At 29.8% G+C, this 56244-nt stretch overlaps 1 protein-coding gene across 2 annotated transcripts; it reads left to right on the top strand.

Moving 5' to 3' along the window:
- The first annotated feature begins 3196 nt into the window (after nucleotides 1-3196).
- LOC107452589 (putative cytochrome P450 49a1) lies at nucleotides 3197-33750 on the top strand. Of its 2 annotated transcripts, XM_071179767.2 has the most exons (13): nucleotides 3197-3333; nucleotides 6355-6523; nucleotides 9453-9498; nucleotides 11556-11793; nucleotides 14856-15002; nucleotides 15095-15185; nucleotides 16535-16725; nucleotides 17974-18184; nucleotides 23336-23495; nucleotides 23639-23805; nucleotides 26510-26588; nucleotides 30100-30309; nucleotides 33372-33750. In XM_071179767.2, the coding sequence occupies exons 4-13, from the start codon at nucleotides 11571-11573 to the stop codon at nucleotides 33480-33482; spliced, it is 1590 nt and encodes a 529-aa protein (XP_071035868.2). In that variant the 5' UTR covers nucleotides 3197-3333; nucleotides 6355-6523; nucleotides 9453-9498; nucleotides 11556-11570; the 3' UTR covers nucleotides 33483-33750. The 2 variants fall into 2 exon arrangements, with proteins under 2 accessions (XP_071035868.2, XP_042898868.2); XM_043042934.3 differs by lacking the exons at nucleotides 3197-3333; nucleotides 6355-6523 and having other exon boundaries at nucleotides 9181-9498.
- The last annotated feature ends 22494 nt before the right edge of the window (nucleotides 33751-56244 follow it).

Here is a 56244-nt window from a genome sequence, read left to right as displayed (position 1 = left end):
TGACATCATTGATAACAGTGAATTTTGATTTTAATATGAGGGTTACTCTGAAATTTTTTGAGATGCGCGCAGACGAGAATTTACAAAGTAAAAATAATGGTTTAATTTTAAAATACAAAGTATTATAGCACAGCAGACGATTTTTTACTGATTTACCTCAACTTGTAATTCAACTTCAATAAATTTTAAACAGAAGAGAAAATGGAGTTGACGCGTAAGCATTTTCGCGTTATGATTTTCTACGATTTTAAAGCAGGATTAAATCAAGAAGAATGCGTTCAACGGTTGCAATTAGCATGTGGTGATGAATCTCCGACTCGTGCTACTGTATTCAGATGGTTTAAAGAATTTAGCAGAGGTCGCAATTTTCTTCAGGATGGAGTACACACAGGAAGGCTTTTAATCTGTGGAAAATTCGTCTACAAAAGTGCATTGATGCTGGAGGAGAATACTTTTAACACATCTAAAATTTTGTAAGTGTAACTTTAGAAACCTAGTTGTATCTCAAAAATTTCAGAGTGACCCTCGTAGTAAGTTGTAGTTTAGGGAAGTAAAGGAGCATAATAGATATGTGATCAAGGAAAGGTGAATTTTTTCAAGTGAAGGACAGAAATTTTAAAAACAGCAACAGAATTTTCCTTTTGTTGGGAACAAGATTACAGCAACCGGTGGTCGCACTCGTATTGCTTTATTAATATAATGGGGTAAAATTTCAAGAAGGAAATGTTGCTCTTTTTTTGCTTTTCTCTATTGATACCAGAAATAGATAAAAATATCTTCCATTTAAGTCTTTTTCGTATAATATCGCAGTCTTTAACCGCAGAAAATGTATTTTTCTGATAACAACTCTGTCGTTATAGTGGCAGGCTAGTGATTTTTTAACTCGTTATAAATATATCGTTATAAATGTATCTTTATTGAGGGTGATAAGGAAATTTGACGTAATAGCGGATTTATCGTAATATGCTGTACTCGCTACATCGAGCTTTTCTGTATATTTCCATGTGATTTCACAATCTATCTATCAGCTGCAACGTTTAATTAAGCTAAATTTAAAGTTTGCCTATTCAATCATCGAGATAGCACCGTAGTGCATAAATATCCGTTCTTTAAATCAAATAGTATTTAGAATATTCTGTTTTTCATTTGTTTAAAAAAATTGTATTTTAAAGTTTTATACAAATCTTATATCCTAAAAACTCCCAATTTCCGTAATGAATCGCCCATCGTGTCTGTTACAAAAGTCTTCAATTTTCGTATGTAATAGCTAAATTCAGTAACTTTTATTTTGAATTTGAAAAATACCGCTGCAAAAATTGAAACTAAAAAAATTACAAAAAAATATGTATTAGCCGGGGTAGTCTAGCTGGTAGGGGTTTGGGAGCATGTTCGAGAGATCGTGGGTTCGAACCCCACCGGCTGAAGACCGTGTAAAAAATGGCGACTGTTGCACGCTAAATCTGTCGGGGTAACAAAGTCCTCCGCGTTCCCATAAAAAATCAATACCTCTGGGAATACTGGATCCGAGATTAATCGTATTCTGGTTCAGGTCAAAATTACGATCTGAGGATGGATGGATGGATGGATGGTGTGTGAATGTGTCCTCTCTGGGAAACGGAATGTGACGTATGTATGTTATCTCCGAATCCTCCTCTGGGATCTTTCCCTGACCGTTGCCATTAGCCCATTGTGCAGCTCTAGTGCGACGTAAATAAAATTACCGAAGTATGAATAAGTGAATTATTAAGCTTATTTGGAAAAATCTGGAATATTTTCAACAAAAAAGGTGATGGATAGTTTATTATATTTCTTGCGACAAATATGTTACGACTAATATAAAATTTTTCTTAGCCAGAAAAAAAGTGCTAATTAAAAATATTTTACAATCAATTTGTGTATCTTTTTCACGCAATTATTATGCTGGACCCTAAGAAATAGCCACAACAATAATTTTTAATTTAGTATCTTATGCAGGCATACACCTCTTCCTTATTGTAAATAACAATAAACAAATCGCAGAATCCTGTTTTCATAATTTTTGAACGACCAGAAACTATATATTTAGTTAGCTTTTGTAGAGAATGAAAAGTAGATTCAAACCATAAGATTTAGAGACAGAAAAAAAACCCCCATCCAAATGACTAAAATTATCGATAGGGGAAAAAGACAGTCTGATATCTTCTTACACATACTTCTACAAGAGAAAAAAGGATGAAAGTCGAGAGGGGAAAATTCAGAATATAATATAGATTTTAGCATCAAGCTTAGCAAGCTTTAGCATCCAATTTATTTTATGGAAAGGAGAATTTTTGGCAGTGTTTCCGTCCAAAAGGCGAAAAAAAAATACATATTTCTTTTTAACCTTTTGGGATTATGTACATAAACACCATTAGGAAAATTAAAAGGTCAAAGCTTTTTTTTTCATACAGCCGTAAGAGTGACTGCAAAAAATTATAATTTTTTGCGATATTTTTTTTTATATCGAAAAATCCGAAAAACTGTCAATATAAACAATTTAATTACTCCAAAACTAATTTGACATTTTAAAGTGAGACGCCTTGATCATTTTCAGACGTTAAGAGTACATAGATGAAAGAATTCCCCTACTTATAGTTTTTGCTAAACTGAATTACGAAGGGAAAAAAAAACTTCAACTTTGAGAAAAAATAACGCCCAAATATACAACTGTATCGACAACATTTTGTTATCAGACAGTTCTTCAGACATTTTTTTTAGAAACGTTCAGAATTTCATTAATAATTTTTGAGTTACGAAAGTTAGAAAAGAGTTGTGAGTAAATGTTTTGAAACAGCTGCGAGGTAATTTTTTTTTTAACACAGAGAGAAAAAAAATTAACATAAATTTTACCTGAATGCAAGAATTAAAAAAAAAAAAAAATTAGAAGAATTTTGACTTCTATAATATAAAATAATAATATTCAAATTATAATAAATGTCCATATTCTCAATAAGTAATGTCCTTAAGCACTGGAAAACTTTTACTATAATTCTAGTTACATTAACTAAGTATAACTATATTTCACTACCAGCTTACTATTTCCTCATTAAATGTAATTGTGAGAGGATATGCGCTCTTGTCTGTGCTAAATCTCAACAAATTGTTAGTGAATCTTATATCTGATCTGATCTGATCTTCACTTTTTGTGCTGCTTTCATTCTATAAACACATATCATTGATAATACGAAAATAAAAAGTTATTTTCTTGAAAAAAAAATCCCAATTTTACGTCAGTTAGATAGCGGTTTAAACACAAATAAAATCCAGACGTTTTTTTTCCCATTTCGCTGTAAATAATAAAAATAATAAAAAAAGGTAAGCGAAAATTTTAACCATTTTTCAATTCATTCTTGTGTAATAAAACTTTTACGAATGGTATTTTCGGATGATTCGATTTTAACGAGCTCCCTGATTTAACGAGCGAATTTTCTCCATTCTTATGATCTCGTTATAAACGAGTTCGACTGTATTTTTGTATTAGTTCCTAGCTTTAAATTTATAGATGCCTTGTCTAATGCTTAAGTCTAAAAGAGATTTTAGTAAAACAAATGTTCAGTTTTCTTACATTTAATTACGGAATATTTACAGCATTAAAATAATCTAAATCTTAGATATTACAATATTTCGTCATTCGTTTTCCTATCATGTTTTTACTATAAAAATAATATTTCACTCTCCAAAAAATAATAATAATGAATTCTTTTTTAAACATTAATTTTTAAATCAGTTTTCATCTTTTTTTAAAATTTTTTACTTCGGTAAAAAAAGCATGTTAAAATTAAATAGATTTATAACATAAAGCAAATGTTTAACTCTTAGACGAAATGTGATATCGGTGTCCCTTTTAATGCATTTTTTTTTCTGATGCTCTACTTGCAAGCAAAAATATATTTTGGTATTTTCTAATTATGAAAAAACAGCCTAATAGCTACTGAAAAAATCTGTTATATTATCAGAGTTATATTTGTACTAAAATATAAAATCTCGAAAAAGTAAGTTTTTTTTTCCACTCATATTCAGAAATTTATCAAGAATTGATTTTGTAATTTCTAAAAAATTCAAGGATGAATAACTGAATTACTGTTTCTCTTACATCTAAATAACTGTAACTAAGTGCAAAGTTGAAAAATTATTATTTGGAAGTGAATCGTGTTTGGAATATTTTACCTTTAATGCAGAACAAGGCACAGGTGTTTTATGCTGTATCTCTTAACCATAAATTAATAAAATGCTAAATATAACATTTTTCACTTATTTTGAGCTAAAGTAATACCGAATAACGAAAAAAATATGAAAAATGTGTTTAAAATAAAAATTCTGTGTGGAAGGGTTAAAGTATACTTAGAATGTAATTGTAGTTAAATTATTAAATAGATTATTTAGTTGACAGTATAAAAACTTTATTCAGTTATTACAGGAAAATTTTTTCAACAAGTCTAATTTGTGTCTAAAGTTTAGAAATACCGCATGTTTCATACTCATATTTGAATGAATAAAAATTCTGATTTCAATTAAAAAATATTTTTATATATTCTTTATTGCATAATATTTATATGCACATGTACTTCATATATTTTCTTTTTGTTTTACCATTTTCTATTCCTCATGTGCAAGTAATTCAAACACTGTTATAGGCAAATAGCGTTTTTTTTAAATAAAGATTTATTATTTTTCATTTTAATTAATTAATGATTGAAAGAAAATTTTGAATTTTGTTCGTAGTCTAAAACTGTGTAATTATAAATAAAAAATCTCGAAATTGGAATGAAATTGATTAAATAGTACTAGTAAACTCTAATAGTAATTTAACTCATTGAATTTAAATTCTATTGCTTCATTTTTTCAGGCTGCAGATCTGCCTCTCCCGCGTTGTACAGGGTTATTCATAATTCCCTCCGCCTGTAAACGCCATTTTTCTTTACTACAACTGACTGCAGTGGTACATGTTACTGCCATCTACCGGCAACTGATTAAATTAAAACTTGAATACTTTCGGAATAATTTCATATGTTCTTTTTTGCCATATTCGTCATCGTTTTTTTACTATAGCGCTTCGAAATCCCGGAGGGAATTATGAATAACCCTGTATATTGTTTACCAAAAACTTAAAATTACCGAACTAATTACCAATTGTTAAAGGTTTTTTTCTTCCTGTTAACCTAAATGTACGATTCATCATCCTGTGATTTATAGATGAATAACCTAAAGAGAATTAGTACAGTGTCTTCCTAGGGAAATTTGGTTAAAATTTCAGTTTTCTATCTCATTAAAAGTTTTAATTTGTCATTGTTTTTAAAAAGTACATTTCTTTCTTTCTGCTGATACGAAAAATGATAACATTTTATGTAAAAATTATTTTAAAACAAACAGGTGAAATATTTTGTAACACAAATTATACTTTTTCATGCTCAATTTGTTCATATTTATTCGATGCTGTAAGAAGCTAACAGCATACTTTGAAACTTAGGAAAGAATTTTGAAACAAATGAAAATCAAAAACTGAACTTAGTTTGTTGGAGTAACACATGTATCTCTTTATTTCCCATTTGCCCTTTTGGCAATTTGTTTATTTTGCTATGCAACAGAAACTTTCGTAATTTGTCCTTAATCAGTTGTAAGATAATATATAAAACTGATAAAAAATTTTTTTTCAAAATTGCAAATTCTCGTTGCTTGAAAAGCATTTTAGTTCAAGGTAATAGAGAAAGTTTTGATAGGAATTATCATGCAATCGGTTTTTAAGTTCAGTTGTTGTTGATTATCATTTCAGTTCGCATGCACTGATGAGTTTCCTACTTATTGTTTGACGTCTATAGTTTAAATTCCACGATCCAAATTGAAAGTGAAATAAATGCTTTTGTGAACATTTTGTAGAGTAAGAATTAAAGTTTGATAGAAAACTTTTGCATAGAAGAATTGTAATTATCATTGTTATTGTATCAAATGTTCCAAAAATGACCGACGATTTGAAAGAAAAATGAAAAGAGATAGAAATATATCATTGACTGCGTCCTGCTTAGAAAACTAGATAATTTATTCTCACAAAGTTTTAACGACCAACAGTTAAGACTGCTAATTTGAGGACAGAAAAACTATAAAATAATGCGTTCTATTTCATATCAGATTATCCAAGCCGAAATATCCCCGGCTTTGCCATATTGCCAACAAAAACTGACAGTTGTATTGAAAGCATAGTCTTATAATTTCTCTTAGTTATAAGTTGCTTATGTAGATAATCTTTGCAACTAATATTGCAAGTTGTAGTGTATAATTATTCCGTTTCCTACGCAGAACGCAGAAAATAAAGTATTTATATTTCTTCCGTTTTTTTATTAGATTTTCTTTAGAAATCGTTTTCAATTTCTGAAATATACATTTGAATGTTGGAATTCGAAAGTATTACTGCAGCGAAGTCGCTGTCACACAGCTGGTGGAGAGCTGGGTATCGTGAGTTCGATCTTTGGAGCCGACTAAACAACCAGTGTGTGTAGATGCGCACAGCCAGGTACACGTTATGATAATCTGGATTAAAAAATATTTTTGATTTCAAAACATTTGATATCATATTGTTCCTTTAGCATGCACAATGTATCGGTATTATTGTGACAGTTGAAGAAATAAAAGAATTTTTCAATTCAATTGTTAGAATTAAGAATTTTCCATTAACTGTAGTGTTTCGTTATTAAAAGTTGAGAAAAAGTTCGTTATAAGTTTCATTTAAAAGCATTATGAGTTACAAAAATCAGTTATGTTTTTTTTTTAAAATTCGATTTATTGTCACAATTTTTTTTCTATAACTTGATTAACTATTCGATATTTCCCTTAGAATATTGGTTATTTATTTGTATCTGACGTACTTATTGTTATATTGAGAAGTTGCTGGGGAAATTAATATGTTAGAAAGAATAAGTTTGTTACTTTTGGCATTATGACAAGAATGATAAAAGCCAATATTCTCTTAGCTTCGGACATTATATTTGTTTTTCCGCTGTTATTTGATTACTCATATGCTTTTATTTGACTGGAAATAATGGAGAAACTAAGCAGAAAATAACATAATATAGAGTAATAATACGAGATTATAACGGGTTTCAAAATAATTCCGATTCAATAATATAGGGAATCAATAAGGAAAATTGAAAGTAATGTCGATAAAGCCTGCGAAAATAATAAACGTCTAAGAAAGAATAACATTACTTATAATAGATTTATCATTTTCTATTGAAATTGACAATCATTAAAGTTTAGCAGTGTTGATGTGAATCGTTTTTTTTTACCAATTGTTTATTCGTTATTTATTTCTAAATATTTTTCTCATTAAGAAGTTATGTCATTGTAAAAATCGAGGATGATTTATTTTGTTTGTAATGCTTTAAGAAAATGAACTATAAGTGTGTAACATGTCAAAAGGGCTTATTTTTAAACATCTTACATTTATTTTCTTTTGAAACTAATGTCGTAGATTCGATATGGAGTTTAGCTCATAAATGTTATCCTAAAGCAACACGAAGTTAAACGTTCAACCAATTTTAAGCGTTCAACCATTTTTCTTGGATACTTCAACCAGGACAGGATAAACAACTTTTTTTTAACTGAAGAGTCTGAAATTTAATGAAGATATATTCTGAGAGCCAAGACTATTTTCTGTTTCTTATTTCAATTATTTTCTGAATATTTCACTGAGAATTACAGTATTTTTTATTACTAAAAAACTCCACCATCTGCTTGCTTCGCTTACTAACCTCCATGATTGCTTCTAACTTAATTCTGTTTTTTCATTCTTTTCTTCCTCGAAAAAAGTGGATATCTTCCATAAAAACAACTTTTTGTTAGTAAATGTGTAACTATTATAATTTTGTGTACGACCATTTTGTTAATGTGTATAAATCATTACAAAAATAATGACTTCCTGGTTTTGAAAAATATTTAAAGGTTCAAGAAAAAGAATTAGATTTAGGAATACAGATTGGTTGATTTATTGAGAAGGAGTCAAGGAGAAGTAATTTTACTTGTTTATGAGTTTTGTGTATTATTGTAATATATAATTGTGACATTTCAAATAGGAACTGGTTTTCTCTTTCCTGAACTAAAATTTTTATATATTTAAAAACTGTAATATAAATATTAAGATTTATTTCTGGCAGCTCCTGATCATTTTAACACTTTTTATTTTTTTGACTACTTTCGATATTAACTCAAGTGCGAGCTTATAAAATAAATATCTCGAGAGAGATAAATGCATTTTCCTACAACAATGGATTAATCGTCATGATTTAGAGAAAAGATTTGAGAAAGACACTTAAAACTTTAATGGCAATAACTTTTGAAAAAATTGCAATAAATTTTATAGCAATAACTTTGGAAAATTTGAGATTTCGAAAAACTTTCCAGTTAGTTTACAAGACCCTTTATTGCAAATCAAATTTCAACTCAGTAGATGTATTCATGCGGGCTGTAGAACAGTCTGTATGATATTTTTTACAACAAATTTTGTCAATAAATAATTCTCGAACTAATTATCAAATGTTAATCTTTTCCATTTCAGTGACTTTATCGAATTTGCTCAGAAGTTTTATCGATTTTGCCCAGTAAAACAAGATGTAACGTAAAATAGAAAGCTAAGACAGGTGTCATTTATAACTTTTTAATATCAAGAGATGTTCTTTTCATTCAAATATGTATATTTTCTTTCATATCCTTTCTTTTATATTCGTTGTTTATGCACAGACATTTTGAAAAACATTGATCATATTTTAACACCGTACAAATTTGCTTGAAAAAAAATAAATTGAAGAAACATTTTTTTTACTATTGACGAAATTCGTTTTATTGAAGATGTGACGATAGTTATTTCGTCACTGACGAAATGCTCGTTCGGAGCATATATCCGTAAATTATTTCGTCAAAAACAGAGAAAGTTTCGCTATATTTGAGTATCCATTTTTTATAGTGCATTGTATATGGTTCAAGGCAGCAATATCCCGGTTTAAATTTTTCTGAGAGAATACCAGCCGAGTTATTGTAGATAGAGCGAAATTGTGTGGATTGAGTTATCTTTGAATAGAAGTGAAGAAATTTTTATCAGCTATAAGAGTTCATTGTCACTCGTCCTTATTAAACAAAGCCTAATGGAATAAATATTTCTTCATAACTTCGCATGGCAGATTGTTTTCGCTTACATTTTTTAAGTTCTTCTGTACTTACTATCCTCCGACAGAAGATAAGAAAAAAGTTATATTTAATAGGTTATGTATAGATAATTCTTTAATCAGATTTGATAATATTAAACACATATTATAATTCAAAATTTCGTTTTATTTATATAAATCTAGTTGTCGTTTCGGATATGTTTTGAAAAAAACTATTTAATAGCATTTAACTTTTCTTTATTTCCAGAAAAATATATTTTGGATTTTAATATAAATTATTTTCAGTGAACTTCATATTATTGTCATCAGCATTTTTGAAGGAAAAAAAAGAGTAAGTAGGTTTTGTAATATTTTTTCGGTTTGGTAGTCGATTTTTGTTAGTTATAGCATATTCTATGTAAATTTATTTAGTTGATTGATTTTTTAATGAAATTTCTTTATGATGAAGAAAAATAACATTTAAAAGTTTAGCTAAAATTAATTTACGATCTTGTGGTGTGAATGGCGGGAGAAAATGTTTCAGTGAATGGGCAAAATTTCAGAAATAAATAAATAAATAAAAAACGTATTTGTTGGTAACGAAAAATAAAATTATTATTGATCAATATTATTCAGTCCATCGTAGCTATCTAATAAAAAAATTCTTGATTATCAGTTCGCGTGAAATTTTAGTTCATCAGTGCTGATTAAAATAACTCTTGTAATATATATTAAGTCAAGTCAGAAATACATTCCATATTAAAAACACAGCAAAAGAGATGTAATAGAATATTTACATTTAATTACACTAATGAAAGAATTTAGTCTTAAAATGAAGAGTGAATGTTGTTATCTCAGGGAGAAAAAACAACTAGCACAGATCTTACTGGTAATTTGGGGGGGGGGGACAAAACATCAATAACAACCGTGGGGCTCTAATAATAGTGCTTCTCTCAAATAAATCTGAATCATTGAGTTGTGTGATTTTTTATATTGAGTAGTAGCTAACATTAGAAAATACCCACATCTATTGAATATTTTGTAATACTTCCAGCCATTTAATATAAAGCACATTTTGGAAAGTTGTGTGTAAGGATTTTCAGTACGTTTTATATAGCGGCTGTGGTAACCTAGTTATTAGAGAATCAGACTTCGGTCAGGAGGTGTCGGGGTTCGATCCTCGACTCCGCTAAGACAGTACATGTAATATACGCGGGGGAAAAATTGGTTACGGAATCGAAAGTTCTGTGGTCAGTCGTTGAGGAGTACCATAGATACAGAGATCTGGAGAAATATTCCCCCCCCCCCTCTCTTCAGATCTATGTCTAAATGGTGGAAGCAGCATCGTGAATGAGTGGTGCTGTCATCTGTCCTTAGAATTTTGACTTAAGATGTACTTTCATAATTGCGGTGCTCTCTTGTCAAACGAAAGGCGCACCTTCCCGAATTGCGAATTGCAAAAGACTAATCGCTGGTGAACTTGCTTGTCCGAGAACCATTAGAAACAACAATAGGTTTTAAATCCTTTGTAATTGTTTAGATTTAATTATGAATAAATAAATAAATAAATATATAAATTGAACAGGCCTATACTTTAAAATTAATTAGACATGAATACGAAAAGTCTCCCTATTTAAAAAAAAAGAACTCATACTTTCAGGAACATATTTATTGGCAACACGTACAGCAATGTTTCATCTATTTTTCAACATAGCCACCACCAGAATTGAGACTTTTGTCTATCGTGGGATCAACTTTTGTATCCCTCTGTCGTAAAACTCTGCCGCCACGGAACCAGCGTGTGACAGACGTCTTCTACTCTTCGTCTTTGCCAAAGATTAGAGAAGAAAAGATTAGAGATTCTGCCAAAGAAAGAGCAAGATCAGGACTGTAGGGTGGATGATCAAACAACTCCGAGCCAAATTTCGTCAAAACAGCTGCTGTGCGTCGAGCTGTATATGGACGAGCCTTGTCATGGGGGAGCACAACACCTGCAGTAAGCATTCCACGCCTCTTGTTTTGAATTTCCGCAGTGTTTCACAGTAACAGCCAGTGTTTACTGTTTCACCACGTGGTTCCATTCACAGGCGGCAGAGTTCTACGACAGAGGGAAAAAAAATTTGATCCCATGATACGACAAGTGTCTCAATTCTGGTGGTGGCCATGTTGAAGAATAGCTGAAACATTGCTGTACTTGTTGCCAATAAATATGTTGCTGAAAGTATGAGTTTCTTTTTTTAAAAAAAATAGGGAAATTTACTTTCTGGATGCGCCTCGACATTAAACATTAATACAGTTCATTCTTCGTACATAAAATAAGATCTACAATTCGACCGTTTGTACAAATCTATTGTAATTTCAAGAATTTTATATTAGTATATTTCCTCATCTTTGAATTCGTATTTGCAGCTGAAAAGATAAACGATGAAAATTCCCACAGCTATCCTCTTGAAATGTCCTCGAGGAGAAGCCTTGTCCAGCGTTCTCGCATGCTCCCGAGGACGGGAAGCGATTCGAGACCAATCCAGTTTCTTTGCTGACTCAGTTTCACCAGAAGCACTGAGCAGGGCTCGGCCTTTGACAGAGATGCCAGGACCGAAAGAGTTGCCTTTCCTCGGAAACATACATCGATATCTGCCGATCACTGGTATAGACTTCTATTTTCAATGAAATCTAAAGTATTTTTAAGAAACAAAGAACGTAACTCAAGTGTCTACCGTTAATTTATGTAAATAGTATCCATCATAGAATAATTATGTGTTAAAAAAAATTAGTATACTTTATTCCGGATATGAAAATATATACTTTTAAATGATGGGACCGGGATGGATCAGGGGTAAGATCACTTGTTCGTCTCTCAACAAGGTTATCCAGATTAGATTTCGAGTGATAGCTGATCGACTGTTGTCCTGCTTCTGGGTCTTGCTGGCCACAGTCTTGACTGCTCCAGTGGTAAATGGATTATGGGTTAGAATCTTTTGGAAATCGGGCTGACAGTGGGAGGATTTTCTAATATTTTAACGCAAATGAGAATTAATTTCCTCAAAAAGTCGTCCCTGACAGCGAGATTGTCAACATTTCCTTCGTCCTTTGCGTAGGATTAAAATTTGTCAAGAATATCGATTTGAACATTGACTTTCGCAATTCTGAAGTAAATCTGCTGTTAAACAATAGACAAAAATACTTTAAATATATCACTAACTTAATTTATCGTCTGCACTAATTAATTAGCATATTTGAGGTCACCCCCTCGAACCATTAAGAATGAGTCCTAGAACGTGAAGATCCGATCATTTGATTAAAAGTTATTCATGGTGGTCCGTTTTTTTATTTTTCACTCTGTGCAATGCAAAGAATTTAATTGTTGATATTATGAGAATAAAGGAAACTAGGTGAATTGTTTCTGAGCTGTAAATAAGACATTCGTTTAAGCTTCCCAGAAAATGCGACTGAAGTTTGATATAATCCTAACTCAGTATTGGTTATTCTAACTCCTTCAAAAGTTGAAGTTTGATTTCCCAGAAAATGACTCCGAAGTTTAATATAAACCTAACTCTGTATTGGTTACTGTAACACCTTCAAAAGTACTAATTTCGTAAAACCATTTCAAATCAATGATTAAAAAATTATGTAAAATCAAAGATTAATAAATGATGTAAATCAATCATTCATTTCAGTTCTCACTCAATATAAATATTCTGTCAGTAAAATCAGAAATTAATCTAATAGTTCAGTAAAATCAATAGTAAAAGAGAAAATTCCATTAGATATCTGGAAGTTCAATATCAACTTAATAGCTTGAAACTTTTTAGTTGATGTCAAGAAAATATTCCAAAATCTAAAAAAATGTCTGGAAAAAAAACCATAAAACAGAAATGAAAAAAAATTTCCCTCGTTTAATTAAAGGAAATGAATGATTTCTTACTGAAAACTATAAAAATAATGCTAGAGAGACATTAATTTTTATATTATTTCTTTATCTTGTTGAAATTAACAAAACTTCATTATTCGTATATCATTGCCCTTTTTAACGACGTTGGTAAATATATGAAAAATGTTAGCTATATATATTTTATGGATGTTTGTAATTGTTCAAAAACAAAAATTAACCAAGTCTTTTACGTTTATGTTCAAAAATTCTCGCTTTTATGCCTGATAATAAAATAATTTAAATTCTAACCCCGAAGTTAAAGAAAGCAATTTTCGGTTTTGGATCATTCTCGAAACAATTTTAATTAACTTGTCGAGTACATTGTCGGGTAAATTTTATGTCATTTATTTAGTTTAATATGTTTGCTCAGAAAAGAGTAAGGTAGAATGGTTTAAAATAAATTTACAGCATAATTAAAAAGAGAACGTTAACAATTCTATAAATTTGGGGGCATAATATATCAAACTATGTAATTTTATGCTCATTTACGATTTTTTTTAAAAAAAGACATACTATCAATACACTTATTAAAATATTATGAATATGAAGTAAAAATGATTATTTTATGACATTTGAGTAGGTTCATATGATACAATTATGATTTTTCTTATCTAAAAATTTCGAAAATTTATAGGTATCCAAATATAGATCATAACACAGTTACTTTTTTGCTGGAGTAAAATAACGTAAAATCAAAGCAATGTTAAATGTAAAAATAAAAAAAGTTCTACCGTTTTCACACTATAAACTAGCGCTTGTCGACCCAGAACTGACAGACTGATTGAAAAATCCAAAAAAAGAAAATAGTAGGAACGTCTTGAGTTTTGCATAAGAAGACAGTGTTTAGTCTGTGGTTTGCATTTAATTTGAAAACTAAATGCAAATTTAGTCCACAGCTTACACTGCTTATCTAAAAAACTATACAAAATTTGTTTCTGCTGCATACTTGACCATTCCAATTGAAATATGTTTGCTTGAGATATTGCTCATTTTGTCCTCAAATTGTATAACGCTCTTTCAGCAAATGGTGATTATTTTGCAAACATTGATTTTGTAGTTCTTTTCAGTTGTCAATGCCATCTATTGACGAACTTCACAACTAATTTTAGATTTGCAGAATAAGTTAAAGCGTTTTTGAAGCATTTCTATCTTGTTCCAAATCTTTTAAATTGATTTTTCAAAACCAATTCCATCATCCCCAAATTCATCATCCTTATCGAAACAAAGTAGATGGTAAACCGAAATAATAAGTATGGTTAAAACTACCACAATATGGTAAAATTCATCGTGTTTCTGGCTCTACACCAAAAATTAACTCAGACATTTTTATCGAAGCACTAAGGTTTCATGATGAAATTAGGTAATTTATCAGGACACCTGAGCATGGCCTAAAGTCCAATTATTCGATTAAATTTACTTTTCATTTTTTTTTTTAAATGTGTGGTAATTAGAACTAAAATTTTGGAAATCAGAATTTCCGGTTAATCATTTCCATATGAACGGAAAAATGCCAAATGAATGGTTTAAATACCGTATACTTTGGTTTTTAAAAACGAAATTATGTTATTTCTTTTATTTTTTCTTAAATTAGAAATGTTATTACCATACATCAAAACGGTCATTTGAATTTTTTATAAATTTGTACCTTTTAAGTTATTAACATCAAAAATACAATTCGAAACGCACTTGTGTTTTTTAAGTTATATGTTTTTAATAGGTAATACCGTTTGTCATTAAACTCATTGATAAAACTTTATCTGTTCCATCCAATGTATTAGGTGAGTTCTCCATGAAAACATGGCATGAGGCTCAAGCATCAAAATTCAAAAAGTATGGTTCAATTGTAAGAGAACAAATAGTACCTGGAGTTACTATGGTACATTTGTATGATCCAAAAGATATGGAAGCTGTTAGCAGAAATGAAGGTACTGTAGGGTTTAAGGTTTAAAAATTTTTTCTATGAATTTTATTTATTTATTTATTTTAAATGAGGTGAATCTATTTATCGTTTAAGCAGGTATACATCCCAAGAGAGAGTTTTTTGTTGCCATGAGAAAAATACGGGAAGATAATAAAGAAGCTTATTCTTCTGTTGGAGTTGCAGCTGCGTAAGTAGAACAAAATTCAACAAATTAATTTGATTGTTAAATTTGTCTTTATATTTTTAAGAAATGGAATGAGAAGAGTTAACAATTCAATAGAAAGTTGTTGTTTCAAGTAATAAGTTACAAGTATAGAAAAATTTAGAGCAGGAAATCAGAATTTAAAATATTTTATATCGAATTAAACATCTATTGCTCATAATTTATTACCGAATAACTTATTTGTTTATTTTGTAATTATAGCTTACAATTATTTTAGTATTAATGTAATAGCTCTTAGTGCATTTTTTTGAAAATTTTATAATTTTAAAATGCTCAAAATGTTAATTATAGCATTGAAACAGGTTTCAATTGTTTTGAGAATGAACTGTTTGATTAATCTAAAGATCCTAGAACTGACTCACTTGAAACTTATTATTTTCTTCGGTTCTTAATTGTTTCATGATATTATTAAGGAATAGCTAGGATTATTTATTTTTCTGTGGAGTTATAGCTACTTAAACACTCTGTAAACAATTCCAGTTCAAATTAAAATTTAAAGTAGGGGCACTTTGGGTACATCATTCGTAAAATCTATTTTACTGTAAGATCCATTTTTACCGCAAAATATTATACCATAAATTTTACAGTAATATTTATTTAATGACATAAAAGTCAAGTTGGAACCCATCTATCTGAAAGAGGACAATATCACTATCTGAAAGAGGGCAATATTTCATTGAGAACTCAATGCTATAATTGCATGGATAAAGCAACTCTGGTAAAATTATCGAACTGTACGGTAAGGATATTTCTTACAAGGAAAACTCGATAGTTCTGGTTAAGAAAACCAAAATATACGGTATTTAATCCAATTTTGGAAAATTTTTCCTTTCATATAAAATAGTAATTGTTTACTGTAAATTATGGTTTTCAAAATTATCGTTCCTATTACCACACATGTAGAAAAAAATGCAAAACAAAAAAGCAAATTCATCCGGATAAATGGTTTACATGCCAGGCTCTAAAGAATCATGATAAAATTACCAGTTTTATCACATCTATCAAATTATATCACATAATATAAACCATATCTTATTGCTAATTTTACAAAAATCATTACTAAAGCGTTTCGGTAAAAATTATGAGCTTTTTGGTGTTCCCATAGAGCCAGAAACGCAATAAATTTTACTATATACAGGTAGTTTTGAACATACTTTTTTTTTCTCAGTGCTCTATGTCACCTCTAATTGAATTACGTACACTTGTTTCATTTTTCTTTACTAAGTTTTTTCGTCATGGCATTCAGGTTTGCTCGAATGAGTAATTATTAAAATATAATGTCCAAATACTGATTGATTTGAAACATTTTCCAGGAATGGAGAAGATTGGCATTACATGCGAACCCGTACACAAAGAGTTATGATGAGACCACAAATAATGAAAATGTATCTTCCACAAATTAATATCATAGCTGATGATCTTATCAGAAGGATACGCAAACTTCGTCAAGCTGACCATCAAGTTCCTATGTTGATAAACGAATTTTTCAAATGGGCATTGGAATGTGAGTAAAACGTTTCTTTACCAACATAGAATCATTTTTTATTTTTAATGATAATATTAGTGAGATATTTAGTCTCGGAAGAATATTTTAAGTAACATATATTTGTAAGTTTGAGAAATTCAGTTTTAGAGTGCTCATAAATATCAAGATTTATTTGTGAAACTATTTTCGATTGTTAACAAAATTCACTTAAAATTCTCTTCGATTAAGTTCTTCCTTAACGATATAATCTTGTGTAATTCGGCATGCATTTCCATAATCTAATACAAAAAATTGAGAATTCTTATAACAGTTCAATTTTTGAAAAAAAAAACAATTATTAAAAATTATTATTCGAATTAACATTTAAAATAAGTATTGATTGCCTGAAGATCTGTTTATTTTAAAATTATTTCGATTGTTAACAAAATTCACTTGAAACGCTCTTCAATTAAGTTCTTCCTTGACGATATAATCTTGTATATTCCGGGATGTATTTCCATAATCTAATACAAAAAATGGAGAATTCTTATAACAGTTCAATTTTGGAACAAAAACAATTATTAAAAATTATTATTCTAATTAACATTTAAAGAAAAGTAGGCTGCTCGCCTGAAGTTCCATTTATTTTAATATAATCTTCGATTGTTAAAAAAAATTTATAATCTTGCGTAATTCAGTATGTATTTCTATAATCTAATACAAAAAATGGAGAATTCATATTACAGTTCAATTTAGGAATAAAAATACTTATTTATGAATGTCGTAGGAACATTGAATAATTGGATTCTTTGAAAACAGTCGCCGTCATTTTGCAATGCACCGCACTAATTGATACGTCTCCACTATTTGCTATTCAGTCTGATAATTTTAGGCCTATAGTAATGAACTCACATATCATCAGGCTAATTAAGAACTATTAATATCATTGCTAAATTTATTTAATTTATTTCAGTCACTATGTAATAAATCTAAAATAGGAAAGGCTTTTGTAAATGGCCTTATTAAAGGTTTATTGCATTAAGCCCTAGCAAATTCAAACTGATTGAGAATTTTTTCTTACATTTCTAGCTATCCTGATGGTATATAGTCAGATTGTAATAGGCCTGAAAAATATGAGATGGATTTAAAAATACTGAAGACTTTTTCATTGCAAAATGCCAGCGACAGTTGCTCAGAGCCAAATTTTTTGCTCCATATGCATTCGAACAGTTTAAAATTCTTCTTATTGTAAAAACATTCAATTTAGGTTTGTTTTGTTTATTTCAGCTGTGACTTACATATTGTTCACTGAGCGCTTAGGCTGCCTTGATGACAATGTAACAGAAGATTCAATAACTCAAAAATATATTCAGTCTGTCAATGATTTCTTTCAGTTGTCAGCCAAAGTGGAACTTTCAACATTTCCTATTTGGCGAGCTTACCCCTCTCTCTCACCCTCTTACAAAAAGTTGAAGCAGGTTCATGACTTTTTCTTCAAGTACGTTAAAATTATTCTTTATTATTATTATTAGGGCTTTTCTTATCATTACTTATATTGTTTTATTTCAATTAATGAACTTTTTTTAGTAAAAATACTTGAAATGTTTTACACACTCTCAGTATTAAAACTCTCACTTTTGACGATTCAGCAATCCTTGAGTTATATCTCGTTAATTTTGAAAATCATTAGACACGAAATCACGAAATTTGTGACGTAGCGAGAACTCTCAAATGTATGTCGAAAATATTTCCTCAACTCGAAATCTCATCGTAGTGCATTATGGGAGATTGTTAACTAGAATGACGAAACTAGGATGAAGCGTAGGCGATCAAAAAGGAAGTGAAGAAATATACAGACAGGGTTGTATGCTGGTTAAGTAGTTGGTCTTGTACCAGGAAGATGCATGATTCGAATCCAGCTTCGGGTTTGGTAATGAGTATGAACTAATTGTTGTATTTTACCTCTATTCTATGTGTATTTCTTGTGTTGTTAAGATGGCAATGATCCAGCTATATGTTGTCCACGATCAAATGAGTTATTAGAAAAATAGATACAATAAGAACTACGAGTTTTAATTTTTTGTTTTCCTTTTTTTTGTTGAAAAAAATGGAATGACGAAATATTTCTTTGCTATTGACGAAATTCGCTTTCTTGAGAAAGTGACGTCACTTTAGAGAAATATTTGTTCGAAGCAAATACCAGAAAACAGTGATATCAAAAACGAAGAAAGTTTAGTGAAATTCGAGAATTCATTTTTTGAAGTGTAGCATCGGTAAAAAAATTCTTAAAAAGGTCAATACAATTGCAAGAGTAAAGTAAATACATTTAATGCACCACCGAAAAATTCTTAACAAAGTCAATACAACTACAAAGGTAAAGCATGAAGATTTTTTGAAAGAAGCACTGATAAAATATTTGCACATAACGCATAAAATGTTATGACATGTCATATTTTATTAAAAATAAATAAATAAATAAATAAAAGTTAGATTTAGAAAGTTATTATAAAACTTTGTGATTTACAGGGACATTTATTGAAATTTTGAAAGTTAATAAAAGTTTTTTTTATTTTTATTATTTTTTTTAAAGTTATATTTCTAGTAAATTTAGACAGATGGAGCTCCTTCCCAACATGTTATACAAAGTAATATAGATAAAAAATTATATTCACAAAAGGATAGTTGGAGCTAAAAATATTTAGTAAAGTAATTTAAAGAAGGCAATGTATTTGTGAAGCAACAGTTTTCTTACGAACTTCAAGAAATTTTTTTTAAGGTTTTTTTTTCTCTAATAATTAAAAGAAAGTTAATTCTAATAATTCTAATTTTCATTATAATTTACATAGATTAAATTTTATAACTTCTTGTTAGAAACATAAAAACGTTAATTAATCAATTACGATGAATATATGAGTAAAATCGCTTTTGGATGATATATTTATATCATCCAAAAATAAATAAATAATAATTATAATAAAATAAATAATAATTGATAATAATAAATATTTTTTAATAATAGTATAATAATTTTATAAATAAAATTTAATAATAAAATAAATAATAATTAATCTATAGATAAATTACTCAAGCAGAAAATTTTCTCATATTTGTATTAGAATTGAGACATTTAAGAAAATTTAAAGACAAAATTTGTAAATTTTAAATAATTTGAAGCATACATATTTTAAAAATATTTTTGTACACAAAATAAATTTTTCTTCAATGAAAAAATAAATGAAATAACGTAATTAACACACAAAAACTTTTGGTGATTAGGCCTTCTTTAGAATTTTATAAAAGCGTGAATAAACTTTTAATAAAATCACTAATTACATTAATTTATTATAACATGCTGTATAATGGTGATTTTTGAGAGATGATATAAAATAATTTGCTTGAAGAAACTTTTAAAATGACACATTACTTAAGAAAACATATTTAAACAGAAAATATATATGATTCATGTATTATATTTATAACTTTGTAGATTGATATTCAATGGAATTGTAAATTAAATTTTATATTCCTTAAAATCGAATGATGCAATAAAAAATATTTTTTTATTGAAAAATTACAAAGCTGTAGTTTTAGTTCTTACATAACGGAATACAAAGAAACTATCTGAAATTTAAATTAAGTTATTTCTTTAAAGCGCGTGACGAAAGTTAAAATCTTGTTTACTTGTATACATATTACACAGCCATTTACTTGTATACATATTACACAACCATAAAAATATTAATTTGCTTAAAATTCTATTTTTAATCACAGTTTTCAAACAAACTTTTGCGTTGCACATTTCTAAATTTTACTTAATCTTGTCCTTCTTTGAATAAATTACAAAATTACTAATAACTTTTCTAAATTTAGTATTGGTTTCTAATAGTTTTATTCCTTTTCTAATAGAACTAAAAAATATTTTTTTTTTATATTATAGTTTTGAGACCTTTAGATTTAAACTAACTACTAGTTTCAATTCGTTCTTATATTATAACCATTACAAAAAAATACGTTTTGTCTTCTTATTGTTATAATTGATAACACACATAAAATTATATTTTAGTAAAAGGAAAATATCTATTTTTTGAGACTTTACAAATTAAGAAAAAAGATATAATATTCTTATGCTTTACTGAAGCTTGTCAAAAATTTTTAACAAAGAAATATGCTATCTTGTTTTCTATATCTTCATTCAAAATAAATTTTTCGTATTGTATAGAGCAAATCCATATAATAACAATAAAAAGTTTCAAATATATGTGTTCAATGTATGCATTTTTTTTCAGAACTTGGAAACTTCTATTGAGAAGAGACATTGACCGGCTTTAAAAGCAAATACTAAAATGCAATAAAGGAAATATATGAGTCGATAAGAATAAACAAAATCGCTTCAGTTTGCTCAACGGTCAAAAAGAAAGATATGGCTCAAATATATGACTTTTTTTAGTATTTCTCACAGTAGAGAATATATTACCATATTTCCCAATATCATATTAAGCACGGCGCTCGAAAAAAGTTTGAGTCTAAACAAAACATTTTAATATTTTTGAAACTGTGAATTTCAGCAACTTTAGAATATTGCAGCGAATAGAAAATTTAAATGTACAAAAATATTTCAAAAATATTAAAAATTAAAACAATTTTTATACTCTAGAAATGTGGAGAGCTAGAAACATTTTTGAGTATTTTCTTTATGTGGCTGGGTGGCGTAGTTGGTTTGTCGTCAGCCTTCTGAGCCCAAGTCTGCGGGTTCGATCCACGGCCCAGACACCGGATTTTCGGGATGCAGAAAATCCTCAGAGGCCATGTCGTATGATTATGCGGCATGTAAAGATCCCTGGAGTGCCTTATTGGCTCTGGCATTTCCGGCAAAATTAAATTACTAGTGCACTTTAGCATCCAAATAGAGTGGTAGAAACTAGACGTCAAAATCCATCTAGTGTAGCAGAAACTAGACGTCCAAATTAACATGACCAACGGTATCTCACCCATTGTGGTGGTCCTGAAAGAGTGGATACTACCTCTGGAGAACGCACTAGGTCTGCTCATCGTCAAGACTGATTTTGCAGCTCACTGGAAATAAAAAAATAAAAAAAGTATTTTCTTTATAAAGATCTTGTTCTCTTTCTATAAATCTTAATTAAGCATTCTCAAACTTACGAATTAAAAAAATTTTTTTAATCGTTTTTTAGACTTATTTTAAATATTTAAAATTGAAATTTTTAGTTCATTTTCAATACTCTTAGTTTCTCCATTTTCATAGGTATCGTCCATTATAAAACTTCATAAATGATCGGTTGGGGTTTAGCTCTGTCTTTTTTAAACACCGAAAAAGAAACTGCGAAAGATGAGTGCAGCATGAGAATTTTGGTTTTAGAAATGTGTGCGGAGCATAATCTTGATGAAAAATGCATCCCTTAGATATTAGAAGATATGATTCTAGCAATAAGTTTTAAACCAAGAAGGCTGCTAACTTGAGCCTTGCTTTTTTGACTTTTTTTTTACTTTCTTTATTACCTTAGTATTTTTTCATTGTTTTTTTTAAAAAGCAAATAGTAATAATTTGCTTAAACTTAAATTACACCATATTATGAAAGTTCATTGTAGAGGCTGTGATCATTTCAATTAGTGGATTCGTACAGGTAGCATCATTGTAGTCTTAAGCATACTTTTGGCCGTTGCAAATACATCTTAATTTGGATATCATGTACGGATAATTATCTCAGAGAAATGAATAAAATTCGCTTTAGGAAAAAAATTAATGAAGTAAATGTTAAGAAGAATATGGCTAAATTCAAAAATATAAAAATAAAGAAAAGAAATCCCTTAAGGGGATCAAATTAAACATTCTCTTATATCGAGAATTTCTGTAAAGATTATTCAACGGTTTGGGACTGGGAGGCCCCAAACGCCCCTCTTCCAATCTTCACACCAATAATTCAAAATTCAACGATTAAGAATTGTTCCCAACGGACAGTTAGGAGCATGGAAGAGATCCAAGGTTGGTGAATTATCGAAGGATAACATAACCAAAAATAAAGCCAACCCCCATAATTAATATTAAATTTGAAAATAATTTGGCGAAAGCAAATCGCCAAAAAGACTGGGAGAATTAGTATAACCATGTAACTGAAACATATTTGTGGTAAGAAATAAGGAATAAAGAGTTATAAATAGATTTTTGTTTTCGATTTTGTTGCGACAGTGAATTAATGAGTCTTACATTAGCTTCGGAATAAAAAGTTAGCCGTTACATTGATTGTTAATAAAAGGATAAAATATTTTATATTCGCTTTTATAAATTAAAATAAAAATTTAATAATTGATTTAATTTAATTAAAACTCAGTTCAGAATAATTAAAGAAATAAGTTTAAGATATTAAAGAAATTTTAAAAACTCGAAAATATGTAATGCCTATTGTGGCATCACAGTTATCATAATTTAATATTTGAAAAACAAGGCAAAAATTAAAGTAAATAATTATAAAATCATTATAAAGCTAATAGAGTATTGGTTTAGCATCTAGTAAACATCATGAAGCGTTCTTATTCGGCCATTCTATAGGAATGCGTTGTGTTGTTCTTGTCTGTTTTAATGTTCTTAAGAAAATATATGGTAGTTACATTTTAATTTTTCTTCCCATATTAGCAATGCTTTAAATTACGTAAATAAAAGAATGTCATCCATTGATTCTAAGAATAGACAAGAAGACGATCAGATGTCGCTCATCGAGATGCTTCTTGAAACTTGTACGCCGAAAGACGCTAGCGTTATGGCGGTTGATGCTATGGCTGCTGGTATTGACACGGTAAAAATAATTTTTTTCCTTACAAAACATTAGTATTTTTTGCTTCCAGTAAATGGATAATTAAATTAAATTAATTAATTAGTTTAAAGCAGTTGTTTGAGTGGTAGAATTTTTATTAACTTTTAATGTTGTTTAATTCATAGACCTCGTTGACTCTATCATATGTTCTGTGGAATTTGGCAGCCAATCCATCGGTTCAAAAGAAACTACAGGAGGAAATCGATCGTGTTTTGCCAATTGGTGAACCCTTAACTGTAGAAGCTTTGAATCAAATGCCTTACATAAGGGCGTGCATTAAAGAAAGCATGAGGTAAGTGTTGTATTTTGATTTTGCTGTTTCTGATGAGGAAACGTTATTTAATTGTGGATGACAACGTATTGATTAATTAAGTTTTATTGAATGAAATTTTCTCTATATAGATATCACAGTATCTGCACAACATATTCTTTCATATCTATGTTGCTATACTTATTAATTTTTATTTTTCTTAATTTACGAACAATATATTCATTAGCATCTAAAAGTTAATGTAAAGGGCTTAAAAAAAGAAAAAAAACATGGATCCCCTGAATAACTTTTGATTTAATGATCAGGTTTTTCGCTCACTATCTTAACGTCTTGAGGGGGTGATCTCTTATATGCTAATTAATTAAAGCAGATGATATTTAAAGTTACGAAATTAGACACAAAGGCGCACTTTCTGGGAAAAAACATACCTTTTTTTCGAAAGATTCAAATAAGTCGCAATCTGAGAAATATGATCCCAATAATTTGGTCAGGAGAGTGGTTTGAAACCCTTAATGCCAATTTTACTTTTTGCGCATTTCGCTATATAATTTCGCTACTAATTTTTACTAACAATTATGAAATTCTTTTATCTAAACATAATTCCATGCAAAAGATAGTAAACATTTATAATTTTTATTCCTTCATTTAAGAATGATTGGAAAAAATTTGAATTTATTTTAAAGGGCCTAATTTTACATGGGAGAAAGCAAACTTGCGTGAAATTGCTTGAATAATTCCTGAAAAATCGAATTTTAAGTATTTGACTCTTTTGAAATTCAATCTCATGAACTATTTGACCAATTTCGCTCAAATTTTATGTTTATGTGTTTTGCATAACTCTAAGAATTAAATTTAAATCCAAACAAAAAAACTTTTTGATTACTTTCATTTTTAATAAGTTATTGATATTTGCTTGTCTAAATTTTTACATTTTTGATTCACCCCGAATTACACGTGCAGAAAAGTGTTTTCTTTCTACAAAGACAATTCATATTAATAAACGTGGAATTTGGCGCCATTTAATAAAACGTTATTTCAATTGTCTTAACTTAAATATTTTTCTCCTCGTGTTACATGAAAATAATTTTAACATTAAAATATACAAGTAATTGAGATATTTTTATAAAAATTTTGCAGTTGTAATAGGAAACTAATATTCAAAATTTAATTATAGAATACTTCAATAAATGATGGTAAAATACCAACTTTCTTTACCACTAAATAAATTTAAATGTTATGTTCAAATCTGTCCGTTTCTATACGGAAAACTGCAGGCAGTACATTATACAATCAGAGTCAACTGATGCATATATTGGTGTTAGCAAAGCTTCACACGTTCCCTTAATGGAAAGTTCTTCAGTTTTTAGCTTTAGGCCACAATTACATGGATATCATCTGAATTTCAATTTGATAGAGTCTCAGTTACGTTTAACAGTTATTATAACAGTATAGTAATGAAATGGAATACAGAATTAGAAGCTATTATATACGAAACAATAGTCTCAATAAAGTTTGAGTCCAAAATTTAGTGGCTCTTAGACGAATCTTTATTTCAGTGATTCGAAAACGAAAATTTATTTTAAAGTTTGGAAATTGGGCGTTTATTTTAGACTTCTGATTTAGTGAAGATAGCTACTTAGGGCGAAAAAAGCTCATTCATGTATAATATAAAGTTTAAAGCATTGCACTAAGAGTTAAGGTTTTTCTTTTATTTTCGTTGTAAGGACAGATTGTGCAAAAGGACTTTCTTGGCTTCATTGCAGTTGCTGTAACAAAGCACACAATTAAATGTCAATAAAAATGCATAAAAAATAAATGTACTCATTGCTATTGTAGCCAAAAACTAGTATATAGTGTAGCAAAAAACTACACGCAGAAAAAGTATGGTCAAAATTACCAGATCATGGGTAAATTTACCGTGTTTCTGTCTCTATGGGAACACCAAAAAGCTCAATAATTTTTACTGAAATATTTTGGTAATGATTTTGGTAGAATCAACAATAGCATGGAGTTTTATTATGCGTGATAAGTTCAGGTACACGTGATAAAATTTAGTTATTTCATCATGATACCTCAGAGCATAGAATAAAAACTATTTATTCAGTTAAATTTACTTTTCAGTTTTGCATTTTTTAGTTCATGTGTGACAATAAGAGCTATAATTTTGAAAACCTGAATTTATGGTATACCGGATTATGGTATAATGGAAAAATTACCAAATGAACGTTTTAAATACCGCATATTTGGATTTTTATAACCAAAATTATGTTTTTTTTTTAAAATTATTTTTCTATTGGAGATGTCAATATTATACAGTGCGGTAATTTTAATTGAATTTCTTCCCCGTGTTGTACTTATTTTATTTTTTATTTCATTTAATAGTACATTGACTGTTTTAGTTTTACCTTATCGTATTTTGAAAAAATATTTACCAAATATTAAAAAAAAAAAATGTAATTCTGCGGTCATCTTCAATTTGCTTAGGTTTTATTAGAAGTTACCGCAAAACGCAATACTATACTATACTTCCCTGCATCGAAATTGCATATTTGCATTTTGATTTAATCTGTTGGATCAATCAAAGATAAGTTTAATTTAAAATTCACAGGGGATGGAATTAACGTTGCTTTGAAGCTTCATCACTAATATATGCAAATATTCTTTTTGCAGAGTAAAGAAACAGTGCAAAATAAAATATTAAAAAAGACTTTATTTTTCGTTGCAGGATGCACCCCACTGTCCAGGGAACTTCTAGAACTTTAGAGAAGGATATTGTATTGTCTGGTTACCGAGTACCAGCTAATGTAAGTAATATATTGTTTATAAGTAGTATATTGTTTATAAGTAGTATATACATAAATATACTTTTCGTCAACTTAACTTGACTTACGAAATTCTGGTAAATGTAAGTCAGTTATTTATAGATATGGTCTCTAAGATTGTTGTTCTCATTTAATACAATTAAAATGACCCACAGAAAATGATTAAAAAAAACAGACATATAGCACAATTGGTATTTATTGGCCGAAATTAATGATAAAGGCTCAAACAATTTTCAATGTAGTATATAGAAAAAATTTCAAATTTCAATTTGATTTTTTCATTTAGAATCACTTTTCAATAATCTCAGCCAAACTAACCTTTAAGCATTACAAGGCTTCGATAGCCGGTTTACACAATTTTTTAATGGTTTTAACATATGGAGATTTTTATCGCTAAGTTAGTTATTTTTTTGACTAAATAGGTTTTTTTATGCTAAATTAAATAATGCAAATTTAAGGAATTTTTATCTTTCTGATTAAGCTCTACAAAATTGATATCATTTTTATTAATTGAATATGTATTTGTTACCTCCTTATTTAACAAGATTATAAATAATAAAATTGCGAATTATTTTACTGCGGTGCACAATATATCGTACTTAATATATATATATATATATATATATATATATATATATATATATATATATATATATATATATATATATATATATATATATATATATATATATATATATATATATATATATATATATATATATATATATATATATATATATATATATATATATATATATATATATATATATATATATATATATATATATATATATATATATATATATATATATATATATATATATATATATATATATATATCGATTGTAAAGCATATTGTATTATAAACGATGCTTAAAAATTAGGTTAGCTGCGATTGTACGATAAAGATACGGACATTAATAAATTTTGTTACCCATAGCAGGAAATTATTTATTTTGCTTTAAATCATTATGCAAAACGTTTCTTCACAATATAATATGTTAGTACAGAAACCATTTTGTTTTAACAAGAAAAAAATCCGTAAAATATTATTGTTTTCACATGAAGAAAATCTCATTACCAAACTATTTAATGTTCAAGTTTTACTTCCCCCTTTACTTCAAATTTCATCTTCAGGGTTTCTTACATCAAATGAATTTAAAAATAATCATTGGATACGATGCAAGGAATTCTTATAATTATTATAAATGTTCTCGATTTATAAAATTGTATCCAGAATCCTTCTTTGTGATAAATATTCTAATCACTTATAGTTAAGAATGAAAGAATTGTAGATCTTTAAACCAACATTGCATTTTCCAATTTCTAAGATTAATTCCTTGTACTAAGTCAAGTTTAATTGACGCAAAGAATAATTTGCATTAAGTAAAATTCCCCATTCCATCACTCTCGGTTTTTTTTGTTAATGATTAATCATGATTTAGCAATATACCTATTTTTATTGAAAGATATGCATTCATTTCAAATTTAAACGAACGTTTTGAATAAGGAATATATAAATGTAAAAACTAACGGGAAATCATAGGTAATTATCGTTTACTAAATATAGAGAAAGGCATTTATGTTACTCTTATAAAATATTTTAAGTTATTATTAAGTCATTGTTATTATTTCCCCCATTCCATCATTAAAATTGCAAATTATCTGTAAGGATATGACATTTATATTTTATATCGCTTTTATTTGTCCTTGACTATATGGGTAAAAGACAGTTTTTCAATTTTAACAATAAAGGTAGTTTAGTTTTGAAAAATTTCCAATTTTGGAGTTATTACTTGGAATAATCATGTTCACGAAGTATAATTTATAATGTTTTTATCCTACTAATTGTTATCGTAACAATATTTATCTTCCTATTTTAAACATAAATATTTCCGTAGATTTCTTAAAAATAAATTAATTATTTAGTAGAATAATAGCCTTATTTCACAAAAATAAAAATGGGAAATTAATAATGTTAGATTATTGCTTGTTATGTATGATTCACCACAAAACATACACATATTTTTTGCACTTTAATTTCACATAAATATTTATAAATAGTAGAAACCATCAACTACATTTTACATGCAAAAAGTTTAAACTTTAGTTGAAATTCTGCACTATTTCACTGCATGATATTTCTTGGTCTTGCCATTTTTGAGTCAGTGCGACTAGTATTCGTTATTTATTTGGGAAAATTATTCATTCGAATTGTCCTACATAAAAATTTTAGTTATGAGCATATTCAATAGTACTTTATCACAAAATTAAAAGTATTTTTCAGAATTTGAAAGTTTGGCAGGTTTATAGCTATTTGAAATGAAACTTATATTGAAAATGACCTTCCTTTGACCGCAAATAAAACCGAATCCTTAGAAAAAAAACTGAACAGATTAAAACTTACTTATTTTAAAATTTTTTTTTAAATTCAATTAATTTCATTCTATTATTATTTCCCTTTTTATTTACCTTAGGATGCATTCTTTTATCTTAAAAGTTAAAAGGTGTATACTTTCAGTAAGATTTAAAAATTATACATTATATATTGCGTAATTGACAAAAATCGTAATTTGTTTTACTGAAATGTTTCATTTTTTATATATGCTTAGTATTTGTAAAAATTTCAAATGTGTTAATTTGATTAGCTTATTCATAATTGTTAAAAAAGATGCTCAGAAATTCGAGAAATCATGTAATTTGAGTGCACACAAAATATTTGAATACGCACATTTTATAATTTTTACAGGCCATTATAATTTATACATTTTTATATAAATTATAATTTATAATTGATGTATTTCACGATCAGATTCCGTGTGACTATGTCTTCATTAACACAAATGGTGACAAGAATATAATAATCATAAAATTATGAGTGGTACTTATCAGGTAAAACATAACTTGATTTCTTCTTAAACGCTTCAAAATTCGTTACCATTCTAATCAATGGAAAGAGATCAGTAAACTATGAAAAACTGAGAAACAATGTTTTCAAATCAACCGCAAACTTCACGAAAACGTTGTGCAATTGTTTGGTAGGTTAAAAGCATATGACAATGCAGTAGTAAAATATTGATTTATAATTTTTCCAGTTAGTGGCGCCATCTGTTGAAAAAGTTTATTACTAAATTTGGAATTTGGTGAGATAAAAAGAAACATCTTTTCAAAGGAAAATGCAGAAAACCTTTCATTTCTTCTTTATTTCGTTCTTAACCACTAATTTCTTTCATATTCTTTTTTTTAAATTGGTCTTTCAAATCAGCGACTATTTTTCAGATATTCGGTAGTATAAAAATTGTAATCCAATAATATTAAAATATCGCTTTGTTTAAGAACACATATTAATGATACTAACTATTAAAAAATGACAAATATTTTACGTTTTATATAAGCTTGACTCGGCTAATATGCTTAGATGATGTTTCATAAAAAATATCTTTCACAAAATATGTGTAATTTATAATTGAAATTGAAATTTTTATTTTTGTAGACACAATTCACTCTAAACTATAACGTGTCTTGCAAACAAGAAAGATATTTCGAAGATGCTTCTACATATAGACCCGAAAGATGGTTAAGAAATGAGATGGGCAAGAAAATTACACCAGACTCATTCGCTTTCCAACCTTTTGGATTTGGACCAAGAATGTGCATTGGCAGAAGAATTGCTGACCTGGAAATGTTGACACTCCTCACTAAGGTTTAATTTATATTATTTTATATAGTTAGTCATGCATATCTTGATATCTAAATATTTAGATTATGAAAAGGAAAAGAACAAGAATTGAAAACAAAGATATAACTTCAGAAATGAATGTTTTACGAATCATTTTCTAAACATTTTGTACTAAATCTAAAAAAAAGTTTAAATAATCAAAACGTGTTTACATTTTGTTCCTTGAATGACTAAATTAGATTCCTTGAATGACTTAATTATTAACTTAAATTAGTACTTCTATAAGAAATCAAAAAATATTTACTTTCATCAACAACTGTTCCTGATATTAATTTTTTGGACACCGGCGTCATTATATAAAAAGTTTTTTCAAACGTTCTAAATGAATTGGTACTCACAATTGGTATTTTTTAATTATGAAAAAATAGTGTAATAGTTACTAAAATAAATCTGCTAGATTAACGGAATCATATTTGATAGTGAAATATAAAATCCAAAAAAGTTGTTTGAAAAAAAATTTTTTTTTTCATTTACATTAAAAAAATATCAATAATTGATTTTGAAAATTAAAAAAATTTCAATGATCTATAACTATTTCAATGATCAATAACTATTTCTCGCAAATCTAAATGACGACAATTAAGTGTAAATTAGAAAAAATATTGTTTGGAAGTGAGCCGTGTTTGGAAAATTTTACCTTTAAAGCAAAAAAAAAAAAAAAAAAAAAAAAAAAAAAAAAAATTAAAAAAAGGAAAAAAAAAAAAGAAGGAAAGAAGAAAAAAAATAACACGAGTGTCTTATATTGTATTTCATGAGCATAAATTGATAAATTGATAATTACAATATTTTTTTAAATCTCATTTTGACCTAAATTAATATAAAATAATGAAAAAAGCTTGAAAAATATGCTTAATAAAAATGCCTGTGTAAGGGGCAGGGAACTGTCCTTGCATCAGAAAGGTTCTGGGTTCGAATCCCGAGCAATGCATGGATTTTCTTTCCTTATCTGTCCTAACTGTGGGTATTCCTTCTTTCTATGTTCACATAATTTGCTTTAAAATTTAATTACTTTTGCAATTTACATGGTATTTACCTCAGTAGAAAGAATTTATTATTTTACTTAAGTATTAGTTTTACCACCCCGCTCCTCTTGCCAGCAAAAACTAATAAATCACAAGCATGTGTTATAAAAATGTTTATGCGTATGCTTTAATTTATTTATTTAGTTTAAATTTATAAGTTTTTTTTAGTTCAAGTTCTAATTATAAATAGCACATGGGTTTAAACTTCCTACTAAGAATACTAAAATAATTATCTCTATTTAAAATTTAATTTGATTTATGCGATAGGTATTTTGTATTTAGTTTACATTAATGCAATATGTCGTTGAATTATGAAATATAAAAATTTCATGACATGAAGCGAAAATCTCAATAAAAGTTCGTTCAACTATACTTTTAGATGTAAGAAGGTTTAAATTAAGAATCCAAAAAATATTTAATATTTTTCCTAAAAAGAAAAAAACAAATAGAGAATTTAATCATTATCTTGAAAAATAATCAAGCGGGATATTTCTCTTTTTACGTTGCTTTTATTATTTCTGAAACCGTTCTAAAAACAAATATTTAAAAAAAATATTCGCATATTTCTTTCGATTCCTACAAAATCTCAAGCTTTTGAATTCCATGTCAAAGTTGATGCTTTCAGTTTTAAAGGAGATTTTAGAAGGCATTCAAGTTTTCAACATGTCAAATGAGATTTCCAAGAAAAGAATTCTAATGGAATATTTTAGGGAATAGACCAATGCTATTTAGTATTCTAAGGCAAAAATATTCCAAATAAATTTTGGTATTTGATTTATTAGAAGAAGAATTATTAATTTGAAAAAAAAAATGCCAATAAAATATCAGATAATTAATTAAGAATTTGAAGATAAGAGTAAGCCTAAGAATTAATTATAATTTGCATTAGATTTAAGTCTATTTAGATAAGAACTAATCACAAATATTAAGTTGTTCTGAAAGTTCATGTCAATTTTCAATCTTAGTGTAGGGACAGTTATGAACAAATCAGAATGGTAATCTGTAATAAATGAAAGCAAGAGGCATGCGCACTTATTTGTAAAGACAAAATACAGAAAAGTACTGTTCTCAATTATATTAATCTTAGACAACAAAGGGACAATAACGTCTAAAAATAGTGAAATGGAAGAACGTCGAACTACATCCCAACAATGTCTAGCTTGATTTTAAGAACTCGATAAAGTTTCTGAAGCTCATAACTGGGATGTTTAAACTCATCCAACATATCACAAGGCTTTGAGTTTTCATATTTCGAGCCATTTTGTGATGGAAAAAGCTTCAATTCTTTAATCGGGATTGAAAATCACGTAGAAAAGTTCATCAACTGAAAACCTGAAAGTTTTAAGAAATGCAAAATTTTTTGAATTGCCTGAATGACGAAAAAAAAATTGATGAACAGAATGGATATTTTATAATTTAATAATTCAATCAAATTTAAATATACTTTCTTAATTTTTTTTCAAATTCATCATGTACTTTTTGTTCCACATATTATGAAGTTAGTCTTTTCCCTAGCAGCAAAAGAACTTGGGCCCTCATTGGACTAATCTGAATCTTGGCTCAGTAAGGGTTCAAAGGGCCTTTATTTTTCAATATTGGCCCTATCTAGAATTTTCCGATTCATCCAATATTTTACAGCTACTTTACAACAAATATCGATCCTATAGAAAACTGTCAGATTCACCCGATATCTTAGATCCATTATTCAGCCAATGTTGGTTCTACATTGGCCAATGTAGGACATTCTAGGACCAATATTAAAAAATCTAGACATCCCAATATCGGTCCCTCGATGCATGTTCTTATAGGATCCATATCGAGCCAATTTTGTGGGGCCAAGGTGAAATTGTTGCTAGGGTAATGTAAGCTTCTTTAAAACTGTAAAATTCTATTTTCAGTAAGAAAAATTAAATAATTCGGTTAGAAGATCATTGTACAAACACGTTACTTTTTTGCAATAAAACATGTGGCTTAATTGATGTTTTTTTATCTTTGTATTTTCAGATAATGCAAAACTTTTGGATTGAAAATAAAAGCTCAGAGCTGGATGTCAGATTTCAGCTTGTTCTAATGATTGCAAGTCCTCTTCGATACGAATTTCATGAGCGTCGCTAACATTGAAAAATACTTGGAAAGCTCTAATATGAATAAAGGAGCTAACATTGAAGAACCATTACTTGGACCAATTTTTTATGTCCCTGGCAATATTTTCTAACCATGACTTGATAACATTCACAATTTGTATAAATGTGCATTCAGGATAAATGAATATTTTATACTTACTGACATTATTCGAAATTAAGTAAATTTTATTTTTAATATTTCGAATAATTAAGAATAATATTTGTATATTTCATACCGTATAAAATCTAAATTTGGTGAATGTTGATATTTTTTTATTATTATCTCACCATAAGCTGCGATTCGAGAATTTGTACATCGCAATATGGATATGATTCTGAAATATTTTCTTACAAAAATTCATCTTCGTAGAAATAAAACTATTTACATATTTACTACAGAAACAGATTCAAAACTTAACAATTTATCAATTTAATGCCACTATTTTGTTTAAGGTTTGAAAAACGATTGCATTGTTTGTACTATATGAAGGTACCGGAGTTGAACTTGAAAGATAATTTCTTAATGTATTTGATGTTTCATATTTGTTTTTCCTATTTGCCCAACATTAAAATAACATAAAAATTTTTTATAGTTTGTTTAAACATTATTTAACTACTTATATAAACTTAATAATTTCAGATATTAAAACTAACAATTTGTTGATCACATTTTAAAATAATTTTAGTTTAAGTAAAGTAAATGCTTAAGAATTACTATTCTGAAAAAGTAATCTTTTAATTTTTCAGCAGGCATGCCTTTTTTAGCAAGTAGAAAGTTCACATTTCTTTTCTAGGTAGTACATCATTATAGAATGTGAGTTTTTGAAAATGCAAATATTAAAATTATATTATACTTTTTACGCTCTTAAAAATTTGCAAGAGGTATCAAATCTGGTGTCTTTTGTTGAAATTTGTATTTGTTACTTCACTCTTTTGTGCGACGATTTTAACCAGTTCATTTGGTTTTCATTTACTATCACCAGTTTAATATTTCATTAAGCTAGATTAGGAAAAAATCAATGCAAGAAACTTTGGGCAAGTGAATACGGGGAAATAGCTCTTAACCTTAAAAAACATCAGTGTAGAGAATATCGAGCAATTGTATTACGATTAATTGTTCCCATCTTTACAACGTTATTTTCCTGAGTTACCCACTTATTATAAATAATGCATGGTGATAGATAATAATAACCTCGACTTTTGGTATGTGTGACAAAATATGTAGCCTTTGGCAAAATATTTTGCAATAAGAGGCGATAAAATAGCCAGTCTAGCAGCTAGCTGATTTTCTATGAATAATGTAGAAAAGGGTGGAAGAATTTTCTTTAGAATCTTCTTTTCTAATGAATCGAACTAGACAACCTTTTCACCTTGCACTCTTTGAAAGATTAAATTATTTTACAAATAATCTTAGTTATAAATAAATAAAAAATTGATGCTAGTCTTTGTTTCGTTTGAATGAATATATTATTTCGATATATATTATTAAATATGTTTTAATAAATAAAAGAAATAACAGTTTTCAAAAGATGCTAAAGTAAATGTCTGATGTTTAACAAAATGAAAAAGGAACGCAATCCCTAATGTATTAAATAAGACAAAAATCTTACATCCCTAAATACGTTTACTCATATTTTTGTTTTCATTAAAAAATTCATTAACTATTCTGCTAACTTAAACAACTTCATCGCACTTTTCATTTGAGACATTAAAAGATTGTTTGAAAAAATATAAACTCTTTTATTAAGAAAATATGACTAACTAACACTAACAAGAAAGTAAAATAAATCTTTATTTGAAAATGTAAATATGTAAATAAAAATACAAATATAGCAATATAATACCATCGAATTAAATTGTATTATAGTAAAAAATACAGTATTAATTTTTGTTTTATTACACATTTTCAAAGTTTATTATTGTTCAATAATTAATATTTCTTTAACTATATTGCACTTAAAGTACTTTATAAATGTACTTATTGATGATAGCCATTTTTAATTTGTGCCATTTAAGTTACTTAAACGGCACAAATATTTTATTGTAATTTAACTTATCAATTAATAATATCAATTCTTATTTGTTGTCGTTTTGAATATTTAATTGTCTTTTCTGAAATTGTTATGCTACACAAACAAAAATATATTTTATTTTGTTGTGTAATGAATATATATATTAAAGTATTTGTAAATAAAGTTTATGTTTGTATGTAGTTGATATTTTTCATTATTATTATTTATTTCATCAAATTACTGCAAGACAAATTCAAATTTTTTTTATTAGAGTTTTTTTTAAATCAGTTTTATCAATGATAAAATATTTCTTTGGCTGTTGTAAATAAGTGTTATCTAAAAAGAGCATCTCAGTTTATTTGATTTAAATAAAGTATGAGGAATATTCACTCAAAAGTAAATTCTCCCTTTTTTTAAATAAATATCAAAAAGGAACGCAGTATAATAAATGGTATTCCACTAAGGGTGTTTGACAATCTTTACTCTTAAATTATATTTTTTTAAATTCCTCTTTAAATCAAATTAAAAAAATATTCAAAGCATTTAGCATGCAAAAATATTTTAGCTAATGAAAGAAAAGAAAAAAAACCTTAGCGAAATCTGATGAATCACTTGAAAATAAAGGTGTTAAAAAGCATAAAAACCAGTTTGATTTCTGGAGGTCTTCTCTCCTGATAGTCTCCTTTCTTTCTTCCGAGTTTCCCTTGGCAATCAAACAGATTTTGACGCTTCTAATCATGCTTTTATCGATAATGATTGGTCAAATTATGATAAAGCTTAATTATTATTACAAAAACTTTTGGACCATAGTGGCATTTTTTAGATTTTTATTCAGAAAAGGGCTTAAAACGTATTTATCAATGGCGGTGATTACAAAACCACTTTTTAGTCATAAATCAATTTCGTTTCTACTTAATTTATATGTTCTTTACTAAGCCTCAGCTTAACTTGCTATGCTATAAATACAGTAGACAAAAAAGCTCCGTGTTTAGGCTGGACATCAGGGCTCGTAAAACCACCCGTCCGACCGTCCTCGGTTGTCAAAAATTCCTAGCGGACAACAAATTTCTCGAATCCGACGTCCGCGTGGACGGCCATTTTCCCGTTAATATTCGTGATACATTTTGTCATCTCACAATCTTTTTTGAAGGAGTAGATAAGGAAAAATTTTCTCAAGAATGGGTGACATTAAAATTTTAGATACATAACATGGTTAAACACCAGAAAACTTCAGCCCTCCGAGCCCAAGCTGTTTATAAAGACCTTATGCAGCAAAATGACCCACAATACAGCAACATACTGCGCATGGTGGAATTGATAAACAAGAAACGTTAAACGAAATTATGAAAATCTACCTAAATGGAAAACCCCTTTCAGATTTCTGTGCAGAAACCTCTGTAAATCATTGGCTTGATTGTGGAACTGACAAACGTCATATTTGATTCATTTAAAAACGCAGTACCTACTCTCGGATAAATTGACATTCCAGATAACTTGACCTTTGCCATTTAAATTATTTCATAAAGGAAATAAATTATTTCGAAAAAGAAATACTAGGTTACTATTAGTAATCTAGTATTTCTTTTATTACTGTATAATGTAATCCTAGTAACTACTAATTCATTGTACAATTTTATTAAAATATTTGTAATAAATAAGAGAAAATTATATTTTTATTTATTTAGAAACTAAGGGTTTGTTTCAAAGGAGGACGGGTACATTGTTGGACAAGCCGTCCTCGGAGACGGGTAAAATTTCTGAGTTTTTTCGAGCCCTGCTGGACATATCTAAATTGAATACTTGCAATTAATCTCATCATTATGAATGTCGTGTTAACGTTACAGCTTTAGGACTTAGGCTCATAATCACATTGAACTAATTTCCGAATCATATTTAATACACTACCACCAAGCAACGTCATGCTTGTGGTCGAACCTAACTGACTGACCTAAGCGTGATCTAAAATCTGAAAATCTGGCATAAGTAATTTGCGACAAACTAAAATCATGGAGAAAGTTCAAATTCTTATAGAGTCTTAAGATCCATTTTTTTGGTTAATTAAGCAGAAAAAATATAATAAATTTTTTGCGGATATCACCGTTGAAACTTTTCTTTCTTGCTTTTTTTTAAAACCTTCCTCTGTGTATTTGACGGTTTAAAGCTGTTTTGTTACCAAAACGGTTTTTCTCTATTTTTCCTCCTAATCATAAACGATTAAAGCGGTCAGTTCAAATTCTAGTTTCTGCCAAACAGTTTGCTTACTATAACTCTACATTAAAAAAAAAAAATAATTTTACAATTAATTTCTTAATGTGCTCTTACTTTTAAGCAATTATTTTATGGCTTTAAACATCGCATAAATTAAACTGTGATTCAATTTTATTGTCTAATTGATACATTTCCTGATTATTATATTTTTTTTATTACTTACCTTTGATAAATTAAGTTGCCGTACATTTTTATATTGGTTTTCAATTATTTTTGTTTTTAACTTTTTGACACTTCAATATTATTTCAATAAGTCAGGTCTTTAAGATAAGAACAGCTTAAAATTTTTCTTCTTGCTGAGGCATTAGAGCTCCGGTAGCTGGGTGCTCGCCTCCAAATGAGGTGGTCGAGATTCGAATCCCTGTGTCAACTGGGTATTCGAATGATGTTCTCATCTTGCTTTGAGATGCTGATATAGCTATTTTTTAAAAAAAATTTGTTGTTGTTGTTAAAATAACTGTACTTATCTGCTTAAAAACAGGCGTCTGTTTTTATATAACAGTATTTTCCTGAAAAATATACGGTTTTATGCTGGCACACCAGTTGACAGTGTTTTTAGTAAATTTAATATATACAGGGTGTTTGTAAAGTCTCGGACCCGTTTTGATGTTTAATAACTCATAAAATAATAAAGATAGATTAAAATTAATAACATGGTTAGATAGACCCAAAAAGTTTCATGACCCTTGTCAATGAACTTCTACGTGTGTCCCCTTCGTCGCACGGAGAATATCGAGTCGATAGTCTATTTCACGCCAGGTAGCGGCAAGCATGTCGGCATCCACAGAGGCTATTGTGGTTGTAATTCTAGCTTTTAGGTCATCAATGTTAGACACGATTCTCCTGTAAACATTGTCCTTTATAAATCCCCAAAGAAAAAAGTCCAGCGGTGTTATATCAGGTGATCTGGGTGGCCAAGGAATTGGACCTCTTCGCCCAATCCATCCTCCTGGAAAATGGTCATTCAAAGAACTACGAACGATGATACCCTAATGAGGTGGTGCACCATCTTGTTGCAAAAAGACATGTGGCTGAAGTTCTTCTAGTTGTGGAAATACGAAGTTTTCCAACATGTCTAAGTATACGACTGATGAGACCGTCTTTTCTGTGAAAAGGAAAGGCCCAATGACTCGGTCGTGCATTAGTCCACACACACATTAACCTTTGGGGAATCCCTTTATGTCTCACGGTATTCATGGAGGTTTTCAGATCCCCATATGCGCACATTATGGCGATTAACATGCCAGAAACATGAAAGGATGCTTCGTCGTAGAACATTATGCGCTATCGACTTGATATTCTCCATGCGACGAAGGGGGTACACGTGGAAATTCATTGACAAGGTTCATGAAACTTTTTGAATCTATCTAACCATTTATGTTATTAATTTTAATCTATCTTTATTATTTTATGAGTTATTAAACATCAAAATGAGTCCGAAACTTTATAAACACCCTGTATTTTATAGTGTAATTTGATAACTTTTTGCTAAATAATTAGATAGCAATCTTATTTATTTTACGTCATAGCTTTTAATAATGACTGAAGAAAAATCGAGCGTTTATGAAATCTATCAGAAACAATAAAATAATTTAGTTGCTATTTAGGAAAAATGGACATTACAACGCTTCGAAAGAAGTAAATAAAAACGATTTCGTGACTTTAGTGATAATTTTAAATATTAGAACTACTATAAAATGATATATTAATGCACTTAGGATGCTGTTATAAAACAGAAACATATTTGCATTGTTTAAAATCTCTAAATTTCATTTACGAAATTAATCATTGTTTTGCGTAAGTAAATATAATCTGAACATAGATTGATGGTACGAACTAAGGCTTCCATTACACTAGAAATATCTGTTAAGAAAGGCCATATGATGTAGGTAAGCGTAGCCTTTTATTTCGCATTAAGGAAAATTAAGGTCCATAAACATAGCTCAAAGGAAACAAAGGGCGTGAATTGTTGTCGGGCATTTATTCTGTTGGGAGCCATTAATCATTCATCGCATTCTTGCATTATTCAGCCAGGCAAGGGAAAGAAGGGCGTAGCCGGAATGCTTTATGGAATGCCAGGGTTCTTAAAAAGTTTTTGAACAAGTGTGTAAACTTCAAAATCCGATGGTTTGGAGGAAATATATCACGAGTTCTGCCACGTTAATGACTTTTTATATGCTTTAATTTGTAAACGTTTTTCTTCCTTAGTCCAAAAGCAAAGATTTGTACTTTCGTGTTATATATCTAGTATATAAAACGAATATATAAGAACAAATTTTAAAAATTCGTTTTTATTGAATGATTGATTATCTGTGAATCAAATATTATAATTATTAACAAGCATAACATACGAGCAATCTCTATTGGAATATGTATTTTTTTGGTTATTATGCAAGAATAAAATGAAAAAAATCAAATCCAAATATTGTTTAAACTGATGCACATGACAAAAATAAGTGTTTTCAAAATTTATTTAGGGTTATTCGTTATGACTAAATATGCATTTTTATTTTATTTTATTTTATAACCGGCGTTGAACAGCTGACCAATCCAGATCAGAATTTACGATTTTTAGTGTTCAACATAGCCTTGTAATTTTGAACGTAACACAGAAGACAAGGGAACTCCTGGATCAAGCATTGGGGTAAATTATTCTTCGTGGAGGACTCTTTGATGGAACTAACCCGTATTAGTGTTACATTTAGACTATAACCCCGAAATCTTCCTTCGGTTAGCCCGACGACAAGGGGATTCTAACCAGAGATCCGTCAATCTTTGAGGATATTTTACTTCAGCTCTGTGATCAATGCGGATTGGGAGCGGAATTCGTGTCAACCTGCCACCACTGGGATTCGAACTCGGGTCTACTCACTGGGAGGCGAAAGCTCTATCCCATGAGAAACCACGGCTCATTTAATATATATTAATAAGATTTTTGTCAAAACTAAAGGTAAAAAATTCGATGCATTAGGGGTCTAAAATTAATTTTTTTAGTCAAAAAGAAAAAAAAAGAAAAAAAAAACAAAAAAACAAGAAAACACAAGTTCTGTTGTAACTTGTCGAATCCCTAGTGAGGTAGTTTGAATGAAAAATATCAAAACCACTTTGATTTCCTAATGATGCTTAAAAATATAGAGCTGTTTCTTATAATCGTCTTTCAATTGCGTTTTGTTTCGTGTGGCAATCAAATATCCTTTTTTACACATCGTCAAGCTCAATAGTGATTCGTTAGATTTTAATGGTTTTTTTTTCGTTTTTTTTTTACTGGCTTAAATATTAGTTTGCGATCTATAATGCGCATCCTTTTTAATTTAACACGTAACAAAGATTCTAGAAACGTGTAATGCATGGCTTTTATGGAAAACCCTGCCTCATATTTTATCATTTAAAAAGTAAACAAAATTTTTAAAATATAATTTATGAAAAATTGGCCTATAGGCTTCGCACTTTAGCTTTTTATGACTCCAATTCACATTTATTTTACACATTAAACATGTGTAAAATAAATAAATAAATAAATTATAATGTTACGTAAATAAATCGAAATGTTAAAATAAATAAATTGAAATGTTAAAATAAATAGAAATGTTAAAATAAATAAATTATAACGTTATAATTAATAATAATTATTTAATGTTATAAGATATGGAGACCTTTATAAATGACATAAGCTATTAAGTCACATGTAATAGAAGGGGAAAACAAGTGTTATATTTATTTATTCCTTATGGATTTCTCAATGGAATGTAGTAATGGAAATTAAATTGCATGAAGTCAAACAGTTGATTACCCCACTTAAAATCCTAAAAAGCTCCAGAAATATCGAAGAATTTATAAACAGATTACGTATTGGTTGCATGAGATCAACACAGAGACACCTTTTACTAAATGAATCTGCTTGCTCCTGTTGCAGAGAACCGTTAACCATAAGGGCACATCTTGACTTGCGTCAGAATTTAAATATGAACAGGCGTCGTTATTTTAATTGAGGTTTTAATAGTTTATCTACTTTATTTGGTGTAACTCCATTCTTCTGAACTTTCTTAAAGACAATGAATAATTCATCTCAATTTAAATAATGGTTTTATATTGACCAAGTGCTCAGCGCGGTGGAACCTTTTTGGCTCATGCGTACGAAAACAAATAACTAACTCAGTATATTTGTTAATCCCTGTAAAACTCTGCTTATAGTTAAATTACATTAATTTTTATAAATTAATGTTATTATGGATTAGAAGAGAGAGTGTTTCTAGTATGAACTGATACACGTAGAGGAAATAAAAAGTCATAATTGCATGATTCGAAATGTTATTTTACTTTTTACAACATTATGGGAAAGAGGTGAGAAACATGCAGTTATTTAAAGAAATGGTAATGATATTGCATTTGAACTGGGTGAATACTTTAGTTTTTAAGGAAATATTAGCATAACTTCGTTTTCATTTAAAATTCCTTTTATAAGATAAAGTTGAATGACAAGGAATTTAATTAATATGCAATACAGTAAATAAGCGAAGAGATATTTTATAAAAGTAATTAATGAAAATTAATAACAGCGAAGTATATGCTTTTGTAAAGCGCTCTTTACATCTCTGAATGTTGCCACCTTTTTATATGAAAGTTAAACTATTCTCTGCAATTATAAAATCAAACTTATGCGAACCTTACATTCGGCCCCGCTCAATGCTAAATGTAGATATTTACATTGAAGCGTAAACATTAAGGTTCTAGGACAGATTTTGTCTTATAAGTCTTTCAGGCGGGCGTCGATTGCGTCGCAGATCGTAGCGGCTCGATATGATGTTCGGGTAATTTTCAGAATCCTGGATGTTTTCTACTGGATGTAATTCGGAAACTGATTCTTCCTCTTCTTCTGAGCTCTCTTCTTCCTGGGTGACTGGCGTATCTCGCATGTGATATGGACGAAGATGTTGTAAGTGAACAACTTTCAAAAGATTCTTTCTTTGATCCATAGACTTGATCTCGTAGCATACGGCCCCGACTGGACGAACAATCAGAAACGGTCCTCTATAAGTGGGAGAAAGTTTATGAGCTCCTTGTTTAGGCCAGTCGTACAAGACGAGATCTCCTGTCTTAAATGAATGTGATCGACGGTGAAGATCGAATCTGCGCTTATTATCTAGATGTTTTTCGTACACATTATTTACGGCTTCGGCCCTGGCTAAAGTAAGAAGGTCAAGTTGATCTTCACGTGGCGTGTCATCGATGAAACTTGCAATGTCCAATTCACGTGGAAGGCGTGGTTCATATCCATGAAGCAAATAAAATGGGGATCTTTTAGTTGAATTTTGTCGTGTGGTGTTGATTGCTAGTAAAGCGTTAGGTAATAATTCATCCCATTTTTCTGGATGTCCATCAATTATTTTTCTCAAAGTTGATGCAATGACACCATTGGCGCGTTCAACAATGCTATTAGCTTGTGGTGAATATGGTGGTGTCATGGACTGTTGTATTCCATACTTTTGTAAAAAGCGCTGCGTGTGGCGCGCTGTAAACGCAGTTCCTCTGTCTGATAAATACATGCTGGGCGGCCCATATCGAAGTATGATGTTGTGATATAGTGCGTCAGTCACTGTATGTGCTGCGAGAGAAGCAGAAGGAGCATGTTGGTGTTACCAGATTTGGATTGCGGTAAGCAAATTATGTGATCAGCAGATACAATTTCCCATGGTGTTGTAGGAATCGGCAATTGCTGTAATAAGCCATAAGCGTTGGCAGTTCGACGATTAACAATTTGACATTTATGACAACTTCGAACATATAATTTGGTATCTTTTCGCATTTGTGGCCACCAATAGCGCTGCTGCAAGTTGTGAAGGGTTTTCTTGGCATCCATATGTCCGACATCATCATGGCAAGCAATCAATGCTCTGTCTTCCATGGATTTCGGTATTACAACAACAGATTTCAATCAATTGTCTTTAAGTCTTACAAGCGTATTGTTCTCAATCGTGTAATTGGATATAATTGACAAAGTCTTTTTATTAGGGTTATCTTCTTTGAGTAGGCAAAAAATGTACTGACAAAAGTCATCTCTGTTCTGTTTTTCACAAATCTGAGATTCACGGCTTGCAGTAACAGTTACACAAATAGCTGATTTCGGATAACGTGAGAGATGATCGGCAATAACATTTTCTTTTCCAGGTCGATGAATAGTTGTAAAGTCAAATTGTGCAAAATCCACCAAATATCGAGCGAATTTCCGATTGAGAGATGATTTCGTAACAACATATGCAGTCGTATAGTTGTCAGTTATCAGCTGAAATTTGTGACCAATAAGATATAGACGGAATTTTTCAGTAAGTGCCCAGTGTACAGCAGCACACTCCAGCTCATTGCTGTGGTAGCGTGTTTCAGCATCTTTTAAAGTCCGTGATGCATATTCAATGATACATCGTTTTCCATTTTGCTCTTGAGATAAACATGCGCCTAGTCCTGAATAAGATGCATCAGTTTCTACAAAGGTTGGTAGTCCTTGTTTGAAGTACGCAACAATAGGAGCGGTAGTGATCTTGGTTTTCAAAGTCTCGAATGTTCGATGTTGGTCATCAGTTAAAGTGATTGTCGCATTACTTATCTTCTTTTCTAATCCTTTAAGAATATCTGTGAGCGGTTTTGCAACAGCATAATTTCGAATGTGCTTTCTAAACTGATTGGCAAATCCTAGGAAACTGCGAACTTCATGAATTGTTTTTAGAGTAGAGTAACGTTCAACTGCTGCTGTGCGTTCTGGATCAGGGCGTTCGCCATCTTGGGAAAGAATTCGACCAAAAAGAGAAATTTCTGATGCAGCAAATTGCGACTTTCCTGTATTTAGCTTGAATCCGGCTTTACGAGTAGCTTGAAAAATATTGTAAATAACTTTAAGGTGGTAATCGAAATTACCATGTGAAGTTGAAATGTCGTCAATATATGTATTTACATTATGCTCAGCAAGGTGGTCGTAAGCACATTTAATTGCTCTTGTCATCGTAGATGGGCCGTTAGTGACACCAAATGGCATTCGAAGAAATTCATAATGTCCGTCAGCTGTTACAAAACCAGTTTTGTAGACGTCAGATTCTCTGATACGAATGGTATTGAATGCGGATTTTACATCCATTTTAGAATTAAAGCGTTTTCCTACTGTTCGTTTAATTACATCTTCCATCTGATCGATTGGGTGCGGATCAATCTTGGTGATGGAGTTGATAGTGCGTGAGAAATCTACAACAACTCGTCTTGGAGTGCTTTCATGGAAGGGCTGCTCAACGATGAAGGCAGGGGCGGCGTAAGGCGAGTTAGAAAGACGACAAATTCCTTGTTTCAACCATTTTTGAATTTGAGTGTTCATAAATTGGCGATCTGGTTCTGTAAGGCGATATGGTCGACAACGGATAGGCTTGTCATGTTGCAATTCTATTTTGAATTCCATATACGGACATAATCCAATATTGTGATCGTCAGAATAAAATATGTCTGCAAATTGTCCAATTATAGCATCAAGTTGAGTTTGCTGAAGCTCAGATAGTTCTGCAGATTTTGGAATAAGTTCAATTTGAGGAGGATGTTTACTTGGTTTAACAACGTCGTCCAATGATGGTACTGAGAGTTCACTGGAAGCAATACAATTAATGCTAGGTTTCGATGAATGAATACATTCGTATAGATGGAGAGCAGATGGCGTAGAAATACATAGTGAACCATTAGAGTCGTAAGTGCATCTAGCTTGCACTTGGTGTAGCCAATCAAATCCCAAAATGAGCGAAAATAGAAGTTCGGAGCAAATTCCAACCTTGGTCATTAGATGGTCAATGTTTCCAACCTTGATGTTTAAAAAAATCCATCCAATAGGGTTTATTAAATGGTCGACGACTTGAAAATGTCCATCAGTCCATGGGTGAATAACAGCATTAATAGGAACGCAAGAATATTGAATAACGGTAATATCTGCACACGGATCACAGAGGGCTTGAATTTCTGTATTATTGTCAATAGTAACAGGTATTAAGGCACGCTTATTTGTTTGAGTTTTAATACAGTTTATAGAATGATCATTTTCATTTGCAGGCTCAGATCTTGTGGGAGGAATGTTGCGATTTGTGTTGCGACGTAAATTTGGATAATTTGAACTGGTGGAGCTGCGTGGTTCATTATTATTGGAACTAAGTGAGTGTCTAGTTGACGGGAGCTGAGTTCTCGGTTTGTTGTGGGATTCTTGAACGGATCGTGAAGAATTTCGTGATTGAGTTGTAGGTAAATTTCGTTGAGGGGGAGGTAAACTGCACATAAAAGAAGCATGACCTTTTTCTCCGCATCGCCAGCAAGTAATATCTTGAACATCGTCAGTAGCAGGGTTATATTTACGTCTTTGTTCAACGTGCGAAATGAAATTTTTTGACTGATTTTTAGGTACTGAAATTAAATTGTTAGCTGATTGGCGTGACATATTTTCTTGTTTGAAACTTCGAATTGCATCAAGTGCGGCAGCTCTGTCAATTAGATCTTCGACAGTAATGGAATTCTGAGTAGCTAATGCAATCTGCCATTTTTCTTCTGTAATATCACCAATTATCATAGAAATGCGATCAGCTTGTGGTATAATAAACGGAGCTTTTTCAAGAAGAGCATCCTTAGCATAAATATAATCAACTAAACTTTCATTAATTTTTAATTTACGAGCGCTCTGATGAGCCAAAAATTCTTGCATTGTAATGCGCCTTTTAAATCTGGCAGCGAGGGCAGTTTTCCATTCAGTCCAGTCATTATAAATTTTACCTCGTGTCATTTACCAATTTTTTGCAGATCCAGCGAGGCGAGAAATAGCATTAGTTAACTTAAGATTATTTGACCAATTAGCTAGTGTCGCAATTCTTTTATCCATTCAGAAGCATTATCAATAGCATCTCCTTTAAATATTGAAATGGAATTTGCGGTATCATTAGTGGATGTAATTTGAATGATATTTGGTTGACTTACTTGTCTGTCCAGTAATTGTTTTTGAGTCTCCATAAATGTAGCAAGAATTGCTGCAATATTAGAATCAGTTTGCGAGAGAGGAGGTGAAGGGGCGAGTTGACGAATATGTTGACTGCTTAAAAATTCCACCTGTTTCTGAAGTAATTCAATTTTAGTCAATAATTCTGAGTTATCGAAGCAATTTTCTTCGGAATATTGTGTATTGTTGTCATTATTTGGCGATTGCATGCGAAGAGTTAAAAGTTCATCTAAAGTTCCATCATCTGTTCTTTTTATATTGTCATTAACTATACGCGATATTAAGTCATTTTTATTTCCTTTGGGCGAAATATTTCTTAAACGCAAGTCTGATTTTAACTGGGCGACAGTTAAATGAGTCAGTCGTTCCACATTCAAGGCATTCAAAACAGAATTCACGTCTGTTGACATCTTGGCGAGAAAAGTGCAGCGAATCTGTTTTGGCGACGTATGTTTGGCGAGAAGAAATCAGTATATAATGGAATCCAATTTTAAAATTTTTTTTTTGTTTAAATATGTTATTTTTTGTCAAAATAGGTTTACCTGGGCGAGTTTCAGCCAATGATGAATACTTTTTTGCTTCGTTGGCAGTCAAAATTTTATGGAAAGAATTTAAAATGTAGCGATAGAAGAAGTTCGATGTTCAAAGAAAAAGTTGTAAAAAGGTTCTTTTTTAAAAAGACGGCTGCGCCATATAAGATAAAGTTGAATGACAAGGAATTTAATTAATATGCAATACAGTAAATAAGCGAAGAGATATTTTATAAAAGTATTTAATGAAAATTAATAACAGCGAAGTATATGCTTTTGCGAAGCGTTCTATTTACATCTCTGAATGTTGCCACCTTTTTATATGAAAGTTAAACTATTCTCTGAAATTATAAAATCAAACTTATGCGAACCTTACACTTTATTATAAATATACTGTAGTGAATGCAAATATTTTCCTAACCAAGAACTTTTTGAAGAAAACCTGAGCCGTTTTTTATGTCATACTCAAGAAACCAGATGTTTTATTCTCATTAAATTTTATAATTAGTTATAATTTTCAACCGCAGATAGCGCTGCTGACTGCGAAAAACTAAATGTTTTTAAAAGAACTACAATTTGCAGCAACAATCTAAAGTCAAAATTATCCGACGGTCGTGCAAATAATTTAGTCGAAAAGGTCTAACATGCAGCTGAAAACTTTGTTTTATAGTTTTTTTCCTAGTCAGAAACTTCATCTTTTGATAAACATTGTAACGAATTTCAAAAATTAGTATGAATTAACCATCAAGCTCCTTGTGCAGAAAACAGCAACTTTTATCTCTTTCCTGTTTTGCTTTAATTGTTTTTTTCGAATCGTCGATCTGACTCTGCTCTTGGGTAGAATCTGTTGCATGTTGATTTCAAATATGTTTTCAATAATCCCTTTTCTAAAAAACGAAACTGTAGTTGTTGTTGTCATAAACCATTAAGGCAACGGGTGCGATTGTTCTTGTATTCCAGTGGCGCCATCTATGGCCAAGAATTCGACTTCAGCCACACCCATACCTCACACCCGTTTATAGTGGTGGACCCATTCATACATCCATTCATTCAACCATCGTAATTTTGACTTGAACCAGAGAACGATCAATCTCCGATTTAGTACCCCAAGAGGTAAAATCTTTTAAGAGAACATGGAGGATCCTGCGACCCAACAGAATTTAAGTACACCATTCTCCATTTACGACGCAGGGAGTCTTCGACCGGTAGGACTTGAATTCCCGTTTCGTTTGGATTCTTTCGGCCGGTAGGATTTGAATTGCGAATTTGCCATCTGGTTCCATGTGCAGATATCAGCATTTTTTTTTTCAATCTCTTTCCGTTTTTCTTTAATTTTTTTTACATTTTCAAACCGTCGGCCATATTTCGATCCGGTAACATGACCCTAGTTCTCTAACTTTGTTTCTCACCTCCATTTTTCCACTTTTTGTTGACAACTTTTCATTTTCATTTCAACTCATTTTTGTTTCTTTTCTTTTACGTCAGGCAAGTCTTGAAAATGGGTACCTGTTTTTGAGCGCTTGAAACATGTTGACTGTTATTTCCGATTTGTATATTTGTGAAGCGAATGAAGTTTTTAACTAGTAAAAAAACCCCTGTTGTTTAGAAGACTCTTCTGTGCGTTGATATGCATTTGCTGCTTGTTTTTAATATTTCAATGATAAAAAAACTGATGTTTGTTTAATCGAATAGATAAGGCTGTTTTGATAAGCAATTTTTTTTACTGTTTAAATATTTTTTAATAAAAAAATGGGATAAATAAATTAATTAAATTCACTAAGATCTATATTAAACATTCATAATACTAATAAAACCAAATTTTTGCTCGGAAGCTTTAATTTAATATTTCGATTAACAATGAGAATACCATCGCTACAGATATAGAGGTGGAATGTGAAGGGATGCATTCATTATTGGATGCTATAGACCTTTAGGCAAGTTCTTTGTTTAGAGCGAGCAGATAAGGGAAAGCACTCTAAATCAGTTTACTGATTTACTTTCTCAGGACTCTTTTGTATGTTTATCTTGGAATTGCATTGGGAGTAAATATGATTTAAAGTTTAATCGTCTACCTATGGGATTACTTAGAGAAGTCATTTAAATTGCATCGAAAACCTTCAAAAATGTAATGATACAATTTTGTTGATTATAACAAGACAAATATGGCAGAGTTTCAAAAATACTAGACCTGGTTTTGTTAATTAAATATAAGAATTCGAAAGATTTCTCGAGTGAATCAGAATAACTAAACTTATTAAAGATGTTGAACTAAAATATAAATTGCATTTGAGTATCGAATAGTGTTGGCAGTATTATAAAGGTTACTTCTTATTTTAGGAACGGTTTTATGAAATGCATGAAATGGCCTAATCTTTAACATTAATTAATTTAAAGAATTTTTTCCTTTAAAATTTTACAGAGGTGTTTTGGCACAGGCATTTAAAAGCATGGCTGATGATGTAAATAATTTTATTTTCAAATCTGTCTTAAAAGTAGTTTTTCGCAACGTTTTGAAGAAAAGAGTTAAAATTTACTAAATTTTTATTAATTAATTAATTTGCTTTTAGAAAATATTTTTTGAGTGAATATTATTGTGAGGCTAAATATATTTTTTTTAAAATCTTATATAAATTTAAAGCTGATTTTTTTTTGACATTTTATGATCTTTTCGACTTTTACAAGCAATGAAAAAAGTTTTCAGAAGCAGAAATTTTTGAAACTTTTTTTTATAGATTTATATTAACAAAAAATATGTATATACACAAAATTTAATTGAAAAAATGTGACTTATTGCTTACAGCTACTCTATATTACGAAACAATTGGAGAACTTAAAATCGCGTTTCACTACTTGGAATCAGCAAAATCATTGGATTTTATTACATGATTTAATTTTTTTCAAAAAAATTAAAAATAATCTACTTATTTCAAGGTGCAACTAAACGAAGTTAGAACTAAACGTGTGAGTTAATAGTTATAATTTTCGTTCGTAAACATAGGAAAAATTTTTAGTACGCTGTTTTGGAGCGTGCTGGAAATCAAAAAAACCTTCATAGGTTAACTCGATGGTTAAAGGATTCGAACCCGTGATCTGCAACTTTATAGTTTTTACTGTTAGCACTGTAGTCAACCTTGGCTAGGAGCAGCTCACTAAAGCTCACCTTCTGATTTAGATACAATCTTGGTATCATATGTGATTCAAGGTGTGATTGCTATGTTGACCCCTTCCGGCGTACTGTGTCCAATCTGGCGACATTAGTTCAAAAAATATTAAAAACCACTGAAATTTAATACTAGTTGCTTCTAAACGCCCCAAAGTTTCTCAGCAACCACTATTTTCATAAGCAACATGAAGTTCAAATAAATTTCTTGATTTTTCATACACAATCTACGGTTGCAGTTGCTAATGTGATGTGTATTGCGGTGCTGAAAATTTTACACCGCAAAGGTTTAAATGAATTTCACCAGACCAGTATAAAAATGTATAGGCTATAAACTATAACCTTTCAGCTGAAATGTATCATCATTTTGAGGTTCAATAATGAGCAAAATAAAAAAATTAAATAACCTCAATATCTTTTTATCGAAATATCAAATTTTCGGGTAATAATATGTAATCTTTTGGGTTTGTGAGGCTAATTAATTTGGCTAATTAATTAACGCAGACGGTATTTTAATAAACGAAAACATAACAGAAATGCCCTTTCCTTGAATATACAAACATTTTTTAATATTCAGGTATCTTGACCATTCATTTTCTTAAATATAGGGGGGGGGGAGTTTAGACAGGAGAGTGACTGAAAGCTTGTCTTAATTCTACTTTCACTTTTTGCGTGCTTTTTAATAGCTATGACACTATGTGAAAGAATGAAAAAAAGTATACATATTTATATATATCACTTATCTAAAGACATTATCAGACAAAAAACAGTTTTTATAAGCTATTTATTATATTTTATTATAAATTATTATTTTACTTAACAAAGGTCGAAAATCTTTTGAATTGTAAGGCAAACAAATGTTTACTTCATTTTTAACTACGCATGGCAAAATATTAAAAATGGGAAATTATCATTAAGGGACCCTAACTGTAACCCTCTTTCCTATCTAGACAATTCGGATCATATATTGGGATCATCCCTTCCTATTTTTAGGATCTAGAATCCAAATTCATGGAAATAATGGCTTGTGAAAATATAGTTTTGTGTCCAATTTTACATTTTAAAATATCGTCTGTTAGGAAGAACAGCATATTTCAGGTTAATCCTTGGAACCATTAAGATAGGATTTTAGCACGTGACTTTAGCACGTGACTCTTATCACGAGATCAAAAGTTATTAAAGATGTTCCATCACACTTATATAATCTTTGGTTCCATTTTATTTTGGAATTTTTAAATAGGAATTGACAGAGTTCTCTTCAAAATGGTGTTATTAAATTTTTTATGCAAATGTTGGTTTGTAAAATGTTTAATTTTATGATTTTTTTTAAAACTACAAGTTTTTAATTAAATAAGACATCGCCATTACTGAATCTTCTTAAAAATGTTTTATGTCTAAAAATTATGAAGTTTATTTATAAAATGATGACTTCTTAGCTTTATTTATTCCCAGAAACAATATTTATAAAAAGGTATAGATATAAATCAAGAAGAGTCTTTTACTTGAAATCTCAGAAAACAATATACTTAGGTAAACAATTCATAGTTATCTAAAGGTTCTTGCGTTTTACATCCCGCAATAAATTAAACGCATGAATTTTAATGGCTGTTCAATATTATTAATCAAATCTCTGAACTTAGATTTAATTAGCTTCTTCACTCGTTATAAATAAAGAAAATATTTGCTTCAAAATATTTTTATGACTTTCGGGTATTATTCATAAAAGCGATACATAAAAGTTATTAAAGTTCAAAATATCTTTTCAAAATTGTTTCATAAAACATCGCTTGATTGATTGATGCGTGTTGTTTCAAAATATTATATCAGAACACAGTAAAGGGGAGAATTATTATTCATGATTATAAATCATAATTTAAGTTTGCATGGTTATGGGATATCCATTTACCTCTTTTACTGTATAGTAAATGTATGTTGTTAGAAGTTTGAGATAGGAAGGGGGATACATGACTAATGCAGACGATAAATACAATTTAATTTATCGCTCACTTCTAGTTTTATGGTATGATACGCAATATATATTTTCCGAATAGTTGTTAATTTTAAACTTATTGATAAAAGCTACACTTGATGTTTGATTAATATAATAATTGCGTGTAAAATATTTTTACTAAAAATCAAGAGAGATTCAAGAGCAGTCTGACAAAAATTATTTTATGTCACAAAATGAAAAAAATTATAAAACTGAAAAAAACCAACAACAGAGTTTTGATTAGCTTTCTAGTTGGGGTCGGTAGCGATTTTCCAATCCAGGAGTCTTTAACGACCTAGTCTAATTTTTGGCATCTTCTTAAAAAAATTTAAAAAAACTTGGTTCTTCAATTATTTTAGTTCAGGTAAAAAAATTTTAAAAGAGAGAAAAGGTTGCGTCATAATTGCGACGAACTGCAGCCGAGTGGAAAATCTCCGACCAAGAGAACGAGTCGTTAAAAGCTGCTTGATTGTAATTTAGCGGCTCGGACTCAAGCTATTCCAGTGCCAATCTTTGATCTACTTTCAGTGATGCTTTACGGCTTTTGGATTTCAACAATGGTTAAGTTTATATCAAAATGATTAGAGATACAAGGGACTCGACATCCTTTTAGATGTCAAAACAAGCCTAAATACCATTAGAAAAATTAGAAACTGATTTTTTAGGTGCTCACTAAGAGAAAATATGATCAAAACTAAAATATCGTAAAATTTACTGTCTTTCTGGCTCCACCATAAAGCTGGGTAATTTTTACCAAAGTGCTTTGGTAATGACATTGATAAAATTAAAATATGGTTTTATAATATGTGATGAAATTTGGTAAATGTGGTAAAATTTGGTACTTTTATCACGATACTTTAGAGCATGGCATAAAAACCATTTATTTAGTTAAAAGAGAGCGCTGGTAAGCTGTTGGAGCATACTTGATTACCTAACTCATTTGGAGCTGTTCTGAAGAGCTAAAAAAGATGAAAATGCTTCTTGGACCATCCCACCTGTTCACCAATACTACCAGGGAAAGTGTCCTGGGGGTTCTTTATCACTCAAGTTTTGAAGAAGAGACCAGACTGCCATTGCCAGGCTTATAAGTGGGCATTTGAGGTCTTTGCCTTGTTCCAATAGAAAAAAAAACTTTTCCCAAACTGTGTGACATATACTGACCATTAGGCCACTTCCGACCATATTCAAGATTGTCTGGGGCTTTCCAGACACGATCTATTCTAGTATTAAACTTTCTTAGAGTGACAGATTTCATAGATCTAATTTAACATTACTGAACAACGGATATGTGCAACAACAACACTCTTTTAATCTTAAATCTGAATTTAAAAAACAATCAAAACTAACTGTGAAATAATAGCAGAGTAGAGTAAGAAAAACAAAGAATACATGTAAATACCTTTAAATTAGGGATAAAAAAATATTAATCGGAAAACAATACCTTAATGACTTTTATTAATTTTGTGATGACGACAGCTAAAAATATGAAAGTCACTGAGGGAAAACTAGATCCTACTAAGGATTTTCCAGCCAATAAAAACGTCTGCAAAATGGTATGACTACAATATGATACAATTTTATTTTTATTATAGAGATATCTCAAAAAAATAATTAAAAAGAAACCAAACAGAATCGTCTGAACGATAATTATAACAATTCCTACTTCAAAATAAAATCCAATGCCACCAAAAATAAATCATTTTTCAAAACTTCCTACCAAACGGACAAATTGAAATTTTTAAACGGATTTAAGGATCTGTAGACGAAAGTGCTCGTTTCTCCCGTTGTTCTAATTTCAAAACCCCGGGATAGATGATTCTGCAGCTTATAAGATTGAGAGAGACACATACAGGCAAATATATTCCTCAATTTATTATTATCGATGAATATTTTTTATGGATTTTATTACTTAATTAAAAAACGTTGCAGTTTTCCCGATAATGAGCCTTATAAATATATTACATTTATTTAAATACTTCACGAGAGCTAATTAGAGTAAGACGAAAAACAAAATACTAATTCTGATGTTAATAATTACAGTAGATAATAATACATTTATGAATAGCACTGATTCAAGCCAGCAAAGAGCCCTAGTCTGAAAATGATCCTGTTGCATTGGTATTAACATGTCATTCCAATTAGCTTCAACACAACGAATAAGTTTTATTCCAAAACAGTTTGAACAACTATTTAATTGGTGTCAAATTATATTCACACAATCACCCAATATTTGACATTGTTGAAATCGTATTTGACATCTTTCGATTAAGTTTAAATGCGTGACGATTCATCGATCTTTAAACAATGCATAGGCGGAATAATTTGGGGAATTGAATTTCCACATGATACATTCTATTAGTAATATACTTCCTTCTTTACTTATAGCCTTACTTCTTTTGAGTAAATACTATAATAGTTACTTTAATAGTAACTTTTGTTTAGTAGTACTTTGTATCTCAGTAATTTCTTCTGAGAAAATGTTGGTTTGTGACTAATAACATTTATTTTCCTTAAAAAAATCACAATGTCAAAGCCATTTTTCAACAGGAAAGCTGGGGAAAAGATAAAAAAATATGCATGGCCTTTTAAATCCTAACTGCGCTAGTATTTTATGCTTTTATGACATTATATAACTTTGTAATATTTTATTTTTGAAGATTAAAATGAGGGAAAAAAATACCAGGTAATTCATAAGTGTAAAGAATTCTGTTGCGATGATTTGACGATTAATTTAATTAATAACACTAGGAAATAAAATTTTTTGCTGCATTTGTGCAAATAATTGATCCTGCCTAATTCGTTGTTGTAGTTCATTTACGTCGCACTAGAGCTGCACAATGGGCTATTGGCGACTGTCTGGGAAACATCCCTGTTTTGATCCTCTGCAGAGGGGATGGCACCCCCTCTTAGGTAGCCAGACAACCTGCACGTGAAGTCGAGCACTTTACGGTAGAACAGTTTAACGAGGACCAATACCGCACACCCTCGGTCCCTACTCAGACTAATCCAAGTGGTCACCCACCCGCACACTGACCGCAACCAGTGATGCTTGACTTCGGTGATCTGCTATGAACCGCGTCTTAACGATCAGTCCACTGCGGGACTTGCCTAATTCAGTGTGGGGATTTCAAATGTGAAATTAGTTTGGCTCCTATCGCTATAAATTTCTTAAAATTGCCTTTTTTGTCGAATTGTGTGAGTCAAAAACTTCATATACACAGGGGTCGTGTAAGAGTTGCGACAAACTTCAAGAGAAGTTACGTCACATAATCAGGATATAATTTGAATAGGAACTCATTCTCGGAAATGTCCTTGTTCTTGACTGGGGGCACCTCCCAATTCAAACTCATTTGTAATGAGAATGTATGACCTTAATTAATTTGCTCCCTCTGCCACAAGTTGGCCAAAATATCATAAGCAAAAATTATTACTAATTAATCAGGGCTGGAAAATGAGATAGCTTACCTTTATGCAACAGAACTTAACTTTGCACTCATGGCGAGAAAAAAAACTCACGAAAATTTTGATTCCAGAAAAGTTTACGATTTTTTCTCGACAAAATTCTTGTCTTTTGGATGTTTTTTGTATCTTTGACATTAGTAATTATCATATTTCTTTAAAGCAGGGAGTTTCTTTATTTTTTATTATTTTAAATATTCCAGACATTATTGAAAACATTTGTGACAGTGCAAAATAAATTTTTTATATTGAATTGTCAAAATTCGAATAAGACTTTTTAAAGAAATATTTATTAATTATTGATCAAAACAAAACTCATCTATTTTGTTATTGAAGG

Source organism: Parasteatoda tepidariorum, chromosome 1 (genome assembly GCF_982258835.1).
Source record: "Parasteatoda tepidariorum strain Cologne lab strain chromosome 1, Ptep-v5.0, whole genome shotgun sequence".
Classification (NCBI taxonomy): Eukaryota; Metazoa; Arthropoda; class Arachnida; order Araneae; family Theridiidae; genus Parasteatoda; species Parasteatoda tepidariorum.
The sequence above is the reverse complement of the archived record's forward strand: the minus strand, read 5'-3'. Positions and strand labels throughout refer to the sequence as shown.

Coding starts and splice junctions, on each gene's coding strand:
- LOC107452589 (XM_071179767.2), top strand. CDS start 11,571: ATGAAAATTCCCACAGCTATCCTCTTGAAATGTCCTCGAGGAGAAGCC. Junction 11,794..14,855: donor TCGATATCTGCCGATCACTG/GTATAGACTTCT, acceptor CCAATGTATTAG/GTGAGTTCTCCATGAAAACA. Junction 15,186..16,534: donor TCTGTTGGAGTTGCAGCTGC/GTAAGTAGAACA, acceptor AACATTTTCCAG/GAATGGAGAAGATTGGCATT.